We start from the raw sequence: 72,089 nt of genomic DNA, 5'->3' as shown, positions 1-72,089 counted from the left end.
TGGGGTTGGAACTCTCCAAGAAACAAATATTGATTTCCCTCTTTTCTGATGTACAAATGACAGACAATGGCTGAACGAACTCTGAATCTTTTAATTGTTTTGAGGCCGACAGATTCTGTTAGTATTTAATTTTTATTGTTTCATTGTTCTCCTGTTTTCTGCTGCCACCCCCCTACCCATCTTTGAAACCTTCGAGGGGAGATACTTTGCTTTTTTTTTCCTTTTTTGTGTTAGAAAGACAAGTGAAGGAGTAGTTGAAATTAATGTAGTATTCCCTATACTGCAGTTCGCTGTCCGGTCTGATTCATCTAATTTTAGTATTACCTTCAGGAACATTGTAGCAATTTATTTGAAACACAAAGTACTAGTGATGATATAGCATTCTTATTTTTTAAAAACAACACACGTTCCAGAAAATCATGCTATAAAATAAATGTCTTCTTTATAATAGTGAACTGTGGACATTCCATCTCAGTATAAATGCTGCAAACAGAAATCCTGCTTCAGAATCTTTAATTTCACCAATTTTACAACAAATATGAATGGCAAAATTGAAAGAGAAAGACGGAGGAATACATAGGCACATGTGTTTCTATTGATCCAAATGCTAAGCAGAATTTGGAGCAAAATGAAATGGATTAGAGCAGAGTAAATTTTTTTCTTTAATTTTATTTTATGGAATAAGCATTAATCTTCAATACCGGGTATATGTCATGTAAAGCTTAAAAAGTAGTTATTCATTGTCCTGAAGATCACCCAGATACAGTAAATAAATTTCATTTTTTTGGCAAGAGATCCAGGCGTTCACGCCATTGGTGATGGATCTTTCTCAAACACTGTCCCGTCTCTCATATAGTAATGAGATTACCTTGCTTGTTTTTGCTTGTCACTAAAGCCAAGCACACAGTTTTATTGAATGTATTGTTTCACTTTTCTGTTGCCTTAATATTCCTAGTAAAATATGATCTTTCTTTCCATTGGTGTCTGTGTCCTTTAAAACACCCCTGTCAATTGACAGAACAAGGGCCTAAGACCTACTGGGATCAACGTTAGATTTGTTGAAGTTGCCTAAGCAATGGTTTGTGCCCCTCATTTTTTTCAACAATAGCCCAAGTCTGTAGAAAAGGGGAACTTAAGCAAGTATCTTGAGTTTCCTGAAAAGAACAAAATTCTTGGACAGCAAGCAGCATTCCCAAAGAGCTAGCAGCAAACTGAAGATACCTTGATGAACAGATTAGTGAGATTATGAGCCACGTTTGCCTGTGATGGCAATGTTGCCTTTTTCCAAACCTGGAAATGAAAGTAGAGATAATTTTAGTAAGGAGATAATATAAAAATGGATCTTTATTTGGAAGTTTTCAGGGGCAGTTATGGAAGATGTCCACAAAAGCCCACTCCCTCCAGAGATGAGTACATATTTGTAGGTTTTAGGAAATTAGCGTAATTGATAAAAAGCACTAATTAGGACAACAAGTGGTGATGCAATTCCCCCCCAGGTCAAGTTCCTTCTCTGGAGTCCCCCCTCTTGGCACTGGCTGTACTTTGTCCATTAAAATGCATCTCAAAGAGTTGTTCTTGTGTGCCAGGAAGAACCAAGATGGCACCAGGGCCTTGGACCCCCCCCAGCGCTTGGAGCTCTGGAATTTGTTTTGTCTTTCTGCTTAGGGAAAGGACTTGGAAAAGTATTGGGAAAACTGGTGACTAATACAGTAGGATACAGAGCTACAAACATATATGCAAAGAATATAGAAAACATAGAAAAAAGGCAAAACCCAAATGGCATCAGCAAGGTCTTGGGCATGAACATGTATGTCCAGATGGCCTTCTCAGCCCTATTTCTGTGTATTTCTGGGAACCAGAGGAATCCTGCTTGAGCCTGTGCGGAGATGGATTTGGGAAGTAAAAATTTGTTTATTTTTTTCTCCTTGGGGCAGCTCCTGTTCCTAACATCAGCTGAGCCTCTCTCCACCTGATGCCTCTGTTGCAGCAAAACAATTCATGGCAGACAGAAGACACTGACAATTCCAGGGACATGGCTTTCTCCAGTGCCAGCTGTGAGTGGGAGTCGGAATAAAGACTCTGTAAACCACAACTCCATTGGAAGATTCCTTTCCTTTTCATTCCGTAAATAAGCTCTACATTCCCTTCTGAATTGTCAGTTGCTTGTTAAGGATGGGAACTTCTCTTTTATGATTTTTTTTCCTATGGTTTTTCCTATGGAATTGGATGAAGGTCTCCTTCATTCACAAACTCCAGACCAAACTGCCTTTGAAATATGGCCCATGGGCAGTTTTTGCCCAGCCATGGTACTTCTAGATCAGAAAGCAAAGGCAATGGTGTTTGCAGCCAAAACCCAACAAAGTCTGGGACAGCCAAAACATTCTGGGGAGACACAGGCCTCCAGCTGTTCCTAGAAATCAATGGAGTTCCTGCCAAATGGTTCTGTAGCGCTAAGTGCAATCTCTTTGCCTGGATCAGAGCCTTGCTCAATGGAAAAAACAGAAAGATCAGCAAGGGTGCTCCCAAAGGCCCATCACATCGTTTTTATTCTGCTCATCTGGCTTAAGTTTGCAACTCAATGTGTGGCTGCAGTTACACTGATGAGGAGGAAAGAAAAACAAAACAAACAAACAAACAAAAAAACACCAATAAAAAAAGAGCCTCATGGCAGGGCTATGACGTTCCACAAGAGGAATCACTGGTGTGCATTTCATGGACCTCTCTCAATCCTATTAAAGTACTCTAGTCCTGGTTTAAAATAGACAGGTATGAAACAACTTTGGGAGACGGAGACTAAAATGGCTTATGGGATTTTTTTTTTTAAGAATGAGGAAAATTACTCAAAAGGTGGTTTTTTGTAACATTTTAAAATATACTACATAAAAATTAACAACTGCAATAAGTAAGAATTTAAAAAGTAAGTTCTTTGGTGTACAAATAATTAGAAACACAGAAATGTGAAGATATGAATGCATATTTTCATAAAAATATGAAATTACAGACAAAAGTCGCTGATGGTAGAGACAGGAATGTGACATACACACACACTGAGCTCATGCAGCAACAGCCAATGCTTATTGAATGGCTGTGGGAAATGGATTTGTGAAGAATTCTCACAACCTGACAGAAAGCTCACAGTCTTGTACACCTGTATGCAAACACTGAGGTAAGGTGTGCTGACTTAGGAAGGCCATGGAATAGAGATGACATTGTGGAGAGAGACTGAACTAGAAACAAGTTTCAACAAGTTTCAAAATATGGCCCTGCAAAAAGACTAGATATTTTAGAGAATTAGAACTGTGAAAGATGCATTGTAGCAGGACCATGTGGGGAAAAATAGAGGCAATTTGTGTTAGAGTTAATAGCAGCATTGTGTGGCAAAAGCTAATAGGTTGAAAAACATTTATAAGGTATTGTAACCAGGAAATAGGTTGGCTTCTGATGGAATGGCATTGAGTTTTACATCTCTTGTGTCTCACTATTCATCGAGACTGATAATGGAATCAAATCTTTTTAAATGCCTTCCAGTTGCCCATCTCTGTAAAAGCTGGGAAAACCAACAAAAGGCACCCTCTTTTATAGGGGCTTCAAATTTCCCACTCTTACCTAGCTGATTGGACAAGGGTCTTAGCTCCACCAGCTCACTGGCCAATGATATGGGTGCATTCATGGTTCAAACGGATTGGCTGAAGTCCCCTGTTTGAACTTGAATCCAGCCTATCAGTAACACACCCGGGGACTTGGTTGCTTCTACTATCCAATGGATTAGGCTGGTTGAGTTGCTGTCTTGTTATGCCACATCATCTGTGCAGCTTTAGGCCACCTATAGCTGTCACAACCAAAAACTACATACACTGAACTATAATACAAAGGTTGGTACTTTAATTACTCCTTTTTTAATTGTACTTTAATTAGGTCTTTTTACATTGCTGGATTTTTTTTTCTTCTGAAGAGAAGCTAGGATACTGCTCAAGAAAACTGTCACATCCAATAATTAAATTCCCTGATTTCTCCTGGTGCTGGGTAAGACCTTCAGGCTGAAAGACCTGACTGAAGGCAAAGAACTAGTTCTGTGTGGTTTTGTTGACTGAAGACCCAGTACCAGTTCTGCTCCCTGTCATATGGGAGGATGCACCCATTGATGACCCAGTACTGTTTCTGGTTGGTGTCAGGTTGATGAATGTGTCCCTTGATGACCAATGCTTGCTCTGCTTGGTGTCCCACTGGAGGGTATGTTGCTTGCAGACAAACTGTAACTTCTGTCGGATATCCTGTGGGAGGATATGTCCGTTGATGATCCAAAACTTGTACTTAGGTTTTGGGTCATCAGTGGACATATTGGACAGTCTGATGTCACACTGGAGGGTATGCTGCTTGCAGACAAACTGTAACTTCTGTCGGATATCCTGTGGGAGGATATGTCCATTGATGATCCAAAACCTGTTCTGTCTGGTGTCACACTGGAGAGTGTGTTGGTTGCAGACCCAGGGTACGTTCTGTCAGATATCTCATGGGAGGATATGCCCACTGATGATCCAAAACCTGTTCTGCTTGGTGTCACACTGGAGAATGTGTCGATTGGAGACAGAGTGTACATTCTGTTGGATATCCCATGGGGGGCACACGTCCATTGATGATCCAAAACCTTTTTTCTCTGGTGTCACAATGGAGAATGTGTCGGTTGGAGACAGAATGTACATTTTGTCACATACCCCATGGGGGGACATGTCCATTGATGATTCAAAACCTGCCTTCTCTGGTATCAGAATGGAGAGTGTGTCGGTTGGAGACAGAGGGTACATTCTGTCAAGTGCCCCATGGGAGGACATGTCTATTGATGATCCAAAACCTGTTCTGCTTGGTGTCACACTGGAGAATGTGTCGGTTGGAGACAGAGGGTACATTCTGTCAGATATCCCATGGGAGGACATGTCCACTGATGATCCAAAACCTGTTCTGTCTGGCGTCACAATGGACATGGGTATGTTGCTTGCAGACAAACTGTAACTTCTGTCGGATATCCTGTGGGAGGATATGTCCACTGATGATCCAACACCTGTTCTGTCTGGTGCCACACTGGATGATGTGTTGGTGGTATACAGAGTGCGCGTTCTGCGTGGTACCACACTGGAAGGTACCCTGGGTACAGGCACAGTTCTGTCTGGTGCCACAGTGGATGTTGTGTCAGTTCCAGAAACAGTATAGGTTCTGAGTCTCAGCTCTCCTCTGTGTGCTGGAATAATAAAAATAGAAAAACAAATCAAGAGCAAATCTACGTTTCCTGTTAAATACCTCTCACAAGGGTATGTATGTGAAGTACTTATAACTGTTTGCTTCTTAAGTGCTCATTTGAAACACACGGCACCTGATTATAGATACTAATCTTTAATAGACAAAGGACATTAGCACAAGTATCCTGCCCTCAGAAGGGTTGGAAAACAATGGCACTTTATTTGAAGTGCTACACAATACTTACAGAGATCTTTTATCCCTCATCATTATAATTCCAAGGCTGTGTTTTTTAATCAAGTAAACAAACTTATTCTACAGTCTCCCTGTCACTGTTATTGGGGAACACTTGCCCTGTTGGCCACAGAAGGGATTTATTTGTTTTTGGATATATTTCACTATTAATTGAAATCAACACTTAATGTTCTTCAAATATTAGTCAAGCATATTGTTGCAGGCAACATTTTAATGAAATTACTGTAATATTCCAGTATGTTACAATAATCTGACAAGTTAAAAGTTCACATAACTAAAATACTGAGTATCAAACCATTTTTGCATAGAAAAGGCACTTTCTTTACCAAATAGCATGTGTGGGGTTGAACTAACGTGTTTTTGTAAACTTTGTCCTAAGTTACATAATGTGATTTATAATATAAGTTTCATATTGTTATTATTTTAAACTGCATGATTTGTAATATTTAGTTACAACTATTACTTGTGTAAGCAAAGACACATGACAAGGAGAGCATTTGTACTGGGATATGTGCATTCCTTGGCTATGTAGTAATGTTGGCAAGTGATGCTCAGTTGATTAAAGTCAGGTAAGAATCGCTACTACTCCTGTAAAAAATTAGTTTCTGGGAGACATCACTGCTTGGTGTATTATAGACACTTCCAGATAAGTAAACACTGTCAGTATGCTTTTCTGTTTTGCCTGTACTGATATCTCCATTCTTTCATGTCTGCCATCATCTCAGTAGCTGGAAAATTCTCTTTTGTGGCATATGTTGGTTTTGCATGGGTTTATTTTTGGTCAGGAGGGAAGAAGCCAGCCATGAAAGTGATATTTCTTTGAGGAGGTGCTAAAAGCTTCCTCCATGCTAAGCAAAACCAATTGCTGTCTCCCTCTGAGAATAGGCACACTGCTAAGTCAATTACAAAAGCTTGTATTGCCTCTATGATAATTTATTTATGAAAGACAAAACCTTGGGAACTCTCTTTTTCTTCCTCGGAGAGGTGGGTAGGTGCCACGGTCTTCCTGCTCCAGGGCTGGCCATGTGGCCAGGACAGCACAGCCAAGATGGGCACAGCCAGGCTGGCGCCATGTGGTGCGGCTGTCTCAGTGGGGCTCACAATGAGCTTTATTTGCTTAGCCGCTTTTAGCCAGCCATGCTGCCAACAGAAGAGCCAGAAGTAGTGGCAGTGGATTTTTTTCCCCTTTTTGGTGCACCACATGAGGAGAGGCACTGAGTGGAGCCGGCAGCTGGCGCGTCCCGCATGGCGCCGGTGGGAGCCGTGTGATCAGTGTGAGGGGCATGGCGAGCAATTGCCCAGGGTGAAGCCTGCATGGGATCAACCTTTCAACGCTGCAGAGGTCTATAAAACTTTTCAATTGATAGAACTTGGGAACAAATGAACTTACGAACACTAATTCTCTCCTGAGTCAGAGTAAAGGAAAAGGGGAAGACATGCGAGGAGAACAACATGGCGACACTAAGGTTGGTGCAGAAGAGGGAGGGGGAGGAGGAGGTGCTCTGGGCCTCAAAGCTGAAATTCTCCTGCAAGCTGTGGTGAGGACTATAACACAACAATCTATTTCCTTGTAATTCATTAAGTGCGTGGGGGAATACAGAAATCACCTGCAGCCTGTGAGAAAGAGGTGCTCATCCTGGAATGTGTGGATGCTGAGAAGCTGTGATCAAGTGAAAGACTTGAAAGAGAGAGAGAAGCCTTGCTTCCAGAGATAGAAGAAAAACACCTTTGCTTTCATACTAGAACAGCTTATCCTTAAAACAAAACCCCATGAACCAAATGGCCCATGAAAAAACAGTTGTGGGAAGACTTCTTTGCCCTTGGGAGTGACTCATGTTGCAGCAAATTTGGGCGGGGCTGCTACTCGTGAAAATTAGAACGACATTGGAAAAGTTCACAGAGAACTGTCTCCTGTGGAAGAGACTCCATGGCATAGCAAAAAAACACCTCTCCCTAAGCAGACTGAAGAAAGACTTTTAGAAGTGACAAACTGACTAAAAGCCCCATGTTTTGTCTCCCTCTGTTGTTGGTCGGAAGGAAAGAAGGGCTATGGAAGGGTTTTAAATCTCATGATTCTTTTTAAATTTCATTAATAGATTTTTCTTTATATATTTTAAAGTTTTGAGCCTGTTTTGCCTTTGAAGTGTTTTACTTCTAATCCTTATCTCAGCCCATGAGCTTTTTAATTGTTCTTTCCCCCTCCTCTACTCAACTGTGGCAGAAGAGAATAAGTAAAGGATTTTTTGCAGGTGCACTGGCTTTTAATGCACTGTAGGTGCATTGGCTTTTAGCCAATGTCAAACCCATGACACTATCAGATTTTACTTTACTTACTATCACTGTAAGAACATTCACATGTTTCAAAGCAAATAAACCATTCACTACTAACAGTACTAAGAAAAAGTTACAATTATTTGAGGTCCACATTTACTGAATTCTGTCCTACACTATTTCCAAGAAAAAAAAATGCAAGACAGAAGGTGACAAGAAAAAAGCCCAGTCTGACAAATTTCTACAACTTAGAGAAAGCAAAGTTTAAAAAGCAAGGAAATGCAAAGAACTGCAATGGTTGCGGTTGCAAGGAAAGGCTATTACAAAAACATTAATGGTTTAAAACAGAAAGAAAGGAAAAAGCCTTTAAAAAAATTTAAAATAGTAATGAAAGAAAAAAATGAAAAACCAAATACCCATCCACCTGCCACCAAGACTCCCCCAAACCAAAAAAATCCGAACAACCAAGCAACCAAACACAAACAAAAATAAAAATAACCAAGCAAATGGGGACCACTAGGAAAAAAAAAAACCTACTAAAAATTACAAAAATTTTAATCCCTGTCTTAGCTTTCACCATCCCCTTCCTCTTCTGAAAAATGTCTCTGAACATTTCTGTTTGCACTAGTTTTAATGCTACATTATGGAATGCTACATTTACAATTAAGTGTTTTGTGCATTTACAATTAAGTGTTGTTGCGTTTGCCTACAGCAGCTGTGCAGCATGAAGGGAGATGCTGGCTGGGAACCCACATGCTGTAATTGCTTGAAAAGCACACTTACCAGCAGGAGCAGGAATAGGAGCAGCAGCTCTACCAGATGCTTGGGGTGAAATGTGATGCTGAAGAAGATCTGTTTAGTAAAAGTAAGTTTTAATAAGCAAGGAAATGCACAGAATGGAAATAGTTATGCTTACAAGGAAAGGTGATTACAAAATGTTAATGGTTTAAAACAGAAAGACAGGGAAAAGCCTTTGGTTAAAAAGAAAGAAAGCAAGCAATTAAAAGAAGTAAAAAAAGAAAAAAAATCAAAAATCAAACACCCACCCACACACCTCAACCCCTCCCCAAAACCAAAAAATTCCAATCAACCAAGCATCCAAACCCAAACTAAAACCAAAAAACCCCACAAGGAAATAGGAGCCAATAATAAAAAACACTAGACTAATAATTTTAATCCATGTATTAGCTTCCACCATCTCCTTTCTCTTCTGAAAACAGTCTCAGAACATTTCTCTTAGCACTAGTTTTAATACTCCCTTATGTTTATATTTAAGTATTGTTTGCCCAGAGAAGCTGTGCAGCATGAAGGGAGATGCTGGCTGGGAACCCACATTCAAGTGACTTTAATTGCTTGAAAGGCACAAAGCACACTTACCCACAGGAACAGGAGCAGCAGCAGGAACAGCAACAGAAGGAGGAGGTGGAGGAGGAGGAGCAGGAGCAGAAGCAGGAGCAGGAGGAGGAGGAGGAGGTGGAGGTGGAGGTGGTGAACCACCTGCTTCAGATTCAATGTGGCAGTGTGAAGATTCAATTTGGAGAAAGTAAATTGTAATAAGCAAGGAAATGCACAATACTGGAATGGTTGTGTTTGCAAGGAAAGGCTGTTACAAAATGTTAATGGCTTCTAACAAAAAGAAAGGGAAAAGTCTATGAAGGAAAGGAAAGGAAATTGCAAGGAAAGGAAAGGAAAGGGAAAGGAAATTTCAAGGAAGGGAAAGGGAATTTCAAGGAAAGGAAATTTCAAGGAAAGGAAATGAAATGTCAAGGAAATTTCAAGGGAAGGATATTTCAAGGAAAGGAAAGGAAATTTCAAAGAAAGGAAAGGAAATTTTAAGAAAGGAAATGTCAAGGAAAGGAAAGGAAATTTCAAGGAAATTTTAGGGAAAGGAAATTTAAGGAAAGGATATTTCAAGGAAATTTCAAGGAAGTTTCAAGGAAAGGAAATTTCAAGACAAGGAAATTGCAAGCAGATTTCAAGGCAAGGAAAGGAAATTTCAAGGCAAGGAAATGAAAGGATATTTTAAAAAAAGGAAAGGAAATGCAATTTCAAGGAAAGGAAAGGAAATTTCAGAGAAATTTTAGGGAAAGGAAAGGAAATTTCAAGGAAGTTTCAAGGAAAGGAAAGTTCAAGAAAAGGAAAGGAAATTTCAAGGAAAGGCTATTTCAAGGAAATTTTAGGGAAAGGAAAGGAAATTTCAAGGAAAGGACAGAAAATTTCAGGGAAAGGAAAAGATATTTCAAGGAAGTTTCAAGGAAAGGAAATTTCAAGGCAAGGAAAGGAAATTTCAAGGTAAGGAAAGTTCCAGGAAAGGAAAGTTCCAGGAAAGGAGGAAGGATAATAATATTAAAAAAAAAAACCAAAAAACCTCAAAAACCAAACACATACCCACCCACCACCACCACTCCCCAAAACCAAAAGAAATCCAACCAACCAAGCAACATTCAAACTACAACAAAAAAACCCCTAATCAAATAATGACCAATAGAAAAAAAATACAGCACTAATTTTAAGTCCTGTGTTAACTTTCATCACCTTCTTTCTCTTCTGAAAAATGTCTCTGAACATTTCTGTTTGCACTAATTTTATTGCTTCAATATGTTTACAATTAAGTGTTGCTGTATTTGCCTACAGAAGCTGTGCAGCATGAAGGGAGATGCTGGCTGGGAACCCACATCCAAGTGACTGTAATTGCTTGCAAAGCACACTTACCATCAGTAGCAGGAGTAAGAGGCACCAAAGCTGCTTGGGATTCAAAGTGAGCCTGTGAAGATTGTCTTCCTGCACTTAATGCTCCAATTCTGGCAGCTGCCAGTGAGTAGAGTTCCCTAAGATGTCTAAACATGTTCTTTAAATAAAAGTAAAAGGAATCATTAGCTACACTTAAATGCCAAATAGCAGACATCCACATTTGTTACAAAAGACAGATTTTTTTTTAGCAGAGAAATCAAATACAGTTTGTAAGCCAGGCAGATTCTTAGTCCCAGGACTTGAACATCAAAAAGGTCTAACACTGGATTTTGTATTTCTTCTAGAATGTTGAATACTAATGTAATTGAGGAGCAGGGAATGAGTCCACACCCTATTTAGAAGATGCTGTGATGTTTTCAAGTATGCAGTACAGCACTGAGCTCTTGATACAATTTTTTCATTTTATTTAAATACAAGGCTCACTGCAAGTTCAATTTTTGTTCACAAAAAATTACCACATAGTTTCAAGCTGATGTTCACACTTCCAAGATGAGTCAATTTACTAATCCTTCCACTCCACAGCAAAAAAATTAACTTGCAGTAACAAAAGAAGCATTGTAAACCTACAGACCTCTGAAAACAAATAATCTGATTGCACTAGAACTGGAAAAATGTAGCTGTTTCCATGTATGTAGTGGAATAATGTCCCAATTTGTTATATTGGTTTAGATTGATGATAAAGTTAGCAGGACAAGAGAGCACAGATGATTTGGCAGTATTGGTCACTTTATATCTACCCCAAGTAGTCTCAACTAACTGTTGAAATTATTGGTCTTCTTTACAATGCATAATCATATTTTATTTGTTATAATTTTTCCCTTCAGATGGTATGAAATTGGACTTTTGAATGTAAACCTGTGATACAGACAAAAATTAACCTTGTACCACAAACAGGGATTTACAAAGGTTTTTCAATTTTCCTTTTCAGTTTTCACATTGCTGATCTTCAGAATAGATGTTAACCCAGCTAAAATCAATCGGGTTGTTTCATTGTGGTGCCTAGGAAACAGCAGTGGCAAATTAACCCATATCACATCTTTTTTCATGAGAAAAAAATCTCCAAAATGTCTTGGTTCTGTGGTTCTAGTCCTAAAAGAGGATTCTTGAAGATTATAAGGCCTTTAATTTAAATATGCGCATCGCAGACTAACTAAGGCAGTTCTAGAGAATGTGCCTGCAAACAACTCCATTGCTTTCAATGACAAGTGTCCCTAAAATGATTCCTAAATGCTTACCTCACTCAAGATTACAGGATTGCCCTTAATACAGTTTGGCATGGAGTAAAATTAAAATCCATTAGGTGACCTCTGTCTATAAAAAGGCAAATTTTATCATAAAACCTCAATAATGTGCTTGGAAAGGAATCAAACAGGAACTAGAGATGAGGGCAGAGTAGAGAGAGAGGGAAAAGGGGGAAAGAGAGATGTGAAAAGGGAGAAAGAGGAAAAGGTGTGGAGAAAAGGAAGTTCACAGTGACACAGACTGTGAGCCATTGCTGCTGTTTGTATATGTATTGAGTTGCCAAGTGCACCTGAGGCTGCAGGTGAACAAGAACTTCACAGTTCTGCCCCACCAGCGAGCTCCCCAGCACATACTGTACTATGTTATTTATACCACAAGCACTCTGTGCAAATATGAAATGCAACTTTTCGTGTTTATGATTCTCTTCTGGAGAGAAAGAGGGAAAAGGCTGCAGGTGCTTCTGCAATCATTGTGAGGTCAAAAAAGAATGGGAGTTGAGATGGGACTTAAAAAAAAAAAAAAAGCAGCATCCACTACCAAATTAGAAAAGCAGGATTTTAAAGCTGGTGATTGCCACAAATGCCTCCTGTGGAAAGATGCCACCCATGGGACCTTTTGTGCAGCTCTAAAATGGATCATCACTGTACTGGGGAAATATTTGTAATTCAACCGTTTGACAAAAAAATTCATCTGTGCTAATTAAGCTTCATGGGACTCTCAAGGCATTATATATTTCATATTTCCATATTTTAGTGTGGAAACACGATAATGCACACATAATTTATGTCTTTATCATATTGAAATGTATGTATGCATGCAAGAGGGCAACAGTGAGAAATTATAATCTGCCTTTCTTGAATGTTTGATTTTGTGACCCTGATCCTGCAATTGTATTCTGCATTAGAACAGAAAATCTACAATCAGTTGGGAGGAATTACTGCAGAAGCTTACACACTGTATGCAATACTTACCCTGTCTAAGTTCCTTGCACTTTACTTGATTACCTACTCTCTCCCTAATTCAGACAGAGAAGCACAATGAAAGAAATATGTACTCACTCTGCCTTTTGTTCTCTCATTAGGAAAAAAATTCTGCTTTAGCACTAATGTATTCTGCACAACTATAAAGACTAAGGGATAGTTTCTGTAGAAGACCAAACTTAAAAACAATAAGGATGCATTGCACTGAATCTGCATTCAGAGCTGAAAATATGGCACATTATTGGTAAATTTCTCTTTTTTTTCCACTCATTGTTTTGTCCTAAAAAAATTAGTATTTTGAAATGTGCAAGTCTTTAAACCTACAGAAGCAAAATAGCTTCTATATTTAAACATTGTAAATAGCAGTCTCTTTTAAATGAGGAATGCTCTAAACACCACAGTTAATTCTAGAACCGTGGGTTGAAAAAATCTGATACTGACCAAGAAGGAGCCTGAAAATCTCATCTTTTTTGTTTGTTCGGTTTTGCTTTTTTGTGGGGATCTTAATTTTGGTTTTGTTTGTGGGGTTTTTTTAATTAGTCTTGTGTATATTAATGGGAAAAAAAGTGAAGGGGATAGAGGGATATTAATTTTCAATTATATATACTTCTGTCCATGTTTGTTTTCCCATCCATTATTTAATACTGTAACTGCAAAACTGAAAGTTGACATCATCTCTGAAATACCATGTGCAAGCGTATACATGGAAATTCTTTCAACCGTTGACTGCAATACTTTTGAAGCTTTTTGCTCTCCACATGCTCAGAGCATAATCTGTCTGCCTGTTGCAGCTCAGATGCAAAAAAGAAAGAAAATTAAAAAAAAAACCAAACAGGATTGGTTTTAGACTCTAACCTGGAATGATGCAGCCTCTGGCCTGTCTCTCATTGCTTCCTCTGAAAGGGTCTTCAGGCTGGGGAGTGGCGCGGCTGCTGCAGCATCTGATGCCACAGCCTCGTCTCTGACCTAAAGGGAAAATACCCCAGCATCAGTGGTAATTCTCCTTCAGACACATGAGCGGGGATGAACGGTGTCCCCTTGAGCCCATTGAGTGGACTTGCTTTGATCACTGGACCTAACATCCATGGATAAAGTACGACTGATTGAATTTTCATTGCAAATAAATCTCTCATTCACAGTGCTGGGAGAGAATGCTACCAAAAAAAGAAAAAAGCACCCTGCCCTGAAAAGAGAAAGGCCAAGGACATGGCACGACATATCTATTACTGTAAAAACACAGCAGTTGCTGCATGACATTCACTTGCAAAGTTTGAAAGAAGCCAGTATGAAGATGGTGGTGGCACAAAGGAAATTTCTTATCAGCACAGTTTGCTGTAGGTGAACCACGCAGTTTAGGTTCTGTCACTTTCCATGAGCATTAAAGGAAAGAGACTTGAAAAAGATATCTGAAAATAAAGTTAACAACAGTTTTGGTGAATACAGAAACTAAAATAAAGAAGAGATTCCCATTTTGCTAGGAATTAAAGATGTAGTAAGGGAAATGGACACTCCAAGGTAATGAAAACATCTCTTGCTCTGTGCTGCTGTAGATTGAAAGCAGTTATAAAACCACCTACCATTAGAGCTATACTATAATATGAAAATATTCCTTTCTCCTAAATAATTAATATGTATAGCTTTGTTGGACCTTCAAATAGTCTTATACCAGGCCACACTTGTACAAGTCAGAGAGAAAACTTGAGATTATTATTAAATTTAAAATGAGCTTTAAAAAAATACCATGGAAGGTTCTGACCACAGATTATGACTTCCTGCATTTTCTTTTCCTATTAATAATTTTCAGAGGTTAAAGTAGCAGACACAAAGCCAAATGTTTTATGGCCACCAAGTATGTGATCTCTCATTCTTCAGTAGAGGGTTAACCACCACAATTGCTAATTTTTTGTATGTTGCATTAGTCTTGGCAACCAGAAATAGTGCTCAGCGAGGGAAGGCAAGTGAATTTTGTCATAAATTCTACATTTAGAACAAGGTGTGTGTATACTGCAAGCTTGCATTTTATTCCACAATAGTTTTTTAAGATGGTAGAAGTTGAGGGAGGAAACTTCAACTCTAAGGAAAGGAAGTTGCTTTGCAACAACTTTTCTCCTCCCCTGAGAATAAACAGTTCTAAGAGTTTGGCATGTTTGGAACACAAATCAGAGGGAGCACTTCAAATTCATACCTCATTCAGGGCGGCCTCTGCAGCTTTTATATGATTAATGATCAACTCTTCGTCTCTATTATAAAAGAAAAAACAAAACAAAACAAAACAACAATGGAGTAACTTTATAGAACTGAAGCTCTTCCAATGTACAAATTAATCTTCAGCTACTTTATGGTTTTGATGTCTTGTAAAATAATTGTTGATAAACTGTTTAAATTGTTGATAAATTATTGATAAACTCCAATGCAAACCCTAAAAATAGTTCATATTGGTGCATTTGGTGCATTTCCAAATGAAAGATGCTTCTGTTGAGGATAAGCAATTAAAACTGATCTAATTATATGCCTATCAAAACTGTCATGGCTTGGATATAGAGGTCATTAAAAGTCTCTAGCAGGATGGTATTATATTCTTGTATTGGAAAACACTGACAGAATCTGTTTATTTCATCTGCTTTGCTTTTATGTTCCAAAGGGAGAAAAAAAACCCTATTAGTTGTGAAGAGCTGCTAGAACAATGAAGGGAAAGTTATCTTTGTTGGTTTTCAGTTGCTATATACAGAAAGAAAATGCCATTTTTAAAGTCTCTTCACATGAAAATAATCTTTTCTGGATATATGTGTGGCCACAAAGAAGAATGTCCAAAATAGATTGGGGTGATTACAATGGAAAGGGCAAGCATTCTAGAACAAATCCTTCTGCAGGTGACAGCTGCTTGGATCAAATCCTACCAAATAACATTTGTCATTTTAATGAGCTTGTTAAACATTTCATGGAGGATTATACAAATTGCATTATTTCCCTCGTGCATAAAGCCCTTACAGCTTCTCAGACGTTGGTCTTCAGAGGTCAAATGAACCCATGTATGACTAAAATTTTTTTAGATCCTAGCCATGGAACAACAACAATATTCATAATACATGCTTCATACTATGGTAAGTATTAGAAACAAAGTCTGCGAAGTTGTTGTTTTATTTTAATCTCACCATATGGCGTAAGAATTGGTTAGTAATAAGCTCCTTCAAGTCAAGGGGGCTCCTTTTGACCACCAGTCTTTTCAAAACCAGTGCCTGAGCCTTTTCTGTCATTCCAGGTGATGGTGCAAGTGGTGTGGGGATTAGGTGTAAATCCAAAACTCCCTGAAATCAGCAGGAAGATCTGTCTTGTACCACAGGAAAGGCGAGATCCAAAATGGGTTTCAGTCCCTTTGGCAGTGAAGACCTGTCCCCTAGCTGATGCTTCTGTATTTACTATAAATAAATTGTATCTGCCTATAACAAGATGGCGTGGAAACACAGAGAACAAACAATCATTTCTTAAATAAACAGAACTTTAAGGATCTGCCAAAGAGATGTTGTCAGATCAGTAAGATCACACAGGTCTTTTGTTTACCAGATATTTCAGCACCCAGAATTTGGAGCACTATTAGGGGATAACTGCATAAAATGTATGACCTAGTATTTTGAACTAACACTTTTGCTTTTAGAAGACTATGTCTGAATTTCAAAAAAAAAGGAGACAGATGTACTTTTCTCTTCTAACCTTACACTTTCCAGGGCTAAAACCTGCCCATGGAAGTAGGAATTTCAGTTTTTATACATTTTAAGTGACATCCCCCAGGCCCCAGGGCTCACATTGCTCCCTGTTGGATGGCACGTTCTGCCTCCTGGAGAGTCTCCTGCAGCCGCTGCTGGTCCTGCTCTGGGTCTTTCAGGAGTCTATTCTGGTGATCCAGAACTTGGTCTCTTCTCCTCAGCTCTTCTGTTGCATTAGAGAGGCTCTGCTAGCAGAGAGCAGAGTTGCTATTTAACCCAAATAAACCTCACTTTATGCCACTGGCTACTGACCAACGTGGAAGACAAATTGATTGCGAAGTAGATTTGGACCACTGCATACTAAAGTTTTATGAATTTCCTAGCAAAAGCTCTAATGACTCAGAACCCCCCCCCCGTCCCCCCCCCCGTCCCCCCCCCCCCAGTTTTAGAAAACAAAATTATTGTAGGTAAAAAGCCCAAATCAAACCCCCACTGAAGACTTTTTCCTTAATTGTTGAAAATAAAACATCCATAGCTTAAGAAAAAAAATGGAGTCTTTGAAGTGTTTTCTCAGTAGCCTAAAATTCTCAGCAGACTGAGTAGTGTGTGTATTTACTCCTCTTATTTCATTTATACAAGGACTGCACTATTTGGCTTGTTGAACAGAAGGTGAAACTCTGGTGACTGTTCCAGAAGAATAACATTACCATCAGAGGTACATTGGAGACCTGGCTTCTATCTTTGTTGGTACATGAGTGCAATTCCAGTGTATTGCTCAGTTCCTGAACCCGTCGCTGATGTTCTTGTAAAAGCAATTGTGCCTCATGCTCATGCTGCACAGCATTATCTAACTCCTCCTGTACATTGTCTTGGTTGATTCTCTGGAAAGAGAAAGAAGTTGTGCCTGATTCTGTAATTATATTCAGTGCTTTCCCTACCACTAAGTGAGTTCCACTTGCAAACCTAGCAAATTCCAAAACAAATGCATGCTTAGGATTAGTATTGAAGTTTTTTTAACATGAAGACAGATCACTGGACAGTAAAATGGCAGACCAGTTAATTGCTGTGTTTTTTATAAAGAACATTCATGTAAAGTTTTGGCATTCATTATTCTTGTCAAAGTAGCACCCTAGGATGCAAAACTTCAATATTTAGAAGGAAAAATACGCAGATCAATGTTCAAAAACTTAGTGGATAGCTTATTAATCCTTGTAAACACCTTTGTGGACTGTTCTTCTCCTCCAAAAACTGTTCCAGATAGAGAAAATAATTCTTCAAGGAAAGTCATCATCTACATTTCAACTACAATCTAAAATGCGGCAAGTTTCATCTAACTGTCCCAAAACACTAAGGGAATAAAACCTGTTAAGAACAAAACTGAAGATGATTAGAGATTTTTGAGTTAAAAAAAAAATCCATTTCACTAGCTAAGAATAGGAAGGACAATGGGTGAGACATCATCTAGCAGATATTCTCTGCTTGGAAGTGTTTGGATTGGGACACCCTGACAGGTTCTACCAACTAGGCTTCAGGTTAGGGAACCCACAGTGTCTCAGTAAGTCAATCAGCAACAGCAAAAGATTCAGGGGAATTTTGGGCATTTGTGCTACTGAGAATGTCGGAGAAGGCTTTTTCTCCCCCTGCCATAAAGTAACTTCTTCATGGAAACAGACCCAGTAAAATTTGAATTGTTTTTATTATAACAACATCCATTACTATGTTTTTCATCAACATCCATTCGGAATTAAAACTGCTACATTTATATTTCATGAACTTCTCATGAACGTACTCTTATTGAATACGTTCATTCCAGCTGACTTTACTCTGTGGAAGTGAAATCTTCTTTTAGGATACATAAATCACATCAACATTTCCAACAAATGGGAGAACCTGCATTGCTGAAGACCAAACTGTCATTTATACAGGATACCTCCTTCTACAAATCAAAAGGAAACTCCAGTGGGAAAAGGGTATTTCTAAATACATCTGTCTTCTAGTTTAGTGACATTTACTGGACAAGTTTTCTGGAAAATTCTATTGAAAGTAAATCAATTTTATGCTTGTTTTCCAAAATAAAACAAATCAAAAAATGTGTAGAAAGGAGAATCTCTTTTAAGCAAGAGAGTCTCCAAGTCAAATGTACTTACACGCTGAAGTTCATTTAATTGCTCTTGCAGTCTGCAGGCTTTTTCAGCATCTTTTTGCATCTTGTTGAAAGCCCATCTGCATTCTGCAAGCTGCAGGTGCAGTGAGTGGGACTCTACCTCTGCTGCATGAAGCCTTTGTAAAAATCCAAATACTTCTTGCTGCAAGATTGCTATGTTTCTCTGTCAGCAAACAAAAACAAGTTGATGGGCTATAAAGTCTGCTATTTTAGCAATAAAATGAATAATATTTAAGACCCAAGAAAGTGAAGACAAAACCATCATTTTTTCCTCTATCTCTAAAAGACATACACAAAAGTCTGAACCTGTCACCTACCAAGGGTTACTGCAAATTCTGTTTACAAAGAACTACTATTTTCACCTAAAGTCTACTATAAAATATTATGAGAGAAAGTGTTTGTCTTTTCATTTTGGTTAAAGGGAAGAAGGTTATCTTTACTGAAAGAAAGGATGGTAAACATGAGAAAATAGGAAACAATAATAAAAAGCAACCTTAACACTTACACCAAGCCAAAAGCAAATTTGTTCTTATAAGCTAATACAGATCTGATAGAACTTGAAAAAAAAAAATCTTTTCCTTGGATACGCTAACCTGTTGTAGTTTGTGTCTAGTATGTTCTGTTTCCCCCATGTTATGATGTTAATGGTTCTGCCTTTGTTCCCCTCTGTTCCACAGTTACTTGTCAATCTCCCAACCCCTCCCCGGTTGCCCCAGTTACCGATGTATCTTTTTAATTCCCCGCGCCCGGCTGCCTGCCAGTCACCCGGCACTCCTGCCTCTATCTCTAGAACCTTCTAGCCAGAGCGTCGGGTGATTGGTTCAGGGGCCGGGGGCCCTCCCTCCGTTTGTAAGAATTGGTTCTCCTTTTATGTCTGTCACCTATGTATCCCCCTTCCCCAGACTCTGATTTGTTCATGTGTTGTTACCACCCCTACCTCCCACTGCCTTTAAAAATCCAGTGTTTGCCCGCCCTCGGGGCTCTCTTGTTCCTGGATCTCTTGGGTACGTTTGGTCCCTCCGGGGGCTCAATAAGCCCTATTTTGCCACTAGCTGGAGAGTCGCCTCTTCCTCCTGCGGAGTGGCAGTCCTGCACGGCAACGTCCCTTTGGCTGAAGGCGGGCTGGCCGGCTAGCCTGGGCGTTCACCATCTGCCGGCCGACTTCACTAAGCCTCCTCCAGAAATCCTTTGTCAATAAACAAAAAGACTTATTCACACTCTAATGTGTGACAAATCTAGTTCTTAGTGCCCATGTAGTAGTACTTCATTGTCATGGACTCATTACCAGCCTGAAACCAAATAAATGCTGCTATCGAGGGATTTTCACCATTGCTGTAAACCTATTTTCCTGAAGGGGGACTGTAAATCTGCTTACTGTGCTGGGCAGTCTGTCATACAATCCAGTTTCCAGGGCCTGGGCATTTACTGTCTGGAGCCCACGAGGCAGCCTCTGTGTGAGGGAGTCCCTCTCCAGGTAGGCTCTGCACCCACGAGCGTTCCCTTGAACTGTCTCCATCAGAACGCTCAGGTTGTCCATCAGTTGTGCAAAACAGTTCCTGGCTGCACTGATAAATGAGTGTCCAAAAAGCCAGGACTGTGCATCTTTAAGAAACATCACCACAAAGGAAACACGGAGCAGGTTATTAGTTCCGGTTTCTTGTAATATCCCGTTCTTTTTCATTTATACAAGATGGAAGCTGTAAATATTCTGAAACACAGAATACAGAATCTGAAGCACTGTTCCAACTTTGCTTTTTAATTTTCAATTTCTTGAAAACAGCATGATCAAAGAAGAAAGTGCCTGCAACTGAATCTAAAGACATTTGATTGAATGGCAACTTTTATACCAATTTAGTGTTTAGCCTTTTGGAAAATGCATCATCTTGTCTTTGTCCTGCTATTTCCCTTTATTCACATAAAGTATCCCTCTTCTTGTATCCTTTTTTCTGTGACAAAAATGTGGAGACTCTAAAAGTAGAGGTTAATAAAGAACCAGGGATGGCAGCAATGCAGATGGACCAAGGGAACGTGTATCAGTTCTCACTGTAAATAAACTGCAGAAACACTCTCCAGCCTTCAGCTTCCATGGCTCTGTATACTGAAAGGATAAAATATCCTATCAGCTGTTAAAGAAAATGGATCTGTTCCAACAGTACAGAGATGTGATCATTCAGAGAATGTAGAAAAGAGTTACTATTGTATCTTGCAATGAAATTACTCCTTCAGGGAAACAGTCCCACTAAAATCTGTATTGACTAGCTCAGGATATAACCTCTAGTCAAAGGCGTCTATTATGTATTTCTGCTACAACAATATCCAGTTAAAATTACCTTGTTTGCTGAGAACACTCTCCAGTTCTGAGATGGAACTGATTATTGCGGTATAGAGGTTAGAACTAGTCAACCAGTGAAGTGCTTCAATACAGTCAACTCCTTCCTCTCCAAAACCTGTGAAAGAGAATTGCAGCTAGCAGGATAACTGAATCACTAAGATATGGCACACTGCTATCTCCAGCTCTTTCAGAAATTAACCAAAAATAAGCATATAAACAACAAATTAGACGGAACAATTTAGACTGTTTTAAGCATGCTTCCAGAATTACTTTTTTTAAAAAAAGTAGATGAATCTTCTAATTTGGAAAACATTTTGATACTATTTATCCTTTTAGAGGGAAGTATAAACTGGTCTGGTAACAGAAAGGGGCAAGTAGACATAATCTCGAAAGAAAATTTTAAAATCCTATGCTAATATTTTACCTGAATCAGAAAGCAATTTTGGTGGAAAATTCTAGGAATTTTGGTAGGAAATAGGTATTAAAAATTATTAGAAAAAGAAGAGGAAATACTTTAAAAAAAAGAAAAAAGGTGACAGTTAATCATTTAGGAACATTGCAAGATCTTTACCACAGAGAAGATGCTGCAGCGCCTAGTTCTGAAATCCGTAACACAAATATCAAGGATATCAGATACTGTTGAGTTCATGTGCATAATTGCAATTTTACTTGCAATGCTTAACATAAGAGTAGGCATTTGCTCTTAGAGTGAAATACTTTCATGAAGAAACACAAAAAACATAAATCCATAAATAGTAATTGTCAGAATGTCATTAAATATGTCTTTATGCTCTAGCAATAATAATAATATTGCTCTTTGTTATTCCCTAAGCATGTAATTTGACATCTTAAGAACATTTCACTTGCGTGTCAAAGGATGCCTGCCTCTGGATTCTCCCAGACAAACTTGAATTCCAGAGCTTCCTCTGCATCCATCTGTCCAGATGAAAAATGTACAAGAATATCGGGCCAGAGCCCTCAGCCTGTTAGCAGCCAGAACTGCGATCACGGCTCTTCGGAACACATAAACCAGGTTCTTGGCTCTTCTCTGCCTCAGCCTGCCTTCGTCCTGGTTTCTTTCCACCACAGCAGGGAGAGCATAAAGGAGGCTGACGATCTTGTGGTTCAGGAGTTGCTTCTGGTTCACCTGTTCCTGGAGAATGTCTCTTTGGCAAGACGTGGCGCACAGTCGGCTGTAGAGAGAGCACAGGGCCCCTGACAGCAGCGCACAGGCTGCCAGCAGGGGTGAGCGTCTAATAATGAATTTTTCAAGGAATTGTTTTCCTGGGTCAGTTGTGCACACATTTGTTCAAGGCCACACAGTTTTTGCCTGCTTTTCTGCTTCCTCTCTTCACATTCCTGCAACAGAAAGAAACCAAACCAAAGTGGAAGAAATATTAACTAGATGGTTTTTACCTAGACAAGAGCAAAAAGAAAATTCTTAGTTTTGCCATTCCAATGATTCATTAAAGGAATAAAAAATGTTAGTAATGACAGTGATAAAAGTATCTCTTCTAGTCAACAATTAGAGAATCAGATATATGAAACCAAAGCAATGGTAGGAGGGAAATTGCCACGATCATCAACTGCAAATGTACTCCTGATTTCTGACAACAATTCACCAATACTGTGACAGCTCACAGAAGGTCCAACACCACTTGTCTGCCCACAGTACAGTTTTAGGGGTTGACTTAGTAGTAACATCCTCCAATTTCAGAGAGAACACTGCTCTACCAAGTAGAAAACCAGTGTAAGTGAAAGGAAAAGTGTAAGGAAGGTTGGAATATGAAACTAGACAAATTTAAGTTTTCACCATGCAAAGACTTCCAGCCCTGAAATCTGCATCAAATACAGCATTATTCTGTGAAGTAAGTTGCAGTAACTCACAAATAAAAAGGGACATCTGTTTCCTTTCTTTACAATGCTTTTAACTGAAACAGGTGTGAAGGAATGTGATGATAAAGACAGTAAATAGTTTTTGTGGAATAACATTTTGGATTGCAAATAACTCATTTAATAAGCAGTGACAGTTTTACATTTTAAAACCACTTCTCACCGTAGTATCAGTAAAGCAGAGATGCTTAACTCCGTTGAAATCTTGTGATGATTGCAAACAATAATTTAAAATGGCATTTAATTTTTTGTTTTGTTTGGGTTTTTTTGGGTTTTGGTGGGGTTGTTTTGGTTTTGGTTTGGTTTTTTTTTTTTTTTGTTTGTTGTTTTTTGTTTTTTTTTTTGCAAAGCCAAGACATTCCAGATTATTATGAAGTTTTAAAACAATTTCAGGGAATTCTAACATAGAGAATGTTTTCTTTATAAATAGCTCCTAAGTTTAGGATGTGTTTTCAACAAGCATGAAAGGATTCACTCTTGTGGTTTTAACACCACACATCCCATGCAAACTAAATGGAGGAATGAACCGAGCCAACAATGATCTCCAAATGCACACACTTGCACTTGGTGCTAGAAAATATTAGCAAGACACTTCCAGATAGATCACACTGAACTGTAGGAAAACTGAACTGTAGAAAAAAAACAACAGTCTAAAATCCCAGAACAGATGCTAAGTACATGAGAAGAGCCCTACAGACCTCATGATCAGTCTCAAAAAAAATGCTTAATTAAAAAGCAGGCACAAAAAGATACAAGCCCCACAAACACTCTCAACAATATTCACCCCTTCCAGCTTCTCTTTCCTTCCCTTTCCTCTTCTACTTCAAAAGAGAAATAAACCAGAAAACAAAGTGAAATCCTAAAGAGTGGCTTAGCCACTCTTAGCTTAGTCTCTGGAGCCAGCTGACTTACCTAAAAAGGGGCTTTTTTTTCCTAAAACCACAAGGTTTTCTGGGAGGAGAGGTCATGTAAGCTCACTTGCATTATTATCATGCAGAAAAGTACAGCTCCTCCTTCACACAAATGCTGACATGTTTTATAATAGGTATTTCCAAAAATGTCATAATCCAAAAGTTACAATTAAACAAAAAACCCACACTGGCATTCTTTCAAATAGTAGATCTGAACCATAAACACATAATTTAAAAATGGTATTCCTGGAGAAAGCCTATTTTGCCAATGGATTATGGTAGAAGAAAAACTTGCTTTATGACTGTAAATGACTACATTCTGTGAATTCTTCATCAGTAAGATGAATTTATTATCTTTTAATTAGGTCCTTGTTGCTAGTATCAGATATTCCTTTCAGAATGTCCTGCACAGAAGGTGGAGCTGAGAGACTTGAGGCACACTCCAGTCACATCTAAAGGCCCACAGCAACAGCATCAAACTGAGCTGTGGACAAGCCAAAATAAACAGTGTTTATTTGTTAGTGTCCAAATCCTTTGGGGGGGATGAATATCAGTCCTTTTTAACGAGACTGCAGTGTGAACAAATGTCACTGAGCTCAGCAGAGGCAGCTGATGCCTGGGGACACTCACCCTCTGGTTAGCCTTGCTGAAGTTCGAGACCAGGGCTTCAACATTCTCATGCAAGAGTGCACAAAGCTCTGTCCAAGGTAACTCTTCCAGGGGGACGTTTGTTGGTCTGGAAAGCACCTGGGCATTTGCCAGGGTCTGGTATGTGTTCAGGAGGATGGACATCTCCCTCTGGAACACAAAGAAAAAAATTAATTGCTGTAGCTGGGCAATGTTCAAATCAAAAGAGATGCATCATATGTGTGGTAGCAGAGCAGCCTGCAGCTGAAAATGAGCCCTCAAGGCTCCTTCTCACAGCTTCACAAAATTCCTCAGTTCATTTCTAATAATTGCAGCCATAATATTGCCTGATATTACAGCAGAGTAAGAAAACAGATTTCACAAAATTTATCTAATTAGACACAGTATGTAAATAAATATGTGACTGATCCCAGTCCTGTGGGGGCCACAACCATGATCTGGCACTGATAAAAATTTCCATGCTCTAGTGGATGCAATTCATTCACCCATGTTAATACCTTGAGGTGCCTCCAAATTGTGCCCCAACACTTGCACAGCACACAGAAAACTGTCCAGTTGGCCTGGCAGCACAACACACTCTAAATTCCTTTAAAAATTTGTTTTGCATGGATTAGATATGATTAAACAGCTGGCCAAAATGGGCCTACAGCTCCATCAGTCAAACTCCACAAGCTGTGCCTCATTTATTTACAGTGATTTTAATCAGTGGTATATTAACTTGATTCAGATTATAAATAAATTTTAGCAACAACAGCATGCAGTAGAAATTCAATTCTTCATACTTTTAGTACATACAAGTGCCTTAGAATCTTTTTCAAGTTAAGATAATAGAAAGCTGTTTCTCAGATGCTGTATTAGTACAGTCAGAGATCAAGATAAGATTATCAGACTAGAGTGGAAAAACATATTCAGGAAGCATAAAAATGTTATAAAATATGAAAAAAATACTCTACAGGTCAGGAAAGCAGGAAGGGAAAATGAGGGGAAGAGAACACACTGACATTTTTACCCAATTTAAGCATGGGTATAGCAAAGACCAACAGCAATATATTAAATGTTACCTATACTTAGTTTCTGCTACAGTCTTCTGCTTTTTCATTTTGTGCAGCAAAATCAGAGCTATCTCAATGGAGTAAACAGGATCACACACAGGCACTTCTGCTTCCCAAACAAATACAGCTTTGGGAAAAATGCAAAGCCATCCAAGGCCATAAATACCTGATCTCATAAGGCAACCACTAATACAACTCTTCCAAAAATGAATATTTTTATCACCTGCTCAGGACAGTCTTGTGGTTTGAACGCCTTTGAGTAAAATAATTAAAACAACCAGCTCTATGAATATGACAGTGAGCTAATTATTATTATTTTTTTACCCTTTCAATACCGTAACATTAATTTTGAGTCTAGCATTAAATACTGTTTCCATTACCAGAAATCTTGATCATGAATGGAATCTTGTCCATAGTTCTTGTCATGTCATATATTTTACTAAGGAATACAAATAAAAAGGAAAACTCCTACCACAGCAACAGCTAGCAAGCACTTCAGGTTTGGAAGCAAGCACTTCAGTAGAATATTTGCAGCTTGCAATTGTGTTTTGTAGTTAGAAATAGCAATCATTAATGCCTGTAGTTAGGGCAGACAGTTGCTTTTCTCTGTATGCATTCCTTTTGTGCCTGATGAAATGACTTTTTCAGGCTAACTAGGCCAGCAGATGTCTTTTAATACATTAATGCTTGCATGGAAGGAGCTGTTATTCTCCCAGAAAGAAAAAAGAAGATCCTGATTTTATTTGTCTCCAGTTTATGAATGACAGATCTGCCTGGGCAGTGGACAGCACTAAGACAAAGTGGGGAATAACTCCATCAAGTGAACAAAAGACACCCACAGATCTGAAGACTCTCTGATGCAGGTCTCTGCTCCTCTCCACAGGGAACAGACCTCATGCACCTTCCATGCTCAGAGCTCTGACAGAGAAAGAGGAGAAGTTTCCAAGCCACCAGCAAAAAAAATTGTATATTGCTAAGAGTAGAAAGAGAGCAAATGTAACCACACAATGAAAGGAGAGATTTTCTAAACATGCTGACAACTTTCCTTTGTCCCTGCTGCTATGCAAAAAGATGGCAAAATTGTTATTCAAGATGTAGCTGAGTAAAGACAGTAGAAAAGCCCAAAGTGGTCATATAAGAGGAGAAATTTTTCAGAAAATAATCCAGCGAAATACATCCAATGTGCCAAATCCACAGCAAAACAAGTAAAAAACAAAACAACAACAAAAAATCCCCTCTGCTTTTCCACCTGAAAGCTTGAAATAATTTTCAAGCAATTTTTACAGTCAAATACTTGCACTAAAACTAAAAGGGTGTATGAAATAAAAAAAAACCATTTCTTGAATGATAGCTCATGAAACTTGACAAAAAAGTTAGGTAGAAAGAACATTCTTCACATGAAATGATCATCAATATCTACAAAATGCCTTAATTAGGAATGCCAGTACATCCTGCCCATACTTAAATAATATTTTCAAATTAGCTTCTCCAAGGCATTGCTTACATTTATTCATGTAGTAATTTTTTTAAAGGTAACATAATAACAAAAAGGGTGAGAGAACGGCAGAATTCTGCCGCAGCTCAGCGCAGCAAATGCAGCAAATTCTCCCCACAGTAAATATTTTGACAGTATGCTTTAAAAAAACCTAAGCAATGTGTGCCACATTTTTTTCCTTACTACTGAGCCTTTTTTTCTATTTACTATTTACTATTGAGGCTTTTTTTCCTTACTATTGAGCCTTCCTGCAGGCTGAAGCTGTCTGGAGGAGCCACTAATGTTGCATTGGCATCTTGAGCTCTCTTCCCTTCCTCAGCCTGGTCTTTCCATTGCACACCGGAGGATAAACGCTGTCCTTGTGAACTGGAAAGTTTCCACAAAAAAGATACTTTAACCAAAATTACTTTTGTCAAATGCACTGTGTTCTTTTAAAGGATAATCAATGGATATGACAGATACTACTTTAGCACCACACATGGATTCTGAAGCTGCTTGCCTTTCCTAATTGAATGAAGAAATTTATATTCCTTCTAAGGAAGATTTTGCAAGAGGTTATATTTTCAGTTACCAAGCCTCGTGTCATGTAATTCATAAGATTATTTGGATGTGGCCTCAAAGTTACATATAACAAACAGAATTTTTCGTATTTTAATTAACACAACAGCTGTCTTCAGAGAGACCATGTCACATCTTGCATCATCAACCCTGATTTCAAGTACAGTTCTTGCTCTCCAGGTTTCCACATGCCTGACTCTACTCTGTCTGGCTTTTAAAGCAAACTATCCAGAATTTTAATCTGTTCTTGTACTGTGTCACTCAGGAAAACAGATCTATCAAGAGCCTGGCATGACTAAACAGGCAGCTGATGAGGAAACTCCAAGGCCAAGCAATAGCATAAAGGACACAGAAGCACAGAGAGGGAATCCAAGGAAGAATTTTAAAAGATTGCCTGAGTATTTAGGCATGGTGTCAGGAAAGCCAAAAGCTTGCTTCAAATTGATGTTTGCACAGGATGACAAAGGCTTTTCCAGCTCAAGTTTTAAATATTTTACTAAAAACATGGCCATAATCATGAATCTTGAATGAGTTGCTCAGGCCACAAACTTCCTTCCTTGTGGGAAAACAATTTTTTCCTTCTCCACTGCTCCTTGTGTGAGTAAGTCAACATAAACACCTGTGTATACAGAGCCATATAGCTCTAGGCTGAAAGAGAGCTCACCCAAGTTCTGCTACCACAGGCACAGCAGACTGTGCTGGCCAGGAAACATCCCAAGAGATTTCCTCTGCTCTCAAACTTTTTGATATTTTTTAACCATTTAAAGCTTTCTACGGCCATTCAAAAGTTGAAAACAAAGATTATCCACTATAAATGATACACAACTTCTTGACAGGAGTCTTAGAGATCCAACTGACTCACTGAAGTGGAAAACAATGTCTTCATAATAATCTAAGTGTATATAGAAAAGCCATCTTTTCTAGACCTGCTGGATATCTTTTCCTACACTCACCCCAACCATTACTGGACCCTGGACCTAACCATAACTATGATTTGCAAAATTTTTGGTTTGGCAAATAATCTGTAGCAGACCAGTTATTATCTGTACCATTCACAATACCTTTGGTTACTGATATGGGCCTGTTATTAATGGACTGCCAGGTTCTGAACCTTTAGTTTGGTTTGGCACTTTGCACCAGATTTTCTGCTGACTGAAAAATGCAGGGAATGTAAAGTGCGAGTTGTACTGAGGCTGTCTAGGGCCATTTTGCAATGGCTTTAAAAGGAAACTTACTCTTTTTTTCCTGTCTCAAGTGCATTTACTGGCTCTCTGAACTCTTCCCTTGCTATCCCTTCTGGAAAATCTTCTCTCCTGCCGCGATGCCCTTCATTCAAAATGTCTTCCAGTTCTTGAATTCTCAACTACCAAGTGATAAGAAAGCAGTTGAAGGAAGTTAGGAAAGATTGCCATGGTCTTTAATGCTGTTCACTGTTCTGTTCTGCTTTTTATAGGTGAATATCTTCTATTAATTCTATATGGAATTAGAAAGCATTTAACACACATAAAAATGGATTTATACATAGAGTCCAAAACAGAAAGAAATAGATATGCTGACCCAAAGCACCTTTTGTTCTCCTTGCATGGTGTTTGGATTTTCCTGTTTTCCATTATTTATATTACTGAAGTTTTCCAGGGGAATTCTATTCATTAAGTAGACTCATAAAAGGGTAGGATTAACAGTAAAAGCTACACTTGCACTCAGAGCAAAGCTCATGTGGAGCTTGTTCATGTACATAAACAAGGAAGAAAACCTTCTGAGGTCTTCACCCATAAAAGATAAATCTCTAACTTCACGGAATGTTACTTTTCCAGCTCCTTTGTATGTTGTAAAAGTAGAGAGGGAATAAAAAAACCTGAATCATCACAATTTATTTAATCATCACTTCAGAAATCCAAGTGCCTGTACTTAGAGAAGGTCATAAGAAAATGACTGAAGAAGTGGCAATGCTTGTTTGTGTTCCTCAGAAAACAAGAAAAAAATAATGAAATTCCCTTTTGTTTTCTCATTTAGTTCTTCAAAAATCCACTAGGAAGGCTTCCTTAGTCACTACAAGATCACTCAACAATCACCTTACAGGATTTTCACTTTTGTTTTTTTTAATAAACCCTAATTACTTTAATGGATCAAACCCTGTGTGACACAGTTTAGTGATACAAAAATTTAATATTCAATATACATATCACATTTTTTCATATATTCAAACTTTTCTGGCAACAGCAGATGTAATAGCTGAAATGTACTCTGAATAGTTACATTTGGAACTGCAGTCTCAGGATGCATTAATATCTCACACCTAGAGAAGTTGGGAGAATGCACTCTATCTCTGAAATTACCTAAGTGCCCATTCCAAAGATATAGGACAGAATATCTCAGCAGTTTAACTATTGTGAAACATTTCCTTTCCCCTCACTCTTTCAATGCTCCTTTGAATTCTAAAACACAAGAATGTGTTTCCATATCTCCTGGAAATCAAGGAGATATTTTTCTATTACCTTTTACAGTCTTGACAATCATCAATCACTGCAAAAAATCTACTCAGTGTTTTCACTGGAGCAAGGAAGTCTGAACATTTTTGGAAGATTGCACCTTTACAAGTTCATCTTCCATTTTACTGCAAACTTCTACCAAATATTTAATCAAAAGTTTACCTGCATGACTTCTGTAGTGTATTTACATTCTACATGTGCTCGTCTTGCTGCTGCAGCATCATCCTCCAGTTTCTTTATTTTCACTGCAGCTGCCTAAAAGTACATTTTAAAAATATCTAAGTCCGGAAAGATGATGACATCATGCAAAGACAACTTAATTTCTTCAGTTTATTAGGTCTCCATACACCAACCTGTGGTATCTGAACTACTTGCACTTTGGAACTGTGAAAACTCATGTCAATAAATAAATGAAAGGAAACAATTACATATCCAGAATATTAAAGTAATATTTTCTGTTTAGTTAAAAAAATTGATGTAGGATTACGTTCTTGCTACAGTTTTCATAGTCACAGATACCTGTCTCTATCTAAAGGCCTGGACATGGTATTTCAATAGAAAAAATGTTTTTAGCAGAAGCAGTAACTACAGAGCTGCTATAATAGAAATCCACATGAAATTTTAGCTACATTGTTTCCTATCAAAAACATCATCTCACTTTGACTGATGATTGATTTGAAAAGAACAATACACCCCAAAATGACTTCTGCCTTCAAGTGATGCCAGAAAGATGAAGAAAAGGACATTCATATTAAAAGTAATTTAAGACACTCAAGGTTACACAGATACAAGTCAAGTCATTGATTTTGGACAGGTAAAGCAAAGGAGCAAGCATGTGAGACTGAATCCTAACTCCAAGCACTTCAGTTAGGGAAACATTAACTGAAAAATAAATTAATACATAAAATGAACATACGAGCTGTTGGCAATAAATTTAAACTATGTATAAGCTCACACATTCACAAAAGGAAATAATTGAGAAACAGAGATCTGTGGAAGGCCTATTAAAGAGAAAGTCACAGCACAGAGCTTACCAAACCCACTCCACAAAAGCATCAGCCAAAAGGCTTAAGCTTTGCCTCCTCCCACAAGATCTATCTGCTTAAGATGCTTAACTAAAAAATAAAAAAGTCACAAATCCTGCGCAAATACTCCCTCTGTACCCATATTGCTAAGAGTACTTTCCCAGTGACATAAACCCCTTTCCATCTGCAGTTCAAACACCACTCTCAGGTCAGGCTCGCAGCATTCACCTGTGAATCCACCTTTCCTGCCAAGTGATGCTCTGCATTTTGTTAATCAAACACGGGGCACTCATAGCCTAACTCAGAGGTTTCACCCCTCAGAAATGAAACCGCTCAGTTGTGCCAGTGCTTGCTGAGGCTCCCAGCAGCAGGCAGAAAGCTTTACCTCCAGTTCTTTGAGGAGCCTCTCCTGCCGTTTATTCTTGATTTCCACACAGGCAGCCTGGAGCTTCAGCACCTTGGTGCAGCCACTGTGCTCTGCCTCCAAATCCTTCAACTTCTTGGCAATGCTTTGCAGGGCAGCATTAGTTTTCTAAAGATAAATAGGTAAAGGAATAAATCAATACATCAAGAGGCACTTTTTCTAAGATAAAGTATTGCAGTTGAGAGTTCAGCTGCAGTTTGAGAGGAATGGAGACTGCATCAGAAGATGATGTTAGAATTTTAAAATCTACGACGCCAGCACACGTCAACAGAAGTGTTTACCCAACAGCAGACGTGCTTTTGATTCACCACCAAGAAATCTGTGTTGGCCCAAAAATCACTGTGAACATGATCTTCTGTGGTAACACTAAAATCAATACCAGATCTCCACTGGAAACCTTTCCTTAAAAGAGTACAGCCCTTCAATCTCTTCTGTCTCCCAGCTCAGTGGCAATGATAGAAACAGAGTGCATTTGGGGAAATTATGCATGGGGACAAAAGTTCATTTTTGTTATGATTGTGATTGCTGAAACTTCAGATGTTTTTAGAAAGAGTTAGTCCCACAGACTAAATAATTTTGATTTCTGCTTTTCTGAAAAGCATTTTCTTCTTTCTAGAAACTGAATTTAAAAACTGATGAAATATGAAGTCCTCAGTAGAATAAAATGATCTGGTCCCCACTTCAATTTCTGCATACAGAAATTGAACTCAGCTAGAGGCTGGAAGCATTATTAACATTACTGGACACTGCAGCTCCATGAAGTCACTGCTACAAAATCCCCATTGTCCATATGAATTTGGATTAAATTTAAGCTAATCCTCTACCTTTGCACGTCCAGCAAGACAGGTTTCTACCCTTCAGAATGCAAAATAAATAAATAAAGAAGCCAAAATTAACTGTTTTCTACATTTTCTAACATTTCTTCTCTATATCTGGAAAGATACAGAAATATTTATTCCTTCAGGTTTATCTTCCAAATATTAACAAATGTGAGCTAGGAAATGTGAAATAAGTAACAGATAGTTTGCTGTGAAATACAACAAAAAATTTTAAAACATTTTCTACTGGAAATATAATTAACATTAGAAAACTAAAATTGTTGTGAGTATATCAAGCTCGTTAAACAAGTCGGCATGAGCTGCAGGATTTCAGAATTTTGAAGAATTTCTGAACTTTTTGGAGGTGATATGACTGTTGAATACTATCCCCGTAGCCACCTGCAAATATTTGCTCATGAAAAACACAGCTGGTCTTTTTTTTTTTTTTTTTTTTAAACCGTTTGTGAACGACACACTCTCCCAAGTATTTGAAGGAAAAAAACGTGCAGGGATATGAACTCCTGCCTATCCACGAGGTGATGCTATTGCCCTTCCTAGCGAATGCGACCCCTCCCATCCCGGGCCAGGATCCGCCCAATAGATCCTGTCACAAAGCAGGGAGGGTGATTTTTCCTGTGTGCTCGTTCCAGAGGCACATTTCAATACTCCATGACTCCACTCCCACGCCTACCTCAGCATTTTCACAGCCAAGTTCAGAATTACGGTTTGTGCAGTGTAGTTTTTCCAGCCAGGATTTGCCTACATGCTCAGAATCGCACTTCTCTGCATGTATTAAGACCACAATTAAATCTCCTTTCATTTTATAACTCATTTCATTTTATAACTCAGAATAACTCAAGGAGATTTAAATTTGGGCCTATAAATACACAACACAAAAGACTGCAATGCATTCAAAGTCATCATTTATAAACCCAGATATTTCTGATGTTCATCTGACAAGCTCAAATGAATTAAGCTTTCAATGCGGTCGAGTCAAGGACAATCAAGATGTAAGATTTTTTTATTTCCCAGAATTTTATAATTATATGTAACATAACTCTAGGGTGATGGGCAGGGGAGCAGCTACAAAAGCAAAGTGGAAAAATGTAACATTTTTACTACTGAAGGCAGGTTAGGGTTTGGCACCTAGCAGTGAGTCACATTTTCCTTTCAGTGATTCTTGAAAGTCCTGAAAGACTTCTGAGTCCAGTGACATCAAGATTCTGAAACCCTACAGCTCACTCTGGCCTGTTTAACGAGCTACATGTATTCATGGCAATCTTAGTCTACTCATGTGAATTACATTTCCTACAAGTTTGTAGCTTTAATACATTTACCAACAAAACCCCTTCCTCTACAACCACTGTCAGAGAACACTGCCAGGGAACTGACAGAGAAGACAATGTCCTGAGCCATACACTGCTCCTTTTGTCCTTTTTCAAGGACAAACATCACTCAACAGAGCATGGCATACTTTTTCAACACTGATTTTTGATGCAGCATTAAACTCTCTGAAGGTAGCTTCTACAAAACACTGTGCACAACAGAAGGCAATACCCTTCCAGAGCCTCCTCAAACTAACCCAGCCACTCACTGTTAGGCAGAACTCAGAGCTTACCCTGCTGCCCCTGGCAACTTAAAAAAGAAAACTCTATCTAAAAGTAGGCTTCTTCACAGCCTATATCCTGCCCTACCTTTGCAAGAATCAGCTTTGAATAAAAACTGGCTTCTTTTGAGAAGGACATTAGGTCCTGTCCGCAGCTCCTCTCCTGTCCACAAGCTCCTCTCTTTTCACTACCAGCATTACACACCAAGTGTAACTTCATAACTCTGTAACTTCATTACTTCTGTAATCTTCAGAACTATTCTGCAGTATTTAGCTATTTGGGGGATTTTTTTCTCCCTTAAACCCAAAAAACTCCAACCCACCACACACTTGGCATCAAAAAACTTTCAGCCAGCATCTCATGGAACTTTCCATCTATTACTACATCATACCTGAAAAGCCATTTCTGCTTCAGCTTTTTCTTTAAAAAGGAATTCTAGCTCAGCAAGGTGTACTCTGTGGATGTTCTCCATCTCCACTGCAAATCTTTGAACTATTTTCTCAGTCTCTGATGCTTTCTGCTGGTGTTCGTCATTCATTTCTGTTGTTCACAAAACAAACAAACAAACAAACAAACAAAAAAAAATAAGCATGTTCAGAAAAAAAAAGATTATAATGAACATAAGTTCCTCTGTGTATTGTGGTATCCTGTGAAACACTGGAACAGTAACACTTCCAGTTTCACTACAGAGAAACAATCACATCTTGTGTTCCTGTAGCATCTTTCACACAAGGACATAGAAATGCTTTGGAGATTTCTCAAAAGCATTGAGAAAATTAGATTTCAAAAAAATGAGATTTCAAATTGAAGCTCTTCTCCCTTTGGAAAGGAATAAAAATTCAACTCTTTCAAGTGAGGCCTCTATAGCATAGGGAACTTAATAACTTAATTACATTTTTCTGCAACACTTGGCTAGCTTATTGCCAAATAGTTATGAGACATTTCAGTCTGTATCAATTAATTTCAAGCTCAGTTTAAGTAACAATAAGGACAGACACTTGCCACATGAAAATGATTCAAGGAAAACCTTAGGCAGGTTGGGCTAATGAGCAAAGGCTTAGCTTTTCTGGGGAAATTTACTGCTGCTCAAGAGATTTAAATCTTCAGCCCAATGGCTGCCCCAAGATAGGGAAATACTGGATCTACTTCTCTGTGAAAGCTTAAATGCCAAGGAAGAGTTCTTTTCCTAAAAGCAGTTTTACTAGGAACTTTGCTTCATTTCACAAACTCAGTCAAAATATTTTGTATTATTTTTTATGTTACTGAGTACAACTAGCTATGTTGGCATTTATGTGATCACCACTTTCTAAGAGATTTTTACTTCAAATTCATCCTATTCTTCTGAAATTTCTTCCTAGGTGGAGAAGGGTGAGAAAACCAGAAGAGACATGTTGGGAAAACACAGAGAATTTGTGGACACAGTGATGGAAAAGACCTGTCAGATGTCAGGAAGTCAAACCTCAAGAAGAACAGCAGAAAAACATCTTGGAGAAAATACTAACGAAAGGGCACAAGTGAGGTGCTCTGTCCAAGAAGTTAAGTTGAGATTGTATCCAAAACACCACACGAGGTGAGCAAGGCTCCAAGGGATAAGGAAGAAGAAGCAGTAAGTTAAAAACTGAAAAAGAAATGAGAAGAACACTCAAAGCCAAGTCTTTGGCTTCTTTGACATTTGTAACAATAAAAACAAAACCAGGGGAAAAAAAAAAACAACAAAGAACAAAACAAAAAAAAAAAACAAAGAACCCCAACCCAAAAAAAAAACTGTTTGCGAAATTTAAACCAAGATTTCTGTAATCTGTGTGTTCTCCAAATGAATGAAAGTGCAGAATTCTTATTATCTTTTTAAAAAAACCTGGCAGTATAAATGCACTTTCAAGTTTCAGAGTCTCCTTCCATCCTTGTAAGGTTACAAACTCCAGGAGTCCTCCAGTCTTTTCAGTGAACACCAAAGATTCACAAATACATCTCCTGTACTGAATTTAAACAGTATTATATTTACTTAGGTAACAATAAAAAAAAAAAAATCTCCCCAGCTTTTAAGAGTGAGAAATCCCTCTCTGTTTGAGAAGGATTAAGAAAATTTGAGTTTCTGAATGCAAAACTAGTAGGGGGAAAATGTGTAGGTAAAACCCTTCCTTTCCACGTACTACTGTCATAACCCATGTTATTTGTATAAAAACAAAACCAAAGATGACTTGAAGAGGCCAGATATGAGCAACAAAAAGCCAGAAATATCTGAAAAGGTGAAAGAGAAAAGCAGCACGATGAGAACTCCTGGGGGAAAAAAAAGTTTTTGGAAAGAGTGTAAACAAATAAACAGGATTTGATTTTATTTTTTTCCCCCCTGAAAATAAAAAGGAAGAACAGCTGGATATAGTGATAAGCAGGAAGTGGAGAGGGACTCCTTAATTACAATTCTGTGCACACTGAAGGAAGGAAAAACAGAAGGTAAGGAGCAAGAGAAAAAAAAAGGCATTGATAGGCTTAGCAGGTTATATTTAATTGGTATGAGACAGCAAGGGTTTTGCAAACTCTTATGAGCTTATAGGAGCAGATGAGTAAGACATGGGAAAATAAGAAAATAAGAGACTTTCCAAAAAACACTGTAACTGTAAAACCTTGTGCAATCTCTGCTTTTTTAATGACTTGGGACTGATGTAGCCTCTGGCCTATGATTTTTTTTGTTTTTTTGAAAATTACCTTGAAGTTCCATAACTTTGGCTTTTGCATCACACAGTTCATCCTCTGCAGCATAGAGCCGTAAATCAGCTTCTTTACTAGCAAATGTCATTTCACTCTCCAGATGTTGACGAAGAGCTTCTCCTTTCTCAAGTTCCAACCTTAATTTCTTTATTTCTTTTTCATAGCAAGACATCTAGAAAATAAATATTTCAGAAATTGCATTCATAGCTGCCATCTTATCCCATCTGATTTTGAAATACAGTCTTGCAACCACACATTTTAGATCCTTTTTTTTTTTTATGCAAACTGTTCCTAGATCATTTTCATGTACCTTAAATGTACCTCTCTGTTTTTCCAAACATGCTCTGCCTTAAGAAAATAAAAGCTACAATTATATTTATTCCACAGGCAATTTTATGGTAACTGTATTTACAACTAGAAAAGCAGTTGAGTTGGGATACTAGATTATCAGACACCTAGGAACTCAGTGTGTAAACACAAACTTCAGTCCAATGATGTTCAGCAGTCAAGCAGAATGCTATTAAACACAACAAACAAAACAAAGAAAAGGCTTCAAAAAGGATTCTTATCTGGTGTAAGAAAGATAGTCTAGTCACCGCTGCCAAAAACTGGAGCCAGGAAACCACATTCAAGCCATTAGAACTCAAGAAGGTGGAAAGTAAACCATGAATTTCTTCAGAACATCTACAAAGCAGCAGCATCCTTCATGGATGCCCCATTCATAGGAAATAATTTAACAGGAGCTCCATTCATAGGAAATAATTTAACCCCATTACGAAGGTTTTCCCTGATCCTCTTGTGGCAAACTAGTACCTAAATGAAGTAGCAGTGAGAAAAGACTTCATTAAAATTTTCTTTACTTTGAATTTTATTACTGCTAAAAGTAACAATTCTGCTCTTAGCAGTTTGTTAGGGGCATCTGGTGTGGGTGCTCGTTCAGCTGTTTCCTGCTAAACACAGCCAATAAACCAAGTTTGTTGTTCCCTATCCACTTATTTAAGGATTCCTGCTTCTTACAGAGTGACTTGCCCTTGTCATGATCCCGTTGCTCTGTCAATGGTGGGGTGATTCTGTAAAATGGACCCCTGGAATTCCTGGGATTAAAAGACTCAAACAAACAGACAAACCACATCTTACCTTGAGAATTCCAAAGCTGAGGGTGCAAAATATTCTTCTGCATGATTTTACTGTTGTGTAGTGCTCAAGTTTCTTACACACACCTTCAGCTATTAGCAATGACGCTAAAAGTGATATCAGTTTCTAGGGACAGGCATGAGATGTCTGTACAGTGCTACTTTGTTATTTTCCAACTACTGAATGTCATCTTGACTCACCTGATGAGAGGATTATTTCAAGGAAACAAATTGCATTTAAGGAAAGAAATTACATTTATTCTCCGGGTAAAATAAAGCAAACAAAGAAAAAAACTCCTTACCTCTTGATTGTGTTGATTGTTTAATTCCAAATTTATTTTCTCCAGACTATGGAGTTTTCTTCTCAGATCTTCAACAGTGTCCATTTCCATTTGATTTAAATGCTGAGGCAATGGTAACTCTTGTAACTGATTATCTGAGCTGAAAAGTGTGTTTTGAAGAAACATGAGCATTCCTTTGAAGTTTTAATGCTTCTTTACCTCAATTAGCCAATCATGGGTCCAGAGTTTTAAACCTTCACATAAGTAAAATTATTTTGTGCAGTTTTCATCTTACTATTGCTCTTTGAAGAAAGGATTATATAGAATTGCTTATTGTGCAAGATATGAGAGATGTGGCAGCAGGAACTTAAAAGAGAGATTCACTTTCCATTAATAAAGTTGATTTAAGCATAACATATTTATTATTATTTTTTAGTATCTTTGTTCCCCATAATGAACTTCCATAATTTTTGATAATTAACTTCCAGGAGGCTTAGAAACGTAATTCCAATTATGTGAGTTAAAACAACTGCAAGCTTTTTGTCTCCACAAAAAGTCTCATTTTTTAACATTAGTTACCATCTCAAAACCATCTCTCTCATGAAACAAATCCACAGATGTGGGAAAAAAACCTCTCTTTTTACACTTTGTCTTCTGAGATACATACATTCAAACCACAGACATGCAACTGATCACAGACACAACAGAAATTGAAGGTTTAGGCCTCCAAACTACCCTGTTTTATCATAATTTCCACTACTATTTTAGTTAAAGCAAAATCTACTTGGCAATTAGCAGAATCAGCCCTCAAGCACCACAAACGATTACAAAAGAGTCAACACCAAGTTTCTATATATAAAGTGAAAAATTTATACATACAATATATAAATTTCTATAGATACACACACACAACCATGTATAGATACAGATATATATGTTACATATATATATAGATATGTATGCATATACATATAAATAGTTACATTAAAAAATATTTATTATCCAGGTAAATAATTTAAAGTGAAATTATTATAACTTCAAACTGGAAAACTTTTCAGTTATTTCAGTTCTTGAATATCAGTGTTCACATTATTTGATATGTTCATTTTCACATTATTTTAAGTACGTAAGACTGCAACAATTATTTTATCCAGACTTGCAAAAGTGCAAGAGTTTATGGGCAATAAATGTGAAATACACTGATAAAAGAAACATGATTAAATTAAGCACTAAACTGGTATCATATAATGCAGAAATGTAAATACTAAAATACCATATCTTTGTCTACATGAAGTATTTTTTACAGAAGTAACACTGTCCTGGCATTTAATTAATAGATCTTTAAGTCACCACTTTACCCCTAGATTTGTGTATAGGTACAGTTAACATTTTTCATGACCAAAAATTTACCTGATGACATATTTTTCTCTTTTTTTTTTTTTGACTGGCCAAAAGATACAAATACTATCAAGAAGGGGATCTGTAACTTAGATTAAATCTTGCCTTTGAAGACATTATCTCTCTTAAAGGATGACATTTCAGTATTTTAGCTGCAGACCATAAATATCTTATAACTGAATAAACAGTAAGTATATTCCCATTTAAAAAGAAGACAGACATCGTCTGTCAGATCAGAACAGCTCGATGTCATCAGAAATTGTTCCACAAGGTGCCGTGTTCTTAACCCATTTTATGTATTTAATAAATGTAGGAGATAATAATCATTAAAACCTGCAAGAAAACCACAAGGTCATGATTAGTTTTCAGAACTTACTACCAAAGCCATACCCAAAGCAAGCAACATGAACCAAAGAGCAAGAGATCAGCAACAATTAAAATCACTATTTTTAGTGTAACTCTGCTCCTGCAGTAAGAAGATTGGGAAATAATAGAACCTGAGCAGCTGGAGCATCTGTAATAAAATCGGAATAAAATCTTGTTTGTGGACATCATGTAATTGGTTTGAGTGACCCTTTTTTCTCCCTTTCTGGGGAAAACACAGAAGAAATAAAGGCAAGTAATATTATTCAGAGATGATGAATGAAGTACCAGTCTCAGCTGAAAATAGCTAAAAGCCAGACAGCACCAAGGGGGAAAAATGAAACCCAAACTGAAAACTGGGGAAGACTTGGTCCAAGAAACAAAGGTTATGGAAAGGGGAACCATTTATTTGGTCTGTAGGCAGCAGGGGAGTCATTGACCTTATTTAAACTTGGTGAGATGCAATATTATTTTCATGGAGACCACACAGAATGGAAGCAAGAGAATAATGACTTTTTGTAAAAACCTTTAAGGCTTTCATTAAATGACATTGGTTTGTGTGGCAGTCAGAGCTAAAGCAATCTCTTTCTTTCAGCTCTCCTATGAAATCTCCACCAACAAAAAATCATAATGGAAAGACATTAAAACTTACTCAGAGGAGAAACTAACTGCAATTAACTATTCTGCTTAACTGAATCTGTGGGGGCGAATCAAAAAAATAAAACCATACCATGCACAAAATTTGTGATACCACAAGCATTAGCAAATTAAGGATGCCATGGAAATGAAAAATATGTATCAGAGCATTAAAACAGGGAACATAATATTAAGTATTGGCAAAAAAAAAATTAGACACCTTTTGAAATAGCATTTTACGCACAGCTTCTGAAGTCACGATGCAATTGGTGGAAACTTAAAAATATATATCAGAAAACCCTAATTTTTTTCTTAGTATAGAACAAAAAAAAACACCCAAACCAACAAAAACAAACAAATGAACAAAAAATCCCCCAGCTAACAAAAAATCCCCCAGTCCCAGTGTCAGAACTGTTGAACTATTACTTATGTTGCCCACTTCATTTTGGTTGTCTACTTATACATTTTCAAATAAAATGGAAACTAGCCTTAAGAATTTTTGTTTCTGTAATACTTTCTTTAATTGTCACAGCATGGCCAGCAAATGCAATACTTTCTGAAAGCTTCCTCCTACCACTTCTAGGAGATTTTTCCTCCCATCTTCGTATAACAGCTACAAGTGTTACAACCACAAAGCTGTCAGAAGATTCAGTCAAAGACAAAACCACACCAAGTCCCTAGAAGGTTTCGAAATATGCACAATTTGCAACCTATCAAAATTCAGAGAATGTTTTCTACTTCCATTTTCACATATTAGGAGTTCATCAACCCTTGGTTTTGAGCTAAAATATGGTTTTTTACCAACTACAGCTTTTAATAAGATACCATTTTTATTAAGACACCATTTTTAACAGGAATTTAAGAGGTTTCAATAAAGCATGTGAGCAGGTGAAATAGCTCCTGATTTCTACATTGTAGAAGTTATTTTGTAGCTCAAAACCTAAATTCTCAGTTTTCACTTCACAAGTCCGCTGGTTACAGTCAGCATTGACCATTGCAGAAAAGCAACTTTTCACTAGCTTCAATTCCACAGCTGGCAGAAAATGCAGAGTAGTTTTGCAATTGAGAGAAATGTTCTTGCACTTACTACCTAGGAGTGTAATTTTGCTGAACTTCTGCAGCTAAGAGAGCAGCCTGCAGTCTGATTTTCTAACCAAACTCCGTATTTGTGGAATTTTGCAGTTCCCATAGAACTGGCAGTTTTGTACAGACTAAAGAGAGACAAATTGTTTATGCCAAAGATCAAACTCTTATCACGTTATAAAACACGGGGGTCATGGTAAGACTTCAAGCCAACATCTACCAGCCCAATTAATGTGGAAAACCCTTCTGTGCCTCCTGGGCTGTGCTCCTGCTTGCTGACAGAAACCACCTCTACCTCCTGATGACTCTATGACACTTTGCATGTGTCACACCATATCTGGTTCTTCCTCAGCCTGAATTGTATCATTTCAGGCATCTAGAAAATAAATAAGCCACAAAAGCAGGAATTAAACTGCTACACTTAAAAATCCAGAACTGGACCTCACCGGATAGGTTCCCTGGAAGCGATGTTGTCTGAAGGGGCTGAACTCATGGTTTCCAAACTGTGGTTTTCTTAAGTCTATAAACTGTGGAGGATGAAGAACACAGTTAACCATACATACTTCTACTTGATGAGCTTCAAAGATTAGTCTCTTCTGCATCATTAAACTATCAAGGCCTCTAGCAGACACATGCTTTGCTTTATTTGTCAGCCTACTAAAATATTGATTTTTTTAACCACTCATACTACCATGTCACGTGAACAATTACCACAACTGCGATTTGACATCAGCTTTAGAAAATAGCATTGTACTGTTAGTCTTCTAAGCCTGACTATTGTAGAGAAATAAATATATATATGTAGCAGGATATCCACTGTCAGAGTTTTCAGAACACCAATAAAAAAATGTTATGTTTGCATAGATTGAGCTACCTTCCTCCTAAGCAGATTACAAACTCTGCTTCTCTTCAAAAAATTCTACACAGTTCTTAGGGAGATAAATGGTACTATAAAAGGTACTGTGATTTTTTAAGTAGATCAGATAGCCAAGGTTGCCTGCCTAATAGAACACTTGCTATCCTAAAGGCTGCTAAGTCTTTCACAAATTGCGCAGAATTTTTGCTTTAAGATGTAGCTGTGAAAACTAACAAATTCGTTTTTCATAACATCATTCTTTTTGGTATTGCAACTTACACCAAAAACTCATAATGAACAGGGGAAAAAAAATTGTAGTTTCATAACAGACTCAAAATGTTTTCTGTCACATCCACATCATTCTGAAGTTTTAAAACTTCTTTAAATTACTCTGAAGTCACATAGAGGAAAAGAACAAACTAAATCTGAAGAGTGTCCCCTGAGAATGCTAAAGATTTTGAATATGCAATATTCCTCTGTTAATATACCTATGAATAGCTTACTAGCACACCAAGAGATAAATTCAAAAAATGGGCTATTTCACCTAGGGAAAAAGATAAAAATCCAGTGCCATGGAGCAACTTGTGGAAGCTCCATAATTAACCAAAACAGCAGAGGAAGTTTTTGCTTGGGGAATTACATTTGATGTGTCACTAAAAACTTGTGTCAGCTTCTTCTTGCAAACTTCTGAATATATGCTGAATACTTCACAATAGGCCACTGATTTAGATGTGAGGAATAAATTCTCCTCAGTGAGGGTGGTGAGACCCTGGCACCGGGTGCCCAGAGCAGCTGCGGCTGCCCCATCCCTGGGGGTCTCCAAGATCAGGCTGGACAGGGCTTGGAGCAGCAACCTAGGATAGTGGAATGTATCCCTGCCCACGGCAGAGGGTGGAACAGGACGACATTGGAAGGTCCCACAACGTTTGAAGGTGATGGAGACCACTCCCGGATAAACCCAACCGTGATCTTAAGGGGCACTAACTTAGAGCAGGCAAAAGCCCCGACTAGTAACAAATCCGCAGCGAACCTACAGAAACTCACCGGAGTGTCTGCAGCGCATTTCTGGAGCTGTCCCGACGGTGCTCGCCCTCCAGCATGACAAGCTGGGACTGCCGCAGGAACTCCAGGGACCAAGGCGGAGCCCTGGACGGGAATTCCGCGGCTGCCTGGATACGGGGGCTGATGTCACAGTGCCCCGAACCCAGCGCGGGGCTCCGCCGGGCTCCCGCCGCTCTCTGCCGCCGCCCAGAACTGTCTAAAGGCTTAAAAAAGGTTCCCCAAGGTAAAATATAATGCAGGCAATCAAAAGGACCGACTGACACCACAGCCAGGCAGAGATGTGCGTGTCCTCAGGGCAGCACCCAGGTTATGGAGAGCAAACAGGCAGAAAGTTTTGAATGTCTGTGGACACAATTCAAAGCAGGGCCTCTCTGGACCACAGGAGCACATCTCCCTCCATGAGGAGGGACTTAGGGTTAGGGAAAGGTTCTTGTGAAACCTCCCAAGCGGCGAGATTTAGAGCCCCAGCTGTGTCAAACAACAACTGAATAAAGCTCACTCCACAGTATCCTGGGAAAGCACTTGCTCCCTCTCCAAGCACTGCTGTACTTTCTGCAGCTCCGTTTTTAAAGTTCCTGTTAAATTGTCTCTGTCTGCACACTCAGAGTGCAGATGATTTGACAATTTGCTGGCACCAGCTATGCTATCCTGAGCTTTTTTCAGGTTTTGTCTTATGGCACACATCTATCAGGATACCCAGGATATATCCTTTAAGACTAAAGATTTCAATTGCAAGAGATAAAAACTCCACAACATTCCACACACTCTCTGGGATAGCTCTCAAAACTTCATTTCTCATATGTGACCTGATCTTTGTAAATGGCTTTCAGCTGTGATTTTCTTCATTCTATGTCATGTAGTTCTTTTAAAGATATTGTGTCAAACGAAATAAGGAGGGGATGGAGGGTGTCTTGTGTGTTGTTTCATTTTTTCATAATTATTTCCAAGAGATTTTAGTGCACAAGGTTGTGATTTTAAAACAAACAAATAATAAAAGTAGAGAGTAAGACAACAAACTAACTCCATGGAGAAATCACACAAAAGTAAGGTTTAAGTTTGGAGATCTGAAATAAAGATTGAGTTATGAAATGCAGACTTTATCACAGTTGTCTTCTATTTCCTTTTGTGAAGAGAAGCTGTCAGGTCCAGTCCATGGCCATGCTCTCTGTGTTTTCTTTTAGAGTTTTGTACAAGGCTTGGCTTTTATCTACTTCTTCACTGGGGTGCAATTCTAGTTTTTTGCTTGACTCCTGTAGCTGTTCCTCCTGTCCATTCCAAAGTGATTGTACCTGATGCTTCCAATGGAATGCATTATTTAATTCTCCTACACTGTCAAACCTCTCACAATGCGATGAATCTTTGCTGAAGCATATTTAATTGCTCTCACAGGCCCTGGGCTTGGTCAGCTTCTTTTTTTCATCTTACTGAAATTCCATTTGAATTCTGCAAGTTGTAGGTGCAGTGAGTGGTGTTCCATCTGTGCTGCATGAAGCCTTCCTGCAAATTCAAATATTGCCTTCTGCAAGTATGATTTTCATACTGGACAGTCTGTGACACAACCCACACTCCAGACAAGGACTCTTTCTCCAGATCAGTGGTGCACTTGTTGTGGGCTAGTGGAACTGAACTAGTGGAAGATTTCTACATTCAGCTTGTCCATAATTTCTGAAAAGGAGTTTCTGGCTGCACCTAGTTTTAAATGTCCACAAAGCCAGGACTTAGGTTTGTTAACAACATTCTGCTGTCCAGACATGGAAGTGATTATTGCAGCATGGAAATTAACTAGGAAACCAGCTGAGTGCTTCAAAGCTCTCAATTTCTTCATTTTCACAAACTGGCAGATTATGCCTGTGTTTGGATACTCCTACACACACTTGAAATCCAGAGCCTCATTTTAAGCCCTTTTGTCCAGGTGAAAAGGGAGCAAGAAAACTGGGCTAAAACTTTAAGCCTTTTAGCTGCCAAAACGGCAATCACAGCTCCTAGGAACACATAAGCCAGGCCTTTGGTTCCCCTTTTCCTCATCCTTGTTTTGTCTTCTTTTCCTCATCAGCAGGGAGAGCATTCATTAGGCTCCTGATTTTCTGTTCCACTGATTTCTGGATGTTAACCTGGTCATGGAGGGAGTCTCTTTGGGAAGACATTAGCACACAGTAGAGGGGGCACAGCCATACCATGCTCCTTTTTGCCCACTCCTACTTGTTGCAGTCTCTAAATCCTTTCTATAATTGCCTGCTAATGTCCTGCAGGTTGCCTGAAGTTCATAAGTAAGAAGAATTAGAAGCTTATGGAAGTTTTCTGTGCATGGAGAGAAATAAAAAAAGGCCACCATTAAGCAAAGCTGCAAATAAGGATAAATAAAATAAAAAGCAACTGCCCAGCCACTGTTGTATACAAAATGTATGAGAATTTGTTTCTTGGTCTCAGCAAGACCCAGCTACTGAGGATTTGGAAGGCAGCAGATCTGTTTGTGGCAGCTCACCATTACTCTGGAGCCCAGCAATCACATGCCCTGACTATCATGGATATCCTTTAGGAGGAAAACATGCCAGAAAAAAGAATTCTCTTTCAGTGGCCACTCTGATTTCTGCAGGAATAATGATGATTTGTGTTGTTCTGAGCCAGTTAGCTGGTGGGAAGAGAAATCCTCATGCAAACCTGGTAGTTCTAAATTGGACAAATTAGGACTGATCCTAGGAAGCTGAGTTTTGAAGCATTCAGCAGTTTACTCTCCATCCATCAGCTCTTGAGGCATGGACAGTGCAAAATGAGACACAGAGGGAGAATTGGAACAGAGAGTTTGGAGATTTCAGTGTTGTTACACCAAGCAGAAAATGCTGGAGAGGTTTTAGCCTTAAATCCTGCTGCTGAGAGCAAAACCTCTTACTTAATAAGCCTGTTATTCTCTGTTGCTTTTGGGAATTAAACCTCTGTTGCAGGCAAGGATTTTAGAGACATTTAACCCCAACTTCAATTTCCTTGATGCATGTGGGGAAAGGAGCTGTTTTCCTTGCTATAAATCGTGCCCTGGGTGCTGTCATCACTGTCACAGGTGCTGGTAGAAGATGCCTTCAGGTTTGATCTCATCAGCCAGATTTTCAGCTGCAAAAAAGCAGCTTAAACATCACTGAACACTGCTGAAATTCAAGATGCAGTTATTTTAAGGTGTAAGAAAATGGTATTGAAAGTGGAGCCCTGGAAAATGTTAAAAATAGTCGGTGGTCAGTGTCTTGATCATCATTCAAAGACTGATGACTGATGGTCAGCACTTTGGCCACTGCTTGAAGGTTGCCTGCTGGCCACATTCTGTTTCTGATGTTGCAAGTCAGGGTGAACACTCCTTGCAGGTATCCATCGTACCCCGGTACCTGCGGAGACATACGCATACCCTCAGGCCATAAGGTGGCACGGGCCCTCCCACTTCTTGGTGGCAAGGTCCCATATCCAGACCTTGGCTCCAGGCAGGTGCGTCTCACCTGCTGAATTCAACGAGAGAAAATGATTCAGAATTACAGGAATCTCTGAATTCTTTGGCACTGTAAGGTGATTAATTGGATATAAAGCTTTTTCTAGTTGACTGTGTCAAGTCTCTCCCGGCATTCCCCTTTTACATTTTTCCAGAACATGCTTCAAGTGCATGAGCGCATTCAACAATAGCTTGACCCATTGGGGAATGCAGAATACCAAGTTTATGCAAGACTCCCCATAAGCATACATGTCGTGAACAGCAGAAGAATTGCAGCACACAATATGCGTGAACAGCAAATCCCAAAGTTTATTGATAACTCACACATATTTATATTGGTGTTAATGAAGCTTATACATATTGCAAAAGCTGAGCTCATTATTGGTTAAAGCACACTTAGATCAACCACACCTACTTCTATGCTCTAGTGATTATTTTGTTTCTATGTTTACATTCTTATAGCTACTCTACCTAGGCTATCTTCATTTTTTGGCAAACGATTTTCTCCCCTATCTTCCTGTTGAGGCGAAGGTCACCATGACCTCTGTCAGTGATTGGACACTTATTACTTAATCCCCAGCTTGTTTCCCTTATCCTTATCCAACAGTATCACATCAAAGTGGCCTTTCTCAGCTAGCCAATTATCCACAAAGCTCTCCACACATACAGAATGACGTGTTTTCTTGTGAGACAAGGCAGGGCCATTGTCAGTTTCCACAGAAGAAGGTAGCCCCAAAACTGCAAAAGCCATCCTCCAAGGGGCAATCACGTCGCAACCCCTTTGAGCAGATGCCCACGTGGCAGAGTGTCGTAGACATCTTTTCCCTAAAAATCCTTTCTTTAGGATTTTTCCTTCTGAGAAGCTGAGAGGCCTCAGAGACAGAATGTAAACAATGCTGATCTGCTGCTGTGGAATGCAACAGGTCCACCTGAGATTGGCCCATCTTCACTGTTTATAATTAATGGCCAATCAAGGACCGAGCTATCTCGGACAGAGTCCGAGAGATCTGCCTTTGTTATCATTCTTTTCTCTTCTCTTCTTAGCTTAGCTAGCTTCTGAGAAAACCTGTCCTTCTTTTTCTTTTTAGTATAGTTATAATGTAATATATATATATATATATAATCAAATAAGAAATCGAGCCTTCTGATCATGGAGTCAACATTCTCATCTCTTCTTTCACCTGAAAACCCCTGTGAGCACGGTCACAGCAGAGGAGAAGGTGTCAACAGACACAAGCACATAGGAAACTCGGCAATGTGAGTAACATCTATTTGCCAAAGCTACAAGCCCCTTAAGCCTCTGGGGTTCAGCCCTGCTGGTAAAGGTGCAGCAGGTCCATGACAGTCAGCACAGGAACTGACAGTGTCATGAGCTTCAGTCAACATTAACTGAAATTGCTTTTGCAGAGTAGGTGCACTTTGATGAAAAAATCATGCGATGCTTTGGCTTGCGCAACCTTGTCAGGCTGAAGCGCTACCCATGCAGGGTTAGCCAACCTGTCAGCCCTGCATTACCTTCTGCTATGAAACCTGGTAAAGTGGTGAGACTCCGCATGTGCAGGATGGAATACAAATGAACCTGGCTTTCAATTGCACACCACAAGGCTTTCAATACTGAAAACAAGCTGCCTTCTTGACCTCTCTCAGAAGTGAGCAATCCAAATGCTTGGTTATGTCTGCCACATAGGCAGAGTCAGTGACCAAATTCAGAGGCACCTGAGAAAATTTCTGGAATGCCATAGCAACAGCCTTTAGTTCAACCAATTGGGCCGAGCCGGACACGTGGCCTTCCAGCACTTGCCATCCGGACTCATCCTTCCAGGTAACAATAGCCTTCCCTGTTTTTCCTGAGCCGTCAGTGAAGACGGTGGGTCCCTGCACTGGCACTCAACTATTATTTGGCCGTAAGGACAGACTGATTGCTTTTGCCAGCTGCAGTAACTTGTGACTGGGCAGATGATAAGCAATGTAGCAGGCATAGGGCCTGCAAGGGCTCCTTGGCATGCAGAAGCCTAAGACAGGAAATGCCAAGTCATGGTGAATGGGCTAGAAGCCCCTCTCTTCTGCCTTCAGACCCCTGCTTATCTCTCTGTAAGACTATAGGTCACTTTCCTTGAACCCTTTCTACTGGACAATTTCTCATACGCCTGTACCCTAGATAAAGAGCTGCTTTTGCCCAGCTTGGGCAGAACAGCTGTCACTGGGAACTTCACAGAGGAATCAATAAAGACGCTCCTGTGGAACCCCACAGAGACTTCTCCTCTCTCTCCCTGTGTCTGCCTGCCTAGGCACCTAGCAAGCTGAAGGGCTGCAATCACAATGAGCTGATAGTCACTAAAGAGCTGCTATCACTTAAACTTGCTAAGGTGGCCTGCAGCTAAGAATTGCTTGGGAGCTTAGACAGTCTGTCCTGACCCGGACTGTGCTACCTGGGCCGCTGCAGCCTGCTGGAGACACCCGGAAACCCAGCAAAAGGTCGCAATAAATGGAGAACAGAAGGAACTCTGGAGCAGCATTTCTTTTGAAATCCTTATTCCCTTCAGATTGCTAGGACCCCCGAAGAAAAGCCTCCATTATAGCAGGCCTCTTCTGCAGGGGGCGGTCAGTCGACCCTCACAGCTGACATCTGAACGAGTGTTCGAGGAGACTGACAACAGCAGACGCCTCCAGCAGACCCTTGACCCACACCCAGCTGAAGAAGTGTAAGTTTTAAAAGAGTTTTTATCACAGGCATCTTGGGTATCCTTTTTGGGTTTTTTTCTTTTTTTTTTTTGTCCTTTTGTCTGCTGGTAGGGAACGGGAAAACATGGGATCAAAACTTAGTACATTGAAAGGATCCCAGAACGAGAGGGATTTATACTTAGTAATCCTAGAAATCCTATCTTCTAACAACTTTTCTTTCTCTAAATGTAATCTTTCAAAAACTAACCTGAAAAAATTTATAAAATGGATTCTTTCGCAGTTTCCAGATACTAACAGAGACATCATTACTAAAGACTTCTTTTGGGACAAAGTCAGGAACACGATATAGAACTCCAAACTAACCAAGATTTCTCTGTAACTCAGTTTATTCCTATGTTCCACATTATAACTAAAGCCATAGAGAAAGCCAACAGAGATAGCTCACATTCCCTGCAACCTCCCGCAGACAACCTCCCTTCAAATCCTAATCGCACTGATAACAATCTTTCCCTGGAATTCCGCCCTCCGGCTCCGGGTCCCATTGGTCCCAGCTCTGCCGCTCTTCCATCCTCTGTCCCTTTCCCTGCAAACCTCTCGCCGCTTCCCCCCACGACCTCCGCACCTGCAGGGTTCCAGTGGTCCCCCCCTCCCCAGCCTGGACGCGCCAAACGCGAATACTGCAGCATCCTGTGGCTTATCTGCAAGTGCAAAAGTGCCTCTTTCCACGGAGTCAGCTCCCCCCACCCTTCTTGCTGCTTCTCCTACCCCTACCACGGCTTCCCCTGCCCCCACTGCGCCCGCCCCCACTGCAGCCACCTCTGCTGCGGCTCCCCCTACCCCTCCTCCCGTTCTCCCCACCCCTCCCGCCGCAGCCCTTCCCGCCCCCGCCACCAGTCCCTCAATCCCAGCCCCCGCCGCTGCTGCTGCCGCCTGCACCCTGGTGTGTATCCCTGTCCCATCCCTGCCTGCCCTAGCGGGAGGTCTCCCTGCATGCCAGCGCACCCCAGCCCCAGCACACCTCGCTGTACCCGCGGCAGCCCAGACCAATCCCACCGCCCCCTCTGCCCCGCTTCTCCCTTACCGCCACCCCCAGGCTTTCCAGCTGCCCACCCACCCTCAATGTCACCCGAACGCAGCCTCAGAGACCCCCCACGGTACCAGCCCACTTCCCCAACCCTGTGCATGCCATGGTGCTGCCATTCCAGCTCCACTGCTGGCTCCCTTGGCCAACCTCTGCCACATGCCTCTTCGAAACCACAAAACCCCTGCAAAATCTCGCTCCAACACGCCATAAAAAGCATAGGGCATGGCCTGCTCGCTCTCATTCCTCCTCTAAGAACAGCAGTGACAGTGATTCTGATTCTGACACAGAGGACATTGACTCATGGGCTCTAATTAAGATAGAAGTGACCAAGGCAGACTGGCAGATGGCACAAAAAATTAACACCTTCTCCATAGATTTAAAAAAGGAAAAAAGAGGAGGGGCCACTAATAGAAAGACATGGGAACCTAACTCAAATAAGAACTCATACAATTAAGAAATATTGCCAAAGAAGATGGCAGAAGTTCACATCTTTTTAGAAATTTCCTAGAAGCTATGTTCTCAGCACATGTTTTAGTACCTCATGACATTAAAAATATTGCTCACTGCCTCCTTTCCCCAGCATAATATATCTTATGGAAAAGGCATTGGAAAAGACAATTAAAAACATTATCAGACTCATATTCTACAAATGCTGATAAGTCAGATTTTACGGTTGAACAGCTGGCTGGGGAAGGGGATTTACAGAAACTCTCTGACCAAGCTGATAGCTAAGGAAGCATTACAAGATGTGGCACTTGCAGCAAAAACCTCCTTACTTCTTACCTACCCCAGATGACTCTTTCCCTAGCCAACACTTTTCTAATATTCAACAAGGAGTAGATGAAAGCTTTATCAAATTTGTGGACAGAATTAAAGATGCTCTGAAAAAACAGATAGAGAGCACAGAGGCAAGAAAGGGGCTGGTATGCAAGCTTGCCATGAGTAACTCAAATGAACAATGCAAAACAATTCCGAGGTCTCTGCCCTTGGATACAGAACCTACCTATTACATGCCCTGTTCTAAAAGACTTTTCTACTGTTTTCCCTCTCCGTTTTCACACTTGTTCAACAAGGTTTTCTTTCTAAGAATATTAATCAGAATATCTCAAAGGATTAAAAAATGCTTGGGTATTTCTTCCCTAAGTATTTACAAAGGAACAATTAAAAAAAATCTGTATACATGCTGGATGCAAAATGCAAATAAAAATAAGCTTGAGAGTTCTCCCAAAAAACCTTAAGAAAAAACTCCATGTATTCTGTAAAACCCAGAGTATTCATCTACAGAATACTAAAATGGGCACGTTCTAGAAGAGAAAATTTGTACAGTGATTCTGCACAGAACTATAGGCTTTCAAGCTTTTTGCACTTCAGGGGCAGTGCCATTCTCTCAACTGTAATGCTCTGAGCATCTTCTGCTCACCATGGCAGCTTTCTGCTCTCCCCTGGTACAGATCACCCTCTCAGCAAAGGGGGAGTGCAGCCACCACAACTCGCAGCCCCTTCCCACGCAGCAAGAACCTGAAGGAGAGAGATGGCTTTCACCAGCTGCTGCGGGTTCTAATAGTGCCAACTCTCGGCTGCTGAAAGCCTGAATGTCTGTGTTGCAGTGTGTTAGTTTCTGAGTCAAATCTTCTGTTATCTTGTGCTATGTTCAAGCGCCCCCTGAGTTACTACAGTTAGTTTCTCCCCTGTGTTTTGCCCTCCTACACAGGCGTCCCTCAAGGAATCCCCTCCCTCCTTCCCGGATTTTTCCCTGTCTGTCAAGACAACCCAGCCCCTTTGGCCCATCCATCAGCCCAAACCCTACCCTTTGTTCCAGAAAGTTCCCTGTCCCTCACCCTAAGATCCAATCCCTATCCCAACCCTCTCTCCTCCCCTTGTTCTGATTTGTTGTAGCCCTCAAAACCACACCCTGAGAGTCGCTTATTGCTTACTATATGGTGTCCACCCTCCACTTTGAAAGATTTTAAAAGCCTGTGCAGAGGGGTGCTGGGAGTGCTTTTTACTTCTGCTTGCTTTTAGGGTGTTCATGTCTATGTACCTTTCCCCTGCCTATCCTGATAAATTTGCTGCATTTTACACTGCAGAAGAGCCTCTTCTGCCTCCTTCGCCTGGTCCTCGTCGATCCTCCAGGGATCTTCGCTGCTAGGCAATTGGCCTAGAGGTTCTGGCTAAGGCAAAACTCTAGCCTAGCCAGTTCCCCGCTCTTGCCATTGCCTCTGGAACATCCCAGAGCTAGCCAGGGCTCTGGAGGCCAGTGACAGTGACCCATGCCCTGGCATGTCCCAGCTTCCAGAGCCGCACCTGCCAGGCCACAAGCCCCAGCCCTGGTCCCCACTGCCGGCCTCAGCGGCTCCTGGGCATCCTCACCCAGGATGCAAAGGCAGCCACAGGAGCCCCCAAGGGCGCTCTGGATCCAGGCTGCAGACACCCTAAAGCCAGCACTGAAAGGGATGTGGATGGGGACTGCAGCTGGATCTTGCAGTGCTCACCACCCCTACCTGCCCTCTGAGTGAACCCAAACCTCACCTGCTGCACCTTGAGCACATTTATGCTTCTTGCCCATCCTGGCATGTGTGGTGTTCCCACATCACAGAGCAGCCCTTTGCAGGGAGTGACCAGCTCCCAGCTGCTCTGCTAGCCTGGCCTTACTTTCTGTTTCCCAGCAATCAACTGAACGGATACACTCATGAGAATTGTAGCACAACGTTGGCTTCTCAGGAGCTCTTAGGCAAAAAAACTCCACTGATGACTAGTTTTTGCACAGAAGAGGAGGTGCCGGCAAGCATAAGGCACAGGCAGGGCTCTGGCATAAGAATTCCTGAGCCACAGGATTGCAGGCACTGCTGTTGCCAGCTGCTTTGCTCATATTTTACAGCCAATTGTGGACAAAGGCTGCTGTTGACAGGGTAGGAAAATGTAGAGAAAGAAAGGTGTAGGAAACAAGCAAAAAACCTCAAGAGAGCAAAGGCTTAGAAATAGAGAGCTCAACAGAAGTCCTGGGGGAGATGGTTCAATGGAAAATGGCAGCAGCAGTGAGCAGAGCCCGAGGCTGCTCACTGCCACCCCAGGGGCTCCTCAGTCGCCTGCTGCTTTGTGTCTGATCCCTGCTGGGCTCTCTGTGCCCCTGCAGTAGATGCAGCCCTGCCTGGAAAAAGGGCTCCATGCTCTGGTGTTGCAGCTTGCTGCAGGCTACATTCTTAGCAGCACTGAAAGAAGAGGTGAAAGCAAGAGGCATTTTCTGTCCTGCCTGCAAACTCTTGTCTTTCAGTGCCACTGGCAGAGATCATCCCTGTGTCAGCTTGGCACTGTGCCTGCTGCATCGTGGTCCCTGTGCCTTCCATCAGCTGGAAGTCTCCTGCACATCAGCACTCGCTATCCCACATGATGAAGAGAGAGCTGTGTCAGAAAAGCAAAGCTTGCATTTTCTTGGTCTTTCTAACAGCCAGAAGAAACATGAGTCCAAAGAACTTTGTTGGTTGTTCCTGGCCTCCTTTTAGACAACTCTTGTCTGCTTTAATGCAGAAGTCTCTTTTCTCACATGGATGGAATGTGGTGGAATTGGCAGTTGCTTCAGGCTGTCAGGCAGCATGGGAGTTTTGTCTTGTCTCTGCTGAGGATTTGGTGAATTTTCCATTGGTCACTTGGTGGTGTCACCATGGGCTGAGCTCAGCGGCCGACTCTGCTGCCCGCAGGGGATGCATTGGGACGCCAAGGCCCTCAGGGCTGGAATTCGGGGGAGGGCGGGCTCGGAGCGCGCGGAGGCTGGGCCCGTCAGGAGCTGCTGCTGCTGGCGCTCGCTGTGCTCAGCCCGCTGGGCCGAGCAGCCGCGGCCATGGAGACACAGGCGGGAGCCGTGGCTGAGGCCGGCAGGCGGCCCGGGCCGGCTCGCAGCTGCGAGGACGGCGGCAGCCCGTGCCCTGAGGCCGAGGCCGTGGCGGGCACTTTGCGGGCAGGGCTTTTCCGAGCCGGCCGCAATGTGCTGCCTCCCGTGTGGGCCCGGCTGCGGCAGAGGCAGGCGGCAGCGCGGCGGGGCCAGCAGCGGCGGGCAGAGGCCGCAGAGAGCAGCAGCCCGGCCGGGCCCGCTGCGGAGCGACAGGGAGCTGCCGGGCAGCCCTCGGCCGTGTCTGTGCGCACAGGGCAGGAGCCGCGGCAGGAGCCGGCCATAGCGGCAGCTGGCCGTGCCCAGGGCCGCAGCCGCAGCTCTCCCCTGCCGGCCACAGCAGCAGCCGCTTGCCTCCGAGGCTCCGGCGCTTGCCGAAGACGAGGGGCCCGGCCCCCAGCGCGCCCTGGAGCCCCGCAGCGAGAGGAGCCGCCGGCGCCGCAAAGAGCAGCGCAGAGGGTGCAGGTTGAGGAGGAAGAGCACATGAGGCTCGGGCTGGGGCAGCTTGGGCCTCTCGACCTTCGCCTTGAGCCCTTTGCTTCTTTTCAATGAGCCCTGATGGCCGTCCTTGGCCAAGGGCCCCTGCAGCTCTTCCCAGGGCTGCAGGAAAAGCTGCCTCAGTCACCGATGCACAGAATCACTGCCTTGGAAGACAGGCACCTTTGAGATGATGGAGTCCAAGCCATGCCCTAACAGTTCAACTAAAGCAAGGCACCGAGTGCCACATCCAGTCTTCTTTGAAAGGCTTGCAGGGATGGGGAGTCCACCAGCTCCCTGCAGGGCTCTGTCCAGGGAGACCCTAGCTAACAATGGGGCCTTCTACCCCCCAGCGCTTGGAGCTCTGCAAGTTTGTCTTTCTGCTTAGGCAAAGGCCGTGGAAAAGTACTGGGAAAAGTAGTCACAAATAGATTCGCCTACAGAGTTCTAAAGAGATGTGCAAAGAATCCAGAAACCCAACAAGAAAAAAAAAAACGGCAAAAGCCAAATGGCATCAGCAAAGTCTTGGGCATAAACAGCTAGCTGCAGATGGTCTTGTCAACCCTCCTTCTTTGTATTTCTGGGAAGCAGAGGAATCCTGCTTGAGCCTCTGGGGAGATGGGTTTGGGAGGTAAAAGTGACTTCTTTTTTTCTCTTTGGGGCAGCTCCTTTTCCTAATGTCAACTGAAGCTCTCTGCAGCCTGCTGCCTGTTGTGATTGTTGCAGCAAAACAATTATTGGCAGGCAGACAGAAGACACTTGACACTTGCAGAGAGTTGCCTTTGCCAGTGCCAGCTGGGAGTGGGAGTCAGAAGAAAAACTGGAGAAAGCACAACTGCATTGGAAGATTGCCTTCCTTTTCATTGGGTAAAGAAGCTCTAGATCCACCTGTCAATGGTCAGTTGTTTGTTAAGGATGGGAAGTTGTCTTTGAGGAATTTTTTCATGTACTTTGCAAGTGGATCATGGTCTCCTTCATTGACCAACTGCAGACCAAAGTGCCTTTGCAATATGAGCCACGTGGCAGTTTTTGCCCAGCCATGCTACTTGTGGCTAGAAGAAAGCAAGGGCAAAGGGTATTTGCAGCCAAAAGGCAGCAAAGCTTGTCTCAGCCAAAATATCCTGGGGAGATAGAGGCCTCCAGCTGTTGCTAGAAATGAGCAGAGTTCCAGCCCAATGGTTCTAAGTGCAGATCTTTTTGCCTTGCTCAACTGAAGAAGCAGAAGATGAGCAAGGAGTTCCCAAAGGCCCATGACATAAGGGGTTTTTTTGCTCATCTTGTGGAAGTTTGCAACTGAAGGTGTGTTTGCAGTTGAGCTAGTGAGAGGAAAAAACAAAGAAAGAAGAGGCTTGGGACAGGGCCATAACATTCCACAAGAGGAATCAATGGTGTGCATTTATTTTATGGACCTCTCTCAATGCTCTCAAAAGTATTGTAGCCCTGCTTTAAATAGACTGGTATGAAGCAACTTGGAGAGACAGAGACTCAAATGGCTTCTAGGGGTTTTTTTTAAGAGTGAGGAAAAGTACGCAAAGGGTGTTGTTTTCTGACATTTGAAAAAGAGACTAGTTGAGAATGAGCAACTGCAATAAATCAAGAGTTAAAAAAGAAGTCTTTTGGTATAGAAATAATTAGAAAGACAAAACCTGTGAAGATAGGAATGGATGTTTTGATACAAATGATGAAATGATAGGGAGAAAAATAGATGCCCTGAAGTACAATGCAAAGGCAGGTAGAACTGGACTTGAATGATCTCTTTTTCCATTGCAGGAGTTTCTTCCTTGTGAAGAGGAGCTAGGCTATTGCTGAAGAAAAGTGAGACAAGCAGGATGGGGCAGCGAGCCGTGCTCCATGCAGAGGCTGCCAGGGACTGCGCGAAGAGCGCCCTGCTGCAGCCAGAGCTCTCCTGGCCTGGGGCCCAGCAGCAAAGGGGCAGGGCAGCCACCTCCTCCTCGTCCTGACCCTGCCACTGCTTCCTGCTGCTGCTGCTGCTGCTGAGGGAAAGAGAAGCAAAGGCCGTCAGTGGAGAACACCAGGCCAGCACTGCCACAGCCTGTCCTGCCCTGCCCAGCCTTCAGTGCCCTGCCAGAGGCATGTGGCATCGTGGGCAAGGAGCAGCAGCTGGCATGTGCCTGTGGCTCGGAGGCTCCTGAGAGCTGGCATGTAACTGGGAAAAGCTGCCCCAGGCCTGGCCCTGGCCTCTCCAAGCTGTGGCAGCCGTGCAGACTGTCTCTGCACAACCACCTGCAGTGCCCACAGTCCACTTGGTTCCCTTGCCTGCCCAGGGGACGCCCTCCCTCCCTCAGGGTGCCACAGCTCCATGGCTCCACTTGGGGGAAGAAGTGAGCACAGCTTGGCCAGACGAAGAGGTCACCTTTTGTTGCCAAAGTCACCTGGCGAGAGGTCAATACTTGGATGTGGCCGGATGGGGCGGGGTCAGGCTCTTGCTTGGGATCAAGGGCACTCTTGACTGCTTGTTCCTTGTCATAACCTCTGTACACGCTTGCAAGCGTGTCAGCAGCTGCCAGCGGGTGTCCCTGCACTGCCACCAGCACCATTTTTGGGGAGCTGGCTGTCACTCCAAGCAGCCCCACAGCCACATGCCCGGAAGACTGCAGCTGACCAAGAATCTACTGAGCCAGCTTGACAGAGCTGTCAGTTCTGAGAAGGATGTTGGCGCTGTAGACATCTTGGTGGATCAGGTGGTTTGAGTGCAGAAAATGCAGTCCTCGCAGGCCCAGCGAGAGAAAACAGAAAGAGGAGGGCAAGAAATTGATGAAGCGAGTTCATCACACAAGAAAGGAAAGAAAGACTCTGAAAGATTGCCTCTCCAGGGCAATGGGCAGTAATGGCAGAACACGGTGCCATTGAGAGGAAGAGCTGGCTCAGCCACTGCCAATATCTTCCAGTTCAGTGAATTTCATGATGGCATTTTCCTGCTTGACTATTTTCCCGGAGGCAAACAAAATGCAAGATGCCTACTTGAAAGCAGAGATCCCAGCTTGCAGGAGATAGAAAAGGCAGCCCCACTCACTGGGGCTCTGAGCCCTCTGTGATCAGCTGGGGAACAACAAGCACAAGAACAACAGGACAGGCAGGCCTGCAGCTTTCTTTTCCACCAGATTTCCAGAAGAAGACCAAGCGCATCTACACCACCACTGGACCTTCAGAGGAAGACTCCAGCCTTCTCCAGGATCACTGCTTGAAAAGAAGCACATCTGCCACTCCAAGAAAGCTCCAGCCACCATGTATCTTTGGACTGCTCCCAACACCCCAACCAACAGAGTGGCAGGGCATATGCTGACTCTGTCAGTAGCTTGTTTTCCTACTAGTGCATTTGTATTTTAATTTTCCTAATAAAGAACTACTATTCCTGCTCGCATGTCTTGGCCTGACAGCCCCTTAATTTCAAACTGATAATTCAGAGAGAGGGAGTTTGCATTTTCCATTTCAAGGGAGGCTCCTTCCTTCCTTAGCAGACACCTGTCTTTTCAAACCAAAAGACAAGGCCATGACATTCCACAAGAGGAATCACTGGTGTAGATCTCATGGACCTCTCCCAATCCTATTAAAGTATTGAAATCCTGGTTTAGAATAGACAGGGATGAAACAACTTTGAGAGACAGAGACTAAAATGGCTTGTGATTGATTTTTTCTTTAGGAATGGGGAAAAGTACCCAAAAGGTGTTGTTTTCTAACGTTTTAAAATATACTACATCAAAATGAAAAACGGCAATAAAAAGAGTTGTACAAAGAAGTGCTTTTGACTTAGAAACACAGAAAAGTGGAGATATGAATGACATTTTCCTAAAAATATGAAATTACAAACCAATATATACAGTGAACTACAATACAAAGGTAGGGAAGAGTGTACTTTATTTAGATCTTCTTGTATTGCTGCTGTATTTTCCTTCTGAGGAGAAGCTAGTATTTCAATGAAGAAGTGTCTCACATCTGATAATTTAATGTCCTTCTTTCTTCTACTGCTGGGTAAGACATCCCGGCTGAAAGGAGCACTGAAGGCAAAGAACTGGTTCTGCGTGGTCTGAAACTAAAGGATGGTTCCATTGCTGACACAAAACCTTTTCTTTGTGGCATCGCAGCGGAGGCAATGTTTGTATCAGATGCGCTGTAGGGTCTGGCCGGTAGCACAACGGGAGGTACGTTGGTGTCAGACACAGTATGGACTCTGTGTCCAGGCACTCTCCGCTGTGCTGGGGTTAAGAAAAGGATAAAAAACAAATCAAGAGAGAATCTATGTTTGCTGTCAAATGCTGCTCACAAGGGCACGTATGTGAAGTACTTAGAAATGTTTGCTCCTTAAATGCTTCTTTGAAACACATGGCACCTGATGATGAGATAGAAATATTTAATGGCCAAAGGACATTAGCACAAGTATCCTGCCCCATAAATTGGTGGTATAGCACTTTAAATCAAGTGCTACAAGTACTCACTTCAAGACATCTTTTACCTCTCATCATATTCACTCCAAAGCTGTGTTTTTTATTCAAGGAAACAAACTTATTCTGCATGTTAATGGTTTATAACAGAAAGAAAGGAAAAAGCCTTTGGCTCTTAAAAAGAAAGCAAGAAAGCAAGCAAGAAAGCAAGCAAGAAAGCAAGAAGGCAAGAAAGCAAGAAAGCAAGCAAGCAAGAAAGCAATTAAAATAAGTGAGAAAGAAAAAATTCAAAAAGAAGACTTAGCAGCAGAAGCAGAAGTAGCAGATGTACGGGGTGCTCTGGGTCCAAAGCTCACCTGAAATCTATCTGTTCAGAGAGAATAAATTTACTCCAGAGAAGGTAAATTTTTAAAAGCAAGGAAATGCACAGAACTGAAATGGTTGTGTTTGCAAGAGAAGATGATTAAAACATGTTATTGGTATATAATAGAATGAAAGGAAGAAGCATTTGGCAAAAAAAAAAAAAGAGAAAATAAGAAAGAAAAATGTAAAAAGTCAAAAAACCACCCACCCACTACTGCTACTCTGCAAAAGCAAAAAAATCGTAACAAGCAAACAACTGAAAAAAAACCCCCAAACTAAAAATAGGCAAGCAATTGGTCACCAATAGGAGGAAGCACGGTAGTAATTTTAATCCCTGTGTTAGCTTTCACCACCCCTTTCTCTTCTGAGAAATGTTTCAGAATATTTCTGTTAGCAAGAGTTTTAATGCTCCATTATGTTTCCAATTAAGGATTGTTGTATTTGCCTGCAGAAGCTGTGCAGCATGAAGGGAGATGCGGGCTAGGAAGCCACAGCCCAGGGACTACAAGGGTTTGACAAGCAGACTTAGCATCATGAGCTTGTGCTGGTGCAGGAGGTGTACGAGCAGCTTGGGCTGAAAGAGGAAACTGAAAAGAGGCTGTTCAGAGAAAATAAAATTACTTCGGAGGAGGTAGATTTTTAAAAGCAAGGAAATGTACAGAATTGAAATGGTTATCGTTGCAAGAAATAGCTCTTTCAAAATGTCTGCAATAGTGTTATTGCTCCATAATGTTTGCAATCAAGTAATGTTGTATTTGTCTGCAGAAGTTGTGCAGCATGAAGGAAGATGCTGGCAAAGAACCTACATCCAAGTGACTATAATTTCTGACACGCAGACTTACCACCAGGATCAGGAGTACAAGGTGAAATGGGTCCTTGGGGTACGAAGACAAGCTGAAATGATTCTGTGTAGAGCAAGTAAATGTACTTCAGGGAAGGTGAATTTTAAAAATATGGACATGCATGGAACTGAAATGGTTATGTTTGCAAGGGCAGGCTATTACAATGATTTATCACATCAAGAAAATAAGTGCCTTCAGTAAAAAAAAAAAAGTTGAAAGTGGAGATAACTTTAAAAAAGAAAAAAATTACAACCTAACCCCAAAGCACCCAGCGGAACCACTCCCCAAAACCAAAGAACCCAACCAACCAACCAAATCCAAACTGGAAAGAAAAATTTTGCCATGCAGTCGAGAACCAAAAGGAAAATGACAGAAGTAATTTTCATCCCTGTGCTAGGTTTCACCATCCCCATTCTCTCCTTTAAAAAATCTCACATTTCTGTTAGCACTCGTTTTACTGCTCCATTATGTTTAAAATCAAGGATTGTTGTATTTACCTACAGGATCTGTTGGGCATGAAGGGAGATGCTGCCTAGAAAGCCACATCCAAGAAACTATCATTTCTTGAAAAGCAGACTTCGCATCAGGAGAAGTAGGAGCAGCAGGTGTACTGGCTGCTTGGGATGAAATTGGAGGCTGAAAATTACCTGTTGAGTAAAAGTAAGTTTGAAAAAACCAGGAAATAGTCAGAACTGAAATGCTTATGGTTGAAAGGAAAGGCTATTAGAAAAATGTTAATGATTTCTAACAGAAAGAAAGGAAAAAGGATTTGGTGAAAAACAATGCAATTCAAAGAAGTCATAAAAGAAAAAAAATCCAAACTAAAACACCGCCCAGCCACAAGGACCACTTTGAAAAACCAAAAAGAATCCAACCAACCAAGCAGCTAAACCCAGAGTAACTATCTAAGCAAATAAAGGACCCATAGGGAAAAAAAAATCCTCCAGCGTTACTTTTAATCCCTGGGTTAGCCTCCAACATCCCCTTTCTCATCTTTAAAAAGTATTAGACCATTTCTGTTTGCATTAGGTTTAACGCTCCATTGTGTTTATAATTAAGTGTTGCGGGATTGGCCTGCAGAAGCTGTGCAGCATGAAGGGAGATGCTGGCTAGGAACTCACATCCCAGTGACTAAAATTGCTTGAAAAAGTGACTTAAAAGAAGGAGAAGGAGCAGGACAAACAGGAGGTGTAGGAGCTGCTTGGGGTGAAACATGAGGCTCAATATTATCTCTTGAGGAAAAATAGGATTTACAAAGCAAGGAAATGCACCGATTGGAAATGGTTATGGTTAAAAAAAAAAGCCTATTGCAGAATATGATAGGTTTGTAACAGAAATAAAGGAACACCAATTTTGCTATTTAAAAAAAACCCAAAAACCAGAAGGAAAGAAGCATGCAATTAAAAGAAGTAATAAAAAAAATGAAAATGCAAACACCCACACATCCACCTCAACCACTCCCCATGGATGTGGGCTCTGAACCCACATCCAAATGACAATAATTTTTTCACCAGCAGACTTATAATCAATAGCAGGAGCAAGACCATTGGGTGAAATGGGTCCTTGGGAACACTGTGAGGAGTCTGTCCAGAGAAAGTGAATTTACTTCAGAGATGGTAAATTTGAAAAAGCAAGGAGATGTATGGAATGGAAATGGTTCTAGTTGGAAGGAAAGGCAATGTAGGTTCCAACCACAGTAAAAGTTCGGTAGGATGACACACCGGCAAATACGTTGCTTCCAGACGCAGTATAGTATCTGCTGGCTGAGTGGCCTTCAGACGCAGTATAGTATCTGCTGGGTGACGTACTGAAGGCTGAGCCGCTTCCAGACACAGAATAGGTTCTGCCGGGTGTCATACTAAGGAGGCCTGAGTCGGTTCCAGATAAAGTATAGGATCTGCTGGGTGACGAAGTGAAGACAGAGTCGCTCCCAGACACAGTATAGGTTCTGTCGGGTGTCATGCTACTGTAGCCTGAGTCGGTTCCAGACAGAGTATAGCTTCTGTATCTCTGACGTCCCCACTATTTAGAAACGCGCCAGGGACAGCCGGGGCTGGAAGTGCTGCTCTGCCCAGCCCGGCCGCCAGCTGGGACCCAGCACAGGGACAGGGGACACAGGGGGCACCGGGGGAAAAGCAAGAGGTGAAAAAGGCAGCCCAGGGGGGAAAGAGGTAAAAATGCAGCCTAGGCCTACACAGCTCAATCCAGGAATCTAAACTTCCACATAACTCTAACTAAATAACTATGCGCATCACTAAATCTATATCTAAGCATCTAAATGTAGGCGTCTAAATGTAGACGTCTAAATGTAACTCTATAAATATATAAATGTAAATCTCAAAATCTATAAATGTAACTGATTCTTTCCCATCTATAACAATAAAGATCAATTTAACTGTATAGATGTATATATATACACATACAGACACATCTCTCTAAATCTATAAATGCAACCATATGCATATAGAAATAGAATTGTAGAAATCCATCAATCTATGTATGCACTAAGGGATTCCACCTGCCCAATGGTCACAGGCTCTCCCTCTGATTCTTCTTCTCATGCAGGGCAGCTGTCCCGGCAAGGCAGATCAGCTAGAAGTCTGGGAAGCAAAGGGAACACTGGGTCAATATTGGACTCTGTGCATCTTTCCCTTTGGAAGTAACTGTCCTTCTATCAAAGTCTGTAAAAGATGGCCAGAAAGGCAGACTCTCACTTGCAGTTTCAAGCCTGCTCTTCAAAGAGCCAGACTCCAAGTATTCAAAACTTGTGAAGTTTTGAAGTATCTCAATAAACTCAAAGCCCTGACAGTGCAAAGGGCCCCCACGAGAGCTTGAAACACAGACAGTCCCAGCTGCCACAAAGAAACCCAGCCTTGCTCAAGAATGCAGATCCAAAGTGCTCTATCTCTCCTTTAGTTCTCTCTAATTTAAAGGTGTAATTTCAGTTTTTCCTTGAGCTGCTGGATTTGTGACTAATGATTTTCTTGGCCTCAGAGCTTCTGCTCCTTGTATTTTTAATGTATCTCACTACAGCTATCAGCAGACTGGTACTACAATGATTTAATGCTTGGAAACAAAAAGCTCAGACTTCTACATTCATTTTTTGCTGGGCTTTTCCTCTCTTGCTTCAAGAGTCACTCAGTGTTGCCTCCAGAGCACTGACACCCTGCAGCAAACTTATCCATGGACATCAGCACAAAACTGGGACACCCAGCTTGGTGACACAAGTCCCGCAAGGTCAGGTTTATTCCCTGCTCTCTTGCCCCAGCAGAGGACTCAGTGTCAGAGCCTCTGGAGAAGTGTGGAGGGCAGGGCTCAGGCAGGTTGTGCCCGTGCAGGATTTGAACTCAAGGCACCAGGAAGCAGCAAGCCTGCAGACAGGAACTCAACCCTTCTCATCTCCCTCCCTGCCAGAGGCAGGCTCAGAGCAGCCATCTCACACCTCTCTAAACCAATGGGGGCTCTGTCCTTCCCAAGCTCCTCAGGCTCCTGGGAATTGTTCCTGCAGCTCTTGGTGCCAGGCAAAGCTCCCTCTGCTGCAGCTCTGTCCACAGGCTCCCCTCCTGAAGACTCAGGGCCAACAGTAATATTCCTCTTGAAAGAGAAAGAGAGAAAGAGAAAGAGAAGAGAAAGAGAAAGAGAGAAAGAGAAAGAAACCCTTCTCACCAGTTACACAAAACACCTGGTCCAACACCTCCATGGCTCACACACCTCATCCCTTGTTCCTAACAAGAACTCTGGGCCCCAAAGGCCTTCAAAAGTCAAAAAAATTTGACTTCTCAGACACAGTCCAAAAGCTGTCAAAGCTGACAGTGACAGTGTTGAACATGGGGGTGATACTGAACACATGGAATGGCTGCTAAGGAAGGAGTCCTGCCAGCTCCTGGCACAGGGATGTGCTCCTCCCTCCACAGCCCTGAGCACAGCAGTCTCATCCAGGCTGCAGCTGGGCAGGGACAGCATGGGAACACACATCTCTTCCCACAGAGATGCCCAAGAGCAAGGGGACTGAGCTCTGCAACATGGACAGCAAGACTGGCCAGTTTGCCCAGCTGAGGATTTCCCAGATGGAAACTGGGCTGCAGGCAGCAGCTTACTGAGAGGACAAGAAAGCTGCAGCTCCAGTCCAGCCCCAGCCACGGCTCTGGGAGCGCCTACATGCACGGCAGGGCTCACACAGCAGCAGCAGCAGCTGCAGCCCAGCCCTTGTTTTGCCTTGGCCTTCCCACCCAAAAGAGGCACAGCCCACATCTGCTGCTGCAACAGAGGCACCTCTGGCATGCCCCTCCCTGCACGGGACACTTGGCCTTCAGTGCCACTTCTCCAAACACGCTTCTTTCCCAGCAAGTAAAACCTCTTCTTCATTTCTTCTTCATTTCCTCTTTTAGAGATCTTTCTTTACCAAGAATAATTCAATAACTAAATAATGATGAAATAAGTTCAATTAAAGAAGCCTTTACTTCTCAGCATGTAACAAGATTCAAAAGCTCTCAGTATAGCCCCTTTTATCCCCATCCAATGGAATTACCTGAGCAGAGGGAGATCTTTCAGGCAGGGATCTCCTGCTCTCCCAAATCATTTTCTCAACAGCAAGGCCCAGATCCACTGGTGGTGATTCCTCTTCCCCAGGTGCGTTCTGTGCTGAGCTGGGGGCTCTCTATGCTGCAGAACCTGCACTGCCAGTAGAGAACTGGGGGCTGAAGTGTCTGATGTGGCTGCAAGAATCCAAACACCTTGGTCAGGCTCCAGAATGTGGCTTTAGGATGCAGAGCTCTAGTGCTGCCTTGGATCAAACACCACAGGAAACACATAGAAAACTCTATTCCAGAAATGTATTCAACTTCTTCTTCTTAAAAAGTATTTCCTCTAATTGATGTGTACATATATTAAAGTATGGGTTGTAAAATTGATCTACACACACTACTGCCTCCCCTGATCTCCAGCTGCACATCTCTTGCTCATGGTCATTTTTTCCCAGTGTTTTCCCTGGTGTCCCCTCTCAAAAGGACTCTGTTGCTCCCAGTCTCTACAGTTTTTAACTGCTTTTTCTAGGAATCCTGAATGTGCTCAACAATCTTTCAGGCTGTTTCCACAATGGATCCTAAGGAGCTCAGCAAAAGCTCAGCCCTTTGGCAACTGCTTTGGATACTGAAGGCATTTTCTGCTGACATGATGATGACTCCTCATTTCAGTTTATGATGGCTCATGACTCTCCAGCCCGGGCTCTCAGCCCTCAAGGCCTGCTAAGCTTTTGATTGAACAAAGGGCTGTAATCACTTTGTTGAGGATTTTATTTAGGAGTCTCTCACGAAGTAAAGAAGGAACAAGACAGAGCTGAAAAAGGCAGCTGTGTGTGTTGGATTTGGCACAGCTTGGTTTTTGGTAGGGGGAGGGAGAGGGCCATGGGGGCAGCTTCTGCGGAAGGCTGCTAGAAGCTTCCACCATGTCCGACAGAGCTGGTCTCTGATGGCTCTGTAGAGGGACACACTACTGGGCAAATTAGAGAGGTTGTAATGCCTCTGTGATGACATTTTTAAGAACAAAATCAAGATGGCCCACGTGCAGTTTTTTTCCAGGGGTGGCAAGGCACTGCTGCCAGGGGCCATCCAGGTGCAGCATGTGGTGATGCGCTGCCATGGCTGCTGCCATCCAGGCACGACCTGCGGCAAGCCTTGTCTGCCTGGCCGCTCCTAGCCAGCCACACTGTGGACAGACGGGCAGATGCGATGGTAGCAGCTTCTCCTTCCCAGCATCCACATAAAGAGAGGCGTTAAATAGTGCCAGCATCACAGAGGCCGCTCCTACCTGCGCGATGGTGGTGGGGGCGCCTGGCCGGTAATGGAAACATGATGAGTGACTCCCCGGAGCAGAACCTAGATGAGATCAGCGTTTTGGCACTGCGAGATCCTGAAGGAATCTTTGAATTAGTGGGACTTTTTGGCAATGCTGCCTACGAGGAGCAGTTTTTCTTCTAGTCAGAGAAGAGGAAGAAGCGAGGAGATGTGAAGGAAAACAACATGGCAATGCCAAAGTCAGTAGAACAATAAGGATATGAATAAAGAGACAGAATCCAGTGGGCCATAACCCTCTGGGGTGTCTCTTGAGTTTTTGGAGGTCACAGTCTCTCTTTTATCCTGAACTGCCAACTGCACTTTGACCTCTTCCTTTGGCTGAGGTAGTAGGAAGGTACAGACTTCCCAATCCGCCTACTCCATTTAATGCATTTTCCCCCTCATCAAGCATTGTATGACCATTAGAATGATCTTTAAACCCACCCTGGGCTGAGGGTATGGTCCTGTGTTGAGACCAGCTGCCTGAGCTGTCTGTTCTGCCTTTGGCTTCTCCTGTGTGGTGGTGTGTTTTTCTTCTGTACATTTATCAGGGTTACTTCTGTTACCCCTATGCAGATGGTTTGTCCCTGAATCCTATCCTCCACCTCCCTTGTCCATCTCCCCAAAGAATGCCCTCTGTTCCAGGCCCTTCCATGTCCATCACTGTAACCCTGCCCTCCTCCCTTGTCTGTCAGTGTAACCCCACCTTTACTTCCAGATCTTTCCCTGTCAATCTTGTATCCCCTGAGACCCAATTGGTTCATTCAAACTGTTCTCCTCCCCTATTACTCTCTATTGGTTTGAGCGTTGTATTCACCACTTTATGCTCCTCCCCATGTTCCTTGCAATTGGACAAAGTTTGTAACCTCCCCTTGTACTCTCCCCGGATATGAGCTGGTGCACAGCTTTGTTCTGTATTTTTCTGTTCCTGAGCCTTCTGCTGGAACAAATCTCATTGAGGAACCATATGTAAGACCCCTCGCTGTTCCTCATCCCGATCCTCGGCACAGATACAGCAAGTGCTTTGGGGAGCAGCCTCACTGCTGCAGCTTTACAGCAGCCCTGCTGTACCACCACCTACGCCAATCCAGGCGAGGGGGGGCAGCTCTCGGCGCGGCCCAGGAAGGGGCTGGCTACAAGCTGACCCAGCACTTGTGTCACTCCTGCCCTGCAGGGAGAAAGCATTGCCCAGAGACTGTGTGAGGGAAATAACAATTTATTTCCTTTTCCTTCAATGAAGAGTTGTGAGAGCCCTGCTAGAGTTGCCAGTGGGTTGGCCTCTTGCAAGACTGGGAGAGGTCCTGGGGGCTGGGACCCTTCTCTTAACAGGGTGCAAGGGTCCCCATGGCAATTGGTCCCAGCCCAGGACAGGGGTGGAGGAGCTGAAGCTGCTGCCCTGGGCAGAGGGATCTGTCACTGCCACCACCTCCTGCCATGGCTCCTTCTGGGGCCGGTCCCACTCCATGGGGACAGGCACAGGTTGGGGGTGGCTGGGACCCCCAGGGAAGGCAGCCTCCGATGTGCCAGCTTCCTCCTCCACATCACAGACTTTGGGGCCATGGGCAGGAGCCCTCATCCATGAGCTGCTGGTCTGGGAGCTGCTGGAGCTGCTGGAGCTGGAGCTGGCACTGGTCACAGGGCCGTTGTTCTCATCCCTGATGGTGCCAGAGCACAGCAGCCTCTGGGCCTCCTCGCTGCACTGGCCCACAATGATGCTGATGATGCCATGCACCAGTGGAGCCGTGTGCTGCTCGAGGACAGGCTGCAGCCCCTGGACCATCGCCTCGGCGTTCAGCCCCTTGACGCACAGGTCGTGCAGGACGGAGCTCTCTGCGGCCTCAACCAGCCACCACCAGCGCCGGAATATCCCCTCCAGCCTCCGGCACAGCCAGGGCCGCACGGGCTCCAGCAGCTGCGGCTGTCCACGGAAAAGTCCGGCCCACACCTCGGGCATGAGGCCACCCGGGAACTCCGGCCCTGAGGGGCCCTGCTCAGCTGGGGACAGTGTCCCCTGCGGAGCAGCTGGACAGGACGCCACAGGGCCGTGGAGGCTGTTCTCGTCCAGGCGGCCGGGAGCTCTCCCTGCCTGGCCGGTGGCTGCTGGCAGCTGCTCAGGGACGGTGCTGGCCGTGTCCAGATGCTCATCTGCGTGCTCAGAAAGCCTGATGGTCTCTATCGGTGTCCTGCAGAGTGGGCACGAGGGATTTCTGTGTGCCCACCGCAGGATGCAGCCCAGGCAGAAGCGGTGGTGACAGGGCAGAGCAGAAGTCACATCCTTCTGAGAGTCCTGGCAGATGGGGCAGTCATTGTCTGTCTCTGTGGCCATTCCAGGAGTGATGGCTCTGGGACTGGCACCGAGATCTGCCAGGAACAGGCCCTGCCCAGCACCAGAGATGCCTGGCTTGATCCTCTTGGCCTTGCCCGCTCGCTCAGTAGAGTTCAGGCTGGAGCCAGAGCGGCCCTGCCAGTGTCTGAATGGAAGAACTGAGGGGCACAATGTCACAATCCATTCCCCTGTGATGTCATAGCCCACTGCTCTCTGACACCAGCCTCCACTCCCTGTGACAGCACAAAAGGCATTCCACATCCTTGGAGCCCCAAGCTCAGCAGTGAGGAAATGTGAGGTCACAATGCAGTGCTCAGTGGTGTCACCATCTGCACTTCAGACTCCTCCACCCTGTGATGGCACATCAGGCCTTCTATCCTTGCAGGCACATGTTAGGAGAAAAAAGGAAATACTGTTTCTTAATTTCAATTTCTATATCTCCATGATGCTGTCCCTCAGCCACCTGCACCACACGTCCTTGGCCCTGTCTCTAATCCCTGCTTCTGACACCTTGCCATGGGTTCCAGGGAACACTCCTGGTGTCTGTTCACAGGGCCTCTCGTCTCTCTCCCTGGGAGAGGCCATCACATCCAGGCCTTTCACGCCAGGTCCTGTACAAGGTTTTGTCCCTTTTGGTTTAAGGTCAGAGTTTGTCCTCTCTGCAGCCCTGCTGGATCGAGGGTGATGGGCACAAGGACACTTAGCACCTGTGTTTAGGGCTGTGGGACTGTTTAGCTTTGCTTGCTCAGCAGAATGGGTCCTATCTAGGGGGGCTCCAAAGCCAGGAAGGAATTCTCTCTGCCTTTTCTTTCTGCGGCAGTTCTTTCATCTGCTTAATGACAAGGTGTTATGGTTTGACACTGGCACAATGCCAGTGCCTCTATGAAGATACTTTTTCTCTGGTTTCTGCTGTGAGATGTGACTAGGAATAAGCAAAGCAGGTTCTTACTTAGGGAAAAAAAGAACTAGAACTTTATTAACTACTCTACAACTACAGATAAAAAGGAACACACACACAGGGAAAATGAAAACTTCACAAATGCATTTCTTCTTCTCCCCACTAAATTTCTAACACAATACATTTGTTCTTCAAATCACTAACTCTCGGTCCAGCACTACTTTTTAGACAATTAATTTTTAGTTCATCAAGAGGAGAGGAGTCTTTCTTGTACCATGGGCTTCCCCTGGAAACACAGCTGAAGCTTCGTGTGTTTCTGTGTCACTCGTGGCATTGCCCGGAGTACATCTGCCGTTGTGACTTCTTCCTTTTCATGTCCAGTGCTCTCACTACTGAACACGGACCAGAACTGCTTCTAGGGTTGTCTTTTAAGGATGCTCTGTCCCGATCCAAAAAAGGCACAGTCTCTCTTTTGGGACACCTGTCCCCACAATCTCTCCTTTGGGACACCTGTCCCCCTCATATTTTTTCACCCCCTGGGGCCGAGGGGCATCAACACTGAGCAGTCTCTGTATCACAAGGAACATGGGTCTGTCCATCTCTTTTTTGGGACACCTGTCCCCACAATCTCTCTTTTGGGACACCTGTCCTCTCTATATTTTTCACCCCCTGGGGCCGAGAGGCATCCACACTGAACCCTCTTGGTTCTGAGGCCATTGCCTCCCCCTAGAATGCAGTCTCTGTATCACAAGAACATGGTTCTGTCTATGGCTATACAAAAAGAGTCCAGCAAAAGCTACTCTATCATCTCTTCCCACTAGGATTCTTCTCTATTCTTTTACTATCTCTCACTCGCCCAGACCTCTCTCACACTGGCCCATTTCTTTCCTCATCTTCCACTCTATCTTCTAGGAAAGGTCAATGTTCTGTAAAGTTCTCATTCTCTAAAAAGGGGTTAAAAGCTCCTACAAGCGGCCGGTTGAACCCCCCCCTCTTCTCTGTCTCAGCCGTGCTGCCGGCACAGGCCCATGTTTATCAAGCTTCTTCAAGGTTACAGTCCCAGGCAGTGGCTCTCTCTTTCTCTCTCTGTGTCTCTCAGGGGGGGCTGCCTGATGGCTCCCGGTCACTCTCTCTCTCTCTTCCACCCTTCCACCCCCGGGCTCAGGCCTACCTCTCCCGGCCACATGGCTTTCCCCTCCCCCTGCCCAGCCAGCAGCTGGGCCGGGGGAGAGACTCGAACTCTTTCCCGCCCGAAACCCAAGAGGACCCTCCCAGGGGAGAGCTCTGCTTTTAACCCTGTGTTCTCAGAGGCGTGTCCATGTCCCAATGGCCAGGTTAAATGCCAATATTAAAGTCTGAATATCCATTGGCCAAAAACACAGCATCTCAAAAAACACATTTCCTGTCAAACCACCACATTCTACCCTTCGCTTCTGAGAACACACTTTCTAAAATTATTAACAAAATTACAAAATACTTCAACACTTCTACAAAACAAGAAAACTTTCATCTCCAGATTTTTACTATGCATCTACTTTAACTCAATACGTGCTTTGTTCTTATTCTTCTTTGGTCTCATCTCACAGCTTTACTCACAACTTTATCTTATCATTCTCCCAAAATTCGATTCCCGGTCAGGGAACCAAAAATGTCATGGTGTAACACTGGCACAATGCCAGTACCCCCATGAAGATACCTTCTCTCTGGTTTCTGCTGTGAGATGTGACCAGGAATAAGCAAAGCAGGTTCTTACTTAGGGAAAAAAAGAACCAGAACTTTATTAACTACTCTACAATTACAGATAAAAAGGAACACACACACAGGGAAAATGAAAACTTCACAAATGCATTTCCTCCTCCCCCCACCAAATTTCTAACACAATACATTTGTTCTTCAAATCCCTAACTCTCGGTCCAGCACCACCTTTTAGACAATCAATCTTCAGTTCATCAAGAGGAGAGGAGTCTTTCTTGTACCATGGGCTTCCCCTGGAAACACAGCTGAAGCTTCGTGTGTTTCTGTGTCACTCGTGGCACTGCCCGGAGTACATCTGCCGTTGTGACTTCTTCCTTTTCATGTCCAGTGCTCTCACCACTGAACACGGACCAGAACTGCTTCTAGGGTTGTCTTTTAAGGATGCTCTGTCCCGATCCAAAAAAGGCACAGTCTCTCTTTTGGGACACCTGTCCCCACAATCTCTCCTTTGGGACACCTGTCCCCCTCATATTTTTTCACCCCCTGGGGCCGAGGGGCATCAACACTGAGCAGTCTCTGTATCACAAGGAACATGGGTCTGTCCATCTCTTTTTTGGGACACCTGTCCCCACAATCTCTCTTTTGAGACACCTGTCCTCTCTATATTTTTCACCCCCTGGGGCCGAGAGGCATCCACACTGAACCCTCTTGGTTCTGAGGCCATTGCCTCCCCCTAGAATGCAGTCTCTGTATCACAAGAACATGGTTCTGTCTATGGC

The 72,089-nt window shown here is 42.1% G+C and overlaps 1 protein-coding gene across 1 annotated transcript; it reads right to left on the bottom strand.

Annotated features, from left to right (window-relative positions):
- Positions 1–16,524: 16,524 nt before the first annotated feature.
- On the bottom strand, positions 16,525–46,749 carry LOC136569487 (coiled-coil domain-containing protein 171-like). The gene is made up of 17 exons (XM_066569879.1): positions 46,732–46,749; positions 43,346–43,566; positions 41,892–42,099; positions 36,549–36,723; positions 34,237–34,385; positions 31,382–31,528; positions 30,134–30,226; positions 28,718–28,845; positions 27,161–27,290; positions 24,360–24,527; positions 23,916–23,940; positions 21,883–22,158; positions 20,924–21,040; positions 19,969–20,195; positions 18,577–18,756; positions 17,137–17,310; positions 16,525–16,674 (listed from the first exon to the last, which is right to left on the bottom strand). The coding sequence occupies exons 1-17, from the start codon at positions 46,747–46,749 to the stop codon at positions 16,525–16,527; spliced, it is 2,586 nt and encodes an 861-aa protein (XP_066425976.1).
- Between the last annotated feature and the right edge of the window lie 25,340 nt (positions 46,750–72,089).

The sequence above is a fragment of the Molothrus aeneus genome (assembly GCF_037042795.1).
Source record: "Molothrus aeneus isolate 106 chromosome Z unlocalized genomic scaffold, BPBGC_Maene_1.0 scaffold_33, whole genome shotgun sequence".
In the NCBI taxonomy this organism is placed as follows: Eukaryota; Metazoa; Chordata; class Aves; order Passeriformes; family Icteridae; genus Molothrus; species Molothrus aeneus.
Note: the sequence above shows the minus strand (reverse complement) of the source record. Positions and strands in the feature narration are given on the sequence as shown.

Bases quoted from the DNA above. Each gene is read 5' to 3' on its own strand.
- LOC136569487 (XM_066569879.1), bottom strand. The intron at 36,724-41,891 runs GTGAGGTCCAGT...TTTATTTTCTAG, and splicing joins GCTTCCAGGGAACCTATCCG to ATGTCTTGCTATGAAAAAGA. The intron at 27,291-28,717 runs GTAAGTTTCCTT...GAAACTTTCCAG, and splicing joins CTTGAGACAGGAAAAAAAGA to TTCACAAGGACAGCGTTTAT.